General features: G+C 37.0%; 6 protein-coding genes across 7 annotated transcripts in view; 4 read left to right on the top strand and 2 right to left on the bottom strand.

The window, feature by feature from the left end:
* Positions 1–4,141, top strand: part of LOC121991306 — a gene marked incomplete at its 5' end in the record, with an annotated part of 4,677 nt that extends 536 nt beyond the window's left edge. The window contains 4 exons of the mRNA XM_042545319.1: positions 1,653–1,812; positions 3,061–3,134; positions 3,218–3,935; positions 4,026–4,141. Of these exons, the coding sequence (XP_042401253.1) occupies positions 1,653–1,812; positions 3,061–3,134; positions 3,218–3,403 (420 nt within the window). The remainder of the gene's footprint in view (positions 1–1,652; positions 1,813–3,060; positions 3,135–3,217; positions 3,936–4,025) is intronic.
* Positions 4,142–8,984: 4,843 nt separating this feature from the next.
* On the top strand, positions 8,985–10,917 carry LOC121990492 (stearoyl-[acyl-carrier-protein] 9-desaturase, chloroplastic-like). The gene is made up of 3 exons (XM_042544612.1): positions 8,985–9,102; positions 9,662–10,166; positions 10,263–10,917. Exons 1-3 carry the CDS (start codon positions 8,996–8,998, stop codon positions 10,839–10,841), a joined length of 1,191 nt encoding a protein of 396 aa, XP_042400546.1. The 5' UTR covers positions 8,985–8,995; the 3' UTR covers positions 10,842–10,917.
* Positions 10,918–22,179: 11,262 nt separating this feature from the next.
* LOC121988591 (ankyrin repeat and SAM domain-containing protein 6-like) lies at positions 22,180–26,499 on the top strand. Its single transcript, XM_042542088.1, has 6 exons — positions 22,180–22,383; positions 24,376–24,440; positions 24,538–24,860; positions 24,993–25,067; positions 25,148–25,210; positions 26,149–26,499. The coding sequence occupies exons 1-6, from the start codon at positions 22,277–22,279 to the stop codon at positions 26,191–26,193; spliced, it is 678 nt and encodes a 225-aa protein (XP_042398022.1). The 5' UTR covers positions 22,180–22,276; the 3' UTR covers positions 26,194–26,499.
* Positions 26,500–27,308: 809 nt separating this feature from the next.
* On the bottom strand, positions 27,309–29,605 carry LOC121991307 (cytochrome b561 and DOMON domain-containing protein At4g12980-like). The gene is made up of 3 exons (XM_042545320.1): positions 28,988–29,605; positions 28,491–28,745; positions 27,309–27,645 (listed from the first exon to the last, which is right to left on the bottom strand). The coding sequence occupies exons 1-3, from the start codon at positions 29,603–29,605 to the stop codon at positions 27,367–27,369; spliced, it is 1,152 nt and encodes a 383-aa protein (XP_042401254.1). The 3' UTR covers positions 27,309–27,366.
* A 2,308-nt stretch (positions 29,606–31,913) lies between these two features.
* LOC121988592 (pentatricopeptide repeat-containing protein At1g77360, mitochondrial-like) lies at positions 31,914–34,948 on the bottom strand. 2 transcript variants are annotated; one of them, XM_042542090.1, is made up of 3 exons: positions 33,362–34,948; positions 32,421–32,605; positions 31,914–32,325 (listed from the first exon to the last, which is right to left on the bottom strand). In XM_042542090.1, the coding sequence occupies exon 1, from the start codon at positions 34,917–34,919 to the stop codon at positions 33,414–33,416; it is 1,506 nt and encodes a 501-aa protein (XP_042398024.1). In that variant the 5' UTR covers positions 34,920–34,948; the 3' UTR covers positions 31,914–32,325; positions 32,421–32,605; positions 33,362–33,413. The 2 variants fall into 2 exon arrangements, with proteins under 2 accessions (XP_042398024.1, XP_042398023.1); XM_042542089.1 differs by having other exon boundaries at positions 31,914–32,605.
* Positions 34,949–57,884: 22,936 nt separating this feature from the next.
* On the top strand, positions 57,885–60,099 carry LOC121991308 (cytochrome b561 and DOMON domain-containing protein At4g12980-like). Its single transcript, XM_042545321.1, has 3 exons — positions 57,885–58,502; positions 58,748–59,002; positions 59,821–60,099. Exons 1-3 carry the CDS (start codon positions 57,885–57,887, stop codon positions 60,097–60,099), a joined length of 1,152 nt encoding a protein of 383 aa, XP_042401255.1.
* The last annotated feature ends 5,907 nt before the right edge of the window (positions 60,100–66,006 follow it).

Here is a 66,006-nt window from a genome sequence, read left to right on the forward strand (position 1 = left end):
GAAAGATTATAATTTTGAACTAAGACTGATTTTTGTTGCATTATGTTAGTCATGTGCATTCTGAGCTTTAGTGGGGGTTCAACTTGAATCATCATCATGTAGGTAGTAAAATCGATTGGCATATGCATCCCGTGCAATGGTTATTTAAAAGTAAGTACCAGTTAAGTGTTATTGGCATTCACTTCCATAGGGATTGGACTATCTTACTCTCTGCATTTATCTATGTAAATGCATTGAACTTGAAATGAAAATATTATCATGTTCCTTCCTGGTAATATTCAAAAGTTAACTTGTTTTAATATCCATACTGATTATGGAATTTAAGCCACTTTTGATGGATGTAAATTGTGGTTAGTTTAAGTTCATAATATTGTCGATGCATAGACAATGAAAATCAAGATGTGTGACAGATCAATCCGCTCTTCAACAAAAGTGAGGCATGTCCACAAGACAGAGAATATAAGCATTTACTTGGTGCACTTAATACTAAGATTGGGTATTTACTGCAAGGTCGAGTTTGAAGGTGAAGTGTGCATAAGATTATCATGGCAAGAGAGTCATATGGAAAATATAAGTTGGTTCACCTGACACATAGTTCTGGGAGATGTAAAAAATTTTATTGCAGTGATAAAAAAATATGTTGGATATGATCTCTGCATGTAGGTGATAACCTGACGATAACTTTTCGTAGTAGAAACTGATGTGCCAAATGTTGTGGTGGGAGATATTATTGACAAAATGTACAGAGCAGAGTTTCTAGGATTAGTGTGATTATTTGATTATGATTAACAATTTTGCATGCAATCCTATTGCCTACTATAGTTAAAAAAATGATTTCTTCCTTAACTACGAACTGATGTTTAATTTTTTATTGTTATTATTATCACTTTTTCTATAAGGATGGTTAGTATCACATTTTGATTCTAAGAACTTGACTAGGATTATTGGAGTATGTGCTTTAGAGTTGTCTTCTTGAACAGATGATAGGCCAAGGGGTCAAGTCTGCTTCTATGTTAAATTTTAGCTTCTTAGCATCACTAAAATGAAAAGGGGTAACGTTTGTCTAAGCTATCTTATGGTTGTTGAGGATCATCTAGCCATGGTCGTCCAAACCATTTGGGATTTGCTACATGATTCTTCTTATTCTTCCATCGAGCTCTATCTAATGCAATATCACTAGTAATATTAATTTAGATCTCTGAAAGCATTCTTTATCATATAGGCTATCTCTTGCTTTGTGACTCTCTACTCCTTGCGCCCTCCACTCTAAGTTGAATTATAATTATAAATCTATTCATAACTTTTGAACATGGTCATACCATCTAAACATATTTTCTCATTTTATTATTTGTTCGAGCTTTGCCTACTTTTTTCCTATATTAATTCCCCAACTCTTGAGGTTATTATTTAGAAAATTTTGTTATGGTTCTATCATACAGTTTCTTTGTTGTGCATCTCTGAGTTTGCCTTACGGTCATATCTATATATCTTTTTTCATGCGTTGGTGGCTGGGTCAGCTTCTTTAATCTACATTGATGAGAAGGTGAATGTTAGCATAGTAGATTGGTAGAATGTGCAATTCTATGGCTTATTGCAAAAGATAACGTAGCTTTTGTTCACCAACTTTGTTCGCTTTTGTAAAAAATTTTCAGGTTGGAGTCTTTTACTCTGTGAGACTTTTTTTTGGTCTTATCTCAACTATCACCGATACATATCTCGTGGTTGCGCTTTCAAGAAAATATGGCAAGAGGGTTGCATGGTATACACTTGCCATGCTATGCCTAACCAGTGGTTATTTCTTTGCCAGTACAAGTGAGGTTCTTCTCCTTTGCTGTTATCCGTTGTCTGTTGATAACTGTTCATTTCTTTTCTATATTTTGTTCATTCTTGAGTGCTCACCTTGACTTAACCATAATTGCTGTCCTTTATATTCTTATTTTGCGACAACTAAATCTATTTAATTTCATTGTTTCTTTCTCTATGTTAGCTTCTCTCATTATTCTAGTTACTTCTTTTCAGATTTTCTTCCTAGTAGCTTCTCCATGTATGCGGTTACTCTTTCATCAGCTCTGTTTCTTCTTTAGAAGCATGCAATGGCTGTTTCTTTTGCTGCTGCTGGAGTGATCATAGGCTGGCCATTCTCTATTTTAGTTTTTCTTCCAATTACTTTCTTCTCATTGACAAAGGGAGGCTTCAGAAGAGTATTTTTATTAGGGCTATTAACCTCTTTGTTTATTCTTGTAAGGACACTGACTATTGACTGGTCTCTCTTTTTTTCTTTCCTTCTTCCCCTTCTCTTGTTCAAATTATCAGTAGTTCAACAATCTTTAACATTGGTCATTATTTTTTTTTTGGAAAAAATTTTTGGCAAGCTGTTTCATTGTTTGTTGATTTTTCTGCTATGGAAGATGGACATCCTCAGAATTTAATCCGCTGAAATATAATGTTTTTGGAGGTGGGCAGAGTCACTTATATGGAACTGAAGGATTCTCATTTTACTTCAGGAACGGATTTAATAACTTCAATTTCTGTTTTGTTCTTGCATTACTTTTCATGGCATTTGTCCCTATTGTGAGGAGGAAACATGGCCCTGAACTGTTGATTGTGGTCTCTCCCATGTATATTTGGCTGACTTTCCTGTCACTACAGGCTCACAAAGAAGAAAGGTAGCGTTCATGAAGATTAATTGCTTTGTTGATCTCATTAGAAAATTGATTCTCTATAAGGCAAAAAATTTAAGAATTCCTTTGGTCTTAAACTAGTTTAGAATGATTTCGCCTGAGCCATTTTATTCTCCATTCCAATTTTCTCTCATAGTTAAACTAGATCATCTCATCTCAACTACTTGTTCTCCTGTTCTCACATTTGTATCTAGGTTTAAAAATAATTCCTGTCCTTAGTTGTGTATGATAGTTACTGTCTTGTCTGGCATCACATACATATCTTCATCAAGATATGTAAGCAAATAATAAATGCAGATCTTAATTTAGGTCTTATGCTAGGCTAATTTGCTGTGTCACAGATTTCTCTATCCAATATATCCACTTATCTGCATCGCAGCAACTGTTGTCATTGATAGTTTCCCGGGTCTTTTCCGCGACAAGTATGCAGTGGAAGACTCATTGATTGTTATGGTATGTTCTCACTTTCTTAATATGGTCCATTGTTTAAGCAAGTAACTAGAATATGCTTGATTTCTCCTTGTCTACGTACACAGATTGCCAAGGGACTAAGACCCATTTTTCTTGGCATTATATTGTGTGCATCCCATAGCGGTACGTTCTCTATACTTAATGGGTACTTTGCGCCTTTAGAAATATATAAACATTTAGACCATCACAATGCTATTGGAAATGGTAAGGTTTTTTTTTGTTTTAATTTTGAACTAGAATTATCCTGTTAGTAGTAATTTCAATATCAAGTTCTAAGATGCAACATTTCTACTTGGTTCATTTATTTTTAAGCGTTCTTATGTACCTTTCCTAGTGTTTAGGATAAAAGGGAACAAAAAAGCAAAATAATTCTACATAATTACTACTCAAGGTGATCAAATTATCACTTCATTCTCAAATTTTGTTTTGAAAGTCCGGTTGATTATGCATATCATTAGATTGGTTGGATTATATTTTTAAATTTGATGGAATGCACGCCTTTGTGTACAGAGACTGCTTTGCATCGAAAGTGAATGACATCGTTATCCTTCTTCGTTTTTTGTGCCTTTGTACATCAAAGAAGTTCAATGGATAGATGAAGGATTTAGGGGTCTACTCCCATTTCCTTTTAATTCAAGTTTGGGAGGCATGGCAGCTGCCCCACGCTAATCCTACTTGTGACTGGATTTGCAGCTTAGAGATATCAAACACTGCACCTTCTTTGTGGAACTAGATTTAAGAAGGCCATATCCAGCTCGAGGAAGCGACTTATCGACATGGGAGGTACTGCTACTTTCTTGAGTTATGCTTTTGTCCAAATATCCCCATAAAAATTCATTTACGTGTTCTTAACAGAAATATTTGTGGTTTCAGACAGTTGCAGCCATACCCTTCCTGGATAGAGAGCTATCCCCTGCTATGTTTCGATCATTCTTCATCCCCTACAAATGGACCCAACAGAACACTTTTGGATTGTACAAGTTGCTAAAGAAAATACCCAAGAGCGTCGAGGGGCATACTTAGCATGGGAAGATTCAGTTTGGTACACAGGTATCAAGCACATTTCAGTAATTTTATTCGCAACCAAACCTAAGTCTTAACTTCTCTACTCATTTTTCGCCATGCCCTTGAATTCTTACTGCCTGTTGCTCTGTTATTGTAGGTTTAGGATTCTTTGATGGTTTAAGTATTCTAGCTTTCGACATGTTGGTGAAAGAACCTTTAGAGATATATATGAACTGATGGATATTAGATCGGTTAATTTAAAAACATTAAGTTTTTTAATATTCGATAAAAGAAAAAAAAAACTCTTTAACATTTTTTTTTTTTGTGTTTTTTAAAGAAAACACTACTTCCAACAATGAAATCGAATAGGTCTTCCGCTCCTTATTAATTTGGGCTTTGAATCTTAATAATTACAAAATGCTAAGTAGAAATTAATGTTTCATAGTATTAGAACCGACCTGTCATTAATTGGATGTTGCAATGGGATTTATTGTTATTTGATTCTATAATCATTAAATGTTGCAGTTAGCGAGATTTAATTTTATTATGTTAGGTAAGATGCCATGCCTCCCAACTGCTCCTCCATTTTGATTCTGTTTGCCATTCAATTTCTTGGAATTTCATTGGTAACCTCAGGCTCTATATTTTATATATGATCATATCATAAAACTAGTTCAACCATGCCCCACAGCAATTGGCTCCTGCTTTCTTTGTTAAGATTAAGATGCCGACATATCCATAAATTTAGATCATATTTTGAAACTCAGATCGACGATTGAACCGATGCGTCCCGAATTATTTTTAACACGTTAGAAATGATAAATCAATATAAAATTTATTTTGCCCGGAAAACACTTTGTGCAAAGTTTGATACTAATAAGCTCGATTAATCGATTGAATCCGCACTCACGCATTTTGTAAGATTAAAGCAAATAAAGAAAAAGAGCCTAATTCTTCGATATGCTGAGATCTTTACATCTTTCATACCATGCTTTTCTTCTATCCCCAACCCTAAATTGATCTTAAATTTAGTTCAGATCTTCTAAACCAGAATCTCTAATTTTCTCTTGGCCTCTTTTACAATTTATATGTTGGATCATGATTAGAATTTGGTTAAAATTAGTTGCGATTTTTTCTGAGTTCATCTTCTCACTTATGTTATAGTTTGGATCGAATCAGGTGGTTTGAGGCTGTCGTCGGTTGTACGGATTGTATTGAGCCAGAGTGGCCCGTTGATTGCCAACGGTCTCTAGCCACCTAGTTTAACCCAAATTATAACTTAGATGAAAATGTGAACTCAAAGAAGATCGTAACTAATTTTTATCAAATTTTAATCGTGATCCAACATAACTAATTTTTATCATATTTTAATTGTGATCCAACGTGTAAATTATGAAAGCAATCAGGAGGAAAATTAGGGATTATAGATCAGAGGATATGTTCTCCCTAAATTTGTTTTAATAAATATATGTAGTTTTGTTGATCAATATGGAAAATAAAATTCTCCTTAAATTTGTTTTAATAAATCTATGTACTATATATATATATATATATATATATATATATATATAAAAGAGCTGCAATTAATTATTTAATTAATTCCTAAATCGATTATCTTTGCATGGATCATGCAGTTGGCATGGACGTGGATAAGAAGAAGCATTTCGATATATAATAAAAAGGAGATGATAATGATCTATTTAATTTGCTAGTCCCACTTTTTTTAATTTTCTCTTAAAATTTATTAAAAAAATATCTTTAACCTCTTCTATTTTCTATCTAAGTAGCATTTTACTATTTCTATATTTAAAAAATAATAATTTACTATTTCTATATTTAAAAAATAATATTTAATCCTCCTTTAATCAAAATTCAATATGAAAAAATTTATAAAATATAATTTATAAAAGAAGTGGACGTAAATTATCAATAAATTCAATATGATATTTTTTAGGATATAATTATTTTTTATAAATTTTTTTCATATTTGATTTTGGTCAAGAAGATTAAATGTTATTTTTAAAATACAAAGAGATAAAATCCTACTCAAGTAAAGAATAGAGGAGGGTTAAAAGTAGTTTTCCCAATTTAAATCACTATCAACTCACTTTGCTGATGAAAGCATATGCACTATCATAATCAAACTCAACCTACAAGTTCAGTGACCTCCATAAGTCTCAACTCCCTCAACCTAATTAATATTTCTCGAACTTAAATCCCATCGACTAAAACCCTAAAACGGTGTAACTATAATTAATACTGATTAATCAAATTAAATGCATCCACATAATTTTGTTCTTAATTTCTATTCATTAAAAAAATGATTTTTCCAAAAAAATATCATGTTTAAATTTTATGCAAAAAGTTTTAATTGTAAGAGAGTGAGTAGGTTTATGTCACGTCCTTGCTACTGTAACTCATGACAAATAGAGTAATGGAATCCTGTACATGATAAGTAGTAGACTGGATAATTTCAGAACACTAACATGCTCATTAATTATGACAAATTAATTGAATTCCATAATGTTGGGGGCCAGCAAACAAATTCCATCAATTAATAGCATGCCAGTGGTTTGTGTTGAGTGCCAAAGCTGCGGCCAGGTAGGCCCTAAATTAATTAAATATTTTAAAATAAGTTTGATGTTTGGTATATAACATTTATAAATTACAAGATCATGAAAGTTGAAAAGATGGTAGATTGGGAATGTGATTTTATGATTGATTGGATGAAGATATTGTGTTGTCCTATAAAATCAGAAATATTAGTGTTGGATTGGGAAGGGATCCTTAGAGTTGATCTTCTGATGTTCAGGTCAATTTTTGATTTAGTAGAAAAAAATAATAGAAAAACTGTAGCTAACAGTGAGCGTGTTAAATAGTAAAATATCACATACCTCTGTCTATGGATGAAGATTCCTTTTTATAGTGTAACTGTAGCATCGGTGCATGTATTCCCAAGCATATACATGTTTTCTAAAGTGTCTTAGAAAAAGACAAGTCAAAAAGTATCTTTGACATATTTATTGAAAAGAGCACGCAAATCTCTAACGTAACAAACTAAAAGCTTCTAAAGTACGATTTGTTTACTGGCCATTCTTTGTCATCGACGACACAAACTTCTAAAAGAGTATGTTAAGATACGTATATGGGTCCCGCTATAGGCCGACCAAGAGCCGCTCGGCAGGGATGTCACCAGCTCGGTCGCGCTAAATGGAGCTATTAGCTTGTTCTTCACTCGGTCTTATTATTGTCGGAGAGGTGCATTATTCTCGATTGGACCTAAGATCTTATTGGCCTGGGCGGTGGACCAATCAACTTATTATTTGGCTCTAAACCTTGGCTGCAAGTTATGGAGGACACCCGCTCAGATGGTCTGGTCCGCCTTTCACGTCTGACCGATTCTTACGGCCCTGCTCAGGCGACTTTACCGGATCTATACTCCGTAGTCTTGTAGTCCACTTAGCCCTATAATTTTAACTATTTAACTTTAACATCCATATCAATCGATCTTCACTGCTTTGATCTACTTTTGGAAAACTCATCTTCATCATTGTATTATCATGTTTATCAATAAATTTTTTATTAATATGATAAATAAATAAATTTTCAAAATGAGCAAATAAACTTAATAATTAATTAAACTAGTTTAAAAATACAAAAATTTTACTGGTTGAATTAAATCAAATCAAACTTGAACAACTATTTCAATAATTTGATTTATTTTAAATTTGACTTGATTTAACTCTATTATTTTATCAATTAAGTTTAACTTATTTACAACCTACAACCACATGCTTTTAGGTAGCCTAGGCTTAAATTGAGTTGTGTCACACCTTGCAGGTCGAGTTCAACCTAATTTGAATATAAATTTATATTAATTGGGGTAAAAATCAAATTAAGAAACACTTTTCTTTATATATAATAATCATCAAGATGGCGCCCGTCTCTTTTTAAATGAGACAACTGTTCTCAAATACACTGTTCAATATTTTGGGTAGTTGATGAGATAGGATGCCCTTTCATACACTCATGTCATGATTTAGAAATAAAAAATGTCTTTTCTAATTTTACTTTATTAATTATTATAAATATCATATATTTTTTTAAAAAATATATTTCAAATATTAGCTAACATTTAATAAAACAAAGATATTTTATAGAAAGTTTTCACATTATACACGACTTAATTAAAAAAAAAAACTAGAGAACTATTTAGTCAAAACTTACTACCAAAGCAAGATTATTAAAATGACCTTAATCATTTAATTCATTTTTCCTTCTACCAAAGCTTACAATAAAATTAACTATTTCTAGGAACAAGTTGGTTTCCTCTAAATTTTAGAATAAACATCCCTTTGAATTTTGTTTCTAAAGTTTGAACTCGAGTCTTGAGTTTCCATGGGGTTTGAGATAATGGTCAAATATGATTAAATGTAGTAGAAAAATGGTAAGAGCAAAAATAAAATTTAGTCTCTCTCCCGGTGCTCAGTGTGAGAGTAAAAAATAGGATGAACTCCTATGTAATGAGAGTTCAATTTTTTTTCATAGAGGATATCATATATTCATGGTGCTCGAATTATTATATTGGATCATCTATCTATCGAAATTCATCTATGTTTTTTAAATTTAGTAACGGAGAGGTATTGAGGTAATCTCCATGAATTAAAAAAAATAATAATAAATAAAATTTAGTCCAAAATAGAAATAAAAATGCAGCCTACCAAAGTTGTTCGCCATTGATGGCGAGGCAGGGAGGACATCGTAATTTTCAATTTTACTGGGATTCGCGTGCTTAAATTCCCCGCTTCCGAGGCGGAGAATACGAAAGCAGAGCGGCCATGGCGTGTCAAGTGGTGGTGTCCCCGTCGTCCAGGTCCTCCTTCGCCATGCTCACCGGCGTTACGGCTGGCTCTCGAAAGCTCGCTGCGGCCGCCACCGCCGGAAAGTGAGCTCTCTTGTCTTTTCGCTTTTTTTTTTTTTTCTTTTCTCCTGCTGCGCCTGCCAGTTTTTCTCTCGCCGGAGTTGGGATTGCTCTCCGGCGAGTTGGGTGCGGTTTCATGAGAATGATGTTGCCTTTTGATGCTGCTGAACTGTAGCTGGAGGAAAGGCGGAGCCTTTATGTGGTTCCGCCGCCGGCGTAAGTTCTTACTCGCCGGCGTCGGGACTGTTTTCCGAGTCCCACTGAACTGGACTTGGTCTCTCCTCTCCTGCCGTTCCTTCCGCAGGCGGAGGTTTTCCTCTCGCTGGCGTTTGGAACTGTTTTCTAGCGATGCAACACCTTCCTTCCCGTTGACTTTCTGAATCCTCTGTTTCTTAGATTCTATAAAGATATTTGTCGTTGACCAAGAGCCGAATATCTTCAATGGTTTAAGCATCTTAGAGTCCATTTATTTATTTATTTATTTATTTTTATTTCAAATTCCGATAGACAATCAATTTCCATAGTAGAATTTGGAATTTTTTTTTTTACTTTAAATAAATTGTTTGTTTGTTTGTTTGGTTAGTCGTAGGGTTGAAATCCCAGAGAAAGTCAACGTTCCTCGGCACAGACACGCGGAAGTCACGCACACCCTCCCGCCGCAGAAGCTCGAGATCTTCAAAACCCTTGAGAAATGGGCGGAATCCGACCTCCTCCCCCACCTGAAGCCCGTCGATGACTGCTGGCAGCCGCAGGACTTCCTTCCCGACCCCACCTCCGAGAGCTTCCACGACGAGGTGGCGGAGCTCCGCCGCCGCTCCCGCGACCTCCCTGACGACTACCTCGTCTGCCTCGTGGGCGACCTGGTCACCGAGGAGGCGCTCCCCACCTACCAGACCTTCCTGAACAACCTCGACGGCATCCGCGACGAGACGGGGGCCAGCCTCACGCCATGGGCCGTCTGGACCAGGGCCTGGACGGCGGAGGAGAACCGCCACGGCGATCTCCTCAACAAGTACCTGTACCTCACCGGCCGCGTCGACATGAGGAAGATCGAGAAGACGATTCAGTACCTGACGCGTGCCGGAATGGTACTCCCGAAGGAAGGAATTTTTTATTGATGCAAAATCCGCAACAATTTTTCGATTTGGTTTCTGATCGGAAATTCCGGCCAATTTTTTTTGCAGGATTTCCGGACGGAGAACAGCCCGTACAGCGGTTTCATCTACACGTCGTTCCAGGAGCGGGCCACGTCCATCTCCCACGGCAACACGGCGCGGCTGGCGAAGGCGCACGGCGACGCGGAGCTGGCTCGGATCTGCGGCACCATCGCGGCGGACGAGAAGCGGCACGAGGCGGCCTACGCCAAGATCGTCGAGAAGCTGTTCGAGGTGGACCCGGACGGAACCGTCCTGGCCTTCGCTGACCGGATGAGGAAGAAGGTCTCCATGCCGGCATGCCTCATGTTCGACGGCCGCGACGGCGACCTCTTCGCGCACTTCTCGGCGGTGGCGCAGCGGGTGGGCGTGTACACCGCCAAGGACTACGCCGACATTCTCCAGTTCCTCATCCGGCGGTGGAAGGTGGAGGAGTTGCCGGGGCTGTCGCCGGAGGGGAGGGCGGCGCAGGAATTCTTGTGCGGCCTGGCTCCAAAGATCAGGCGGGTGGAGGAGAGGGCGCAGGCGAAGGCCAAGTCCAAGGGCGCGGCGGCGGCGCCGCGCGGCATCGCATTTAGTTGGATCTTTGACAGGGAAGTGCAGCTCTAGTCCACCGTCATATCGTTAATAAGCGTGTTATATTAATTGTCAAAATTTTCACTTTGCCTCCTAAAGTTTATATCTTGTTCAAAATACCCTTTAATGTATTTAAATTATCAAAATTCTAGTGACGATTTAAAAAAAAAAAAAAAATCTAGTTAAATCCACGCCTAAAACAACCAGCCACTCAGCAGGCCTTCATTTCACTGTGTCTTTAAACTTATGACTCCATACTGATTGATCGCGAATGTGAATCGCAATTAGTGTTGTTTGGTTGGGTAGACATGACTCAATAACTCGGTAGGCCTTAGCTCTAGATTTATTCTTTTCACACAATTATGTATCGATCTAAGCTTGTCGCTCAAGTGGTATTATGCGACGAACTACCGAAGCTCAATAAATACAAATCCATGAGACGAAGGGAAAAGACTAAGTGGTACTTAGTAAAACACACACGGAGTTAAAAAAAATAAGCATGGCATATAAGTTCGATAGTATCGATATTGTTCGATCGACCGAGCCTGAACTCTATACCTAGCCTTTGTTTGAAACGTAAAATACGAATGGAACGAAAATTGGGGCATGAGGGCTTTGGCAGTTGAAAGGATTGAATTGAATGCGCAATAGGAGGGAATTTCCTGTACTTGAACTGTAGCTATCAATCAATGGATTCAACTGGCAATGTAAGTTAAATTGATGGCAACAGCTTAGATCCTCACAATAAATAGCGCATTAATTGCTCATTTATTCTCTCAATTTATAGTTACCGTCTTCTGGTTGGTTCATCATCCTTAATGATCGTCTCTATCTTCTTCGTCAGTCACAGAGTACAGCATCACATCATGGTACTATGAACATGAGTCGTGCAAAGAATTAATTTAGATATTTAACTTTTTTTTAATCGATTAATTCTTAAAATGACCGATATTTTTAGAATGGCTTCTCACGGGACATGTTGGTGATTCAATCAGATTCTCACATATAAAAAAAATTAATAAGATTTAAAAATATATAAGATGTTTTTTTTAACATGAAAATAATGAGAGATTAGACTTGAAGGGAATAATATCATATTATTATAGAGATATATGAATATTCTTTCAATTTTAATAAATGATATTACAGTCATAGTTCAGACTAGATATCATGTGGGGTATTTTTGAACGAAGTTATGAGAAGATCCAAAGCAGGTAAGGATGACCGGATGCTCACTGAGAGGCTCGAAGCCGGTTAGGGTAATTGGATGGGGATACTTGCGGGAAGGTCTAGAATTGGTCAGGACGACTGGATGTTTGCAGGGAAGGTCTGGAACAAGTCACAGAGACCGGATGCTTACGAGTAGAGCCGTCAATTTGAGTTGGGCATGTCGGGTTGGCTCGCCTGCCAAACAATTTAAGTGGGTTGGGTTAGAATTTTATTAACTCAAGCCCACTGCGGGCCGACCCGCCTAGGCCTGTAACCCACACGGGTCGGCCCACGACGGACTTGGGTTGATCCGCGGGTTGAGAAACACATGTAAGCTAAGTTTTATATCAATTTTTTATCTTTCTTTGTTATAATTTTGAAATAAAATAGTAATTTTCATCCAACATCAGTACTTGTTGTAGGACCGTTAGATTCGATAGAGGGGGGTGAATATCGATTCGAAAACTTAGAGTATAAACGCAGCGGAAAAGTAAAATAGACACAAATATTTTTTACTTCGTTCGGAGCCTGTGACGACTCCTACTCGAAGGCCCGTGGTCCTTGACCACTTTCGTTGGGCAATCACTAACAATTCGAATATAGTTACAAAATTGAACACAGGAACTGCTAGTGAAAATAAAGCAATACCGACAAGGAAATTAAAAAACCGAAGGAGCACTTTGTCGGAGCTTTGTTGGCGTCGCACTGAACGTCGAGCAGCAAGATCAGCAGTAGAAGAGTTCTCAGATTGATTGATTAAGAAGCTCCTGTCTGGGGCTTCTTTTATATGCTGTTCCGAGCGCCTGGATTCCTTCCGGGCGCCTGGAATGTGACGTCGCTGCTCAAACCGAGATGCTCCACGTGGTGACGGCTTGATTTGGATATAATTTGACTTCCGGGCGCCTGGATCCCCTCCGGGCGCCCGGACCTCCGGGCGCCCGGACCACCTTGTTCTAGAAAACTCCTTTTTCCTGCAAAACAAAGTTAGTCCGAGGCAATATATATCCTGTAACATATATTGTTAGCACATTTTATCATAGTAAGAATTAGCACAAATAGTATGACTTAGATTCCGTCTTTCCAAGACCGGAATCTAGTCACGATCTCGACTTAGATATCCGAAATGGATCTAAGCCGGATCGACGCCTAATGTTCCCTTCCCGGGAACGCGTCCTCGCAGTCACTCACCTCCAGTGACTTACCTCACTTACCTGCCAGACGTCCGGTCAGCCCGTCGACCCGTCTGGACTTCTCGCCAAGCGTCCGGTCAGCCCGTCGACCCGCTTGGACTTCTCGCCAAGCGTCCGGTCAGCCCGTCGACCCGCTTGGACTTCTCGCCAGCTATCCGGTCAGCCCGTCGACCTAGCTGGACTTCGTGCCAGACATCCGGTCAGCCCGTCGACCTGTCTGGACTTCTCCTGCACACTTGATCAAAGTGTCAGACAACAACAAAACTAACTTAACCTATTTGTCATTCATCAAAACCTAGGTTAGACCGTTAGTGCTACCCGCACCAACAATCTCCCCATTTTTTATGGAATGACAACTTGGTTAAGTTAGTGAAAGAACGCAAAAACCAGGTATATTGGTTTTAAAGTTAGTTTCAGTGTTTTCAATTTGGTTTATCTAACTTAACCGCCTAACCCTCCCCCTTTGGCATTCATCAAAAAATAAGGGTAAACAATCATAGTGTAGGATTACTGTAAAAAAGAATAATCACAGCTAATCTTGAAAAAAAATCTGAGTTTGGTTTAAGAAAACAAAATCCAAGGAAAAAATCAAGTTGACTTGGGGGAGACAAGTTGAATTTTGAAAAGTATAAATTTAAAGTTTTAACTTTTCAAGCGTGAAAAAAAATTTTAAATTAGGTTTTTCAACTTTTCAAAACAAAGCAAAAGTTAAACGAGTAAGATTAAATTTGCCAAAATAATTTTTAAGGCTAATTTGATAAAGGCTAAATTTGGAAATAGTCAACTTTTTAAATCAGGTTTGAAAATTTGGTGGGATTAAATTTCACGTTTTTCAAATACTTAGTTAAATTTAACTTTTTTTTTTTTGTAAATTAATGTTCAAACATAAGTTAGTTTTTAAAAAGCATTTGTCAAACACATTTTGATTAATTTCTCCCCCTGAACTTGACACTTAAAATTAAACAGCTGTCTAACCAATTAGGTACTAACTAACTATCATAAGATATTAGCTTTCACTTGGTTAGTCAGATTAAGTTGATTATAAGCAGTCAGTGTTTGACTTGACTGATGAACTTAATTTGATTAATGTCTGAGTTGTTTTTAACGTCCAGACTTATGCTGATGCACTGAAATAAGCATCTTAAGTCCAGACAATTGGCCTATGCATCTCCCCCCTTTCTATGTTTGTCAAACACAAGCAAGGTAAACCTAAGGTGTTGGTGAGATGCTAAAAACTAGTCCTATGGGTACATGCTTTCTAAGGGTTCAAAACTAGTCTAAGGCCAAAGCTGTTTTTGAAAATCTAAAAATGGAAAGTTTTGAAAACATACAGTTTTAACTTATAAGTTGAAAAATATTATTTTAAAAGTAGTCTTTTAAAAAAAATCCTAGTCTATTAGGCACATCCCTAATTTTCGCCGTAAGTTGCTAAATTCACTTTCAGGGAGTGGTTTTGTAAAAATGTCAGCTAAATTTGATTTGGACTCAATGTACTTGAGTTCAATATCACCTTTAGTAACATGATCCCTGATGAAGTGGTGTCTAATTTCATTATGTTTGGTTCTTGAATGATGCACATGATTCTTGGTTAAGTTAATTGAACTTATATTATCAATTAATACTTTTACATTTGTGATATTTAAGTTGAAATCTTTTAGAGTATGCATCATCCATAATAATTGTGCAACACATTCGCCTATAGCTATGTATTCTGACTCAGTTGTAGATAGAGCAACACAATGTTGCTTTCTACTAAACCAGCTAACAAGTGATGAACATAATAATTGGCATCCACCACTTGTGCTTTTGCGGTCTAATTTGCATCCAGCATAATCTGAGTCAGAATACCCTATTAGTTCAAAATTATTTGTCCTAGGATACTAGATTCCTACATTTGTTGTTCCTTTAAGATATCTAAAAATTCTTTTAACTTGTGTCAAATGGGATTCCTTAGCACAAGTTTGGTAACTGCAAATAAAATATCAGGTCGGCTTGCAGTTAAGTACAGTAGGCTACCTATTGCACTTCTATAATGTTTTAAATCAATTGGTTTTCCATTTGGGTCACTGTCTAAGATTGTGTTTACTGCCATAGGTGTCTTTATTTCTTTTGTATTTTCCATTCCGAATTTTTTAAGTAATTCTTTGGTGTATTTATGTTGATAAATATAATTTTCTTCATTTGTTTGTTTGATTTGTAATCCTAAGAAATAGGTTAATTTTCCCACTAAGCTCATTTCAAATTCTTTTTCCATTAGATTAATAAATTCTTCTAAAAATTCTGAATTTGTTGAGCCAAATATTATATCATCTACATATATTTGTGCAATAAATATGTCTGTATTTAATGATTTAACAAACAAGGTTGGGTCAATTTGACCTTGTTTGAATCCTTTAGATGTTAAGTAAGATGTTAGCCTCTCATACCATGCCCTGGTGCTTGTTTAAGTCCATATAGTATTTTTTTTAATTTAAAAACATAATCGGGTGTTCTAGACTTTCAAACCCGGAGGTCAACCTACATAAACTTCTTCTTTAATTAGTCCATTAAGAAGGCGACTTAACATCCATTTGGTATAGCTCGAATCCTTTATGGGCTGCATAACTTAGTAACATTCTAATGGATTCTAATCTGGCTACTGGGGCATATGTTTCATCATAGTCAAGTCCTTCAACTTGACTAAATCCTTTGGCAACCAGCCTAGCCTTATTTCTAGTAATTTCCCCAGTTTCACTTAGTTTGTTTCTGAATACCCATTTTGTTTCTATTATTTTCTTATTCTTAGGTGGTGGGACTAGGTCCCAAACCTCATTACGCTCAAATTGGGCTAGTTCTTCTTGCATAGCTATAATCCAATCTGGGTCTAGTAGGGATTCATCCACAGTTTTGGGTTCAATTTTTGAAATTAATGAAATTTGACTTAGGTTTCTAAAAGATGATCTGGTTTGAACTCTTAAGTCTGGGTCACCGATTATTTGATCAGTTGGATGATTTGGGTTAACCCTTATTGTTCTAGGGGGATGACTCTCTTGATGTTGTTCCTCTTCTTCATGACTTAGAGTTTGGTTGGTTTCTGGAACAAACTCAGGTGTTTGTGTAGGTTCTATGTCTTGTTTAGTTTCTTCAAATTTTACATTAGTAGTTTCTTCAATTTTTAAGGTAACCTTATTGTAAATTCTGTAGCCTCTACTATTTAGGGAATATCCTACAAAAATTCCATTTTCAATTTTAGAGGTGAATTTTCCTAAGTGTTCTCTTGTATTTAAGATAAAGACTGGGCACCCAAATACTTTAAAGTATTTTATATTTGGTTGTTTATTATAAAACATTTCGAAGAACGTTTTGTTATGAGTTTTATTTATTGTTGTTCTGTTCTGTACATAGCAGGCTGTACTAACGGCTTCTGCCCAAAAGTATTTAGGTAGGTTATACTCATTTAACATTGTTCTAGAAGCTTCAAGTAAGGTTCTATTTTTTCTTTCTACAATTCCATTTTGTTGGGGGGTTTTAGGGCATGAGAACTCATGAAGGTAACCGTTTTCTAGACAAAAACTGTTAAAGTTGTGATTTTTAAATTCTCCTCCGTTGTCACTCCTAATTCTTTTAATTTTAATATCTTTTTCGTTTTCAATCTGTTTGCAAAAATTTGTAAAAATTTCAAACGTTTCATCTTTATGTTTTAAGAATTTTACCTAAAATAATCGTCTATAATTACTAAACAATATAGGTTTCCATTTATAGATTTGACTCCATGGGAGTCAAAAAGATCTAAATGTAGAAGTTCTAAGATTGAGTTAGTTTGTGGTTGATTTGTTTGTTTGTGGGTTGATTTAGTTTGTTTGCCTTGTTGACAAGCATTACATATGGTTGAATCTAAGTTAGGTAGCTTTGGTAAGCCTTTTACAAGTCCATTTAGTTTACTTATATTTCTAAAGTTGGTGTGAGACATCCTCCTATGCCATAACCAAGTTTCTTCTTTTTGTGTTAAATAACACTTAATGGAAGAAATGGTTAGGTTGATGGCATAGATGTTGTCTTTTCTAAAACCTTTTAGGCTTATGGTGGGATTATCTAGATGTTTGATTAAACACTCTGTAGATAGAAATTTGACCTTATACCTAGTATCACACAATTGACTTATACTTAGAAGATTATATTTAAAATTTTCAACAAGTAAAACATTTGTAATTATAAAGTCTAATTTTAATTCAATATTACCTATACCAATTACCTTGAGTTTGCCGTTATTTCCAAAGGCAACTGTTCCTAGGCTTTTGTAAGTGAGTTGAGTGAACTTGGTGTGATCTCCAGTCATATGTTTAGAGCAACCACTGTCCAAAATCCACTTGGTTTCCTCATTCGAGCCTTCGGAAACGAGTACGGACTCGTGGCTTGTTTCGGGTTCAGACCCGTCTTCATCTTCCGACTCGTTTTCTATTTCGGCTTCGCGGGCCATCAGTGCGAGGTGGCTCTGATGTTTCTGCTCTTCTTCCTCCGATTCGTCCCACGTTGCTTTGAGTGCCTTCTTTTTGATTGGCTTTGGTTTGTCGAATTTCAGTTTTGGGCATTCGTTCTTGTAGTGTCCCTTTTTATTGCAGCCGTAGCAGGTCACGTTCTTTTGTTCTGAGGGAGAGCTGATCTTTTGAAGGTCCTTTTTGCTGAAGCTCCTCTTTCTCCTGGTGAACATTTTTCTTACCAAGTTGACCAGGTGTTCTTCGTCTTCGGAGTCTTGGTCAGATTCTTCTTCAAATTCAGGCTTGCTTTTCTTTTCTTTGGAGGAACCTGCAAATAAAGCTATACCTTTCTCGGCTCCAGCATTAGTTTGTTCGTGTAATTCTAATTCACAGAAAAGCTCATCTAATTTTAATTTAGAAAGATTCTTAGAAATTTTGTAGGCATCCACTATTGATGCCCACAAACTATTACGTGGAAAGGCGTTTAATGCGTACCTTATTAAGTCTCTATTCTCCATCTGGTGGCCTATCGTATGAAGCCCGTTGAGGATGTCCTTGATCCTCGCGTGGAGTTGATTCGCTGTTTCTCCTTCCTGCATTTTTATATTAAAAATTTTATTTAAAAGCAGGTTTCGTTTTGTTACCTTAGCGTCGCTCGTTCCATCGTGCAGTTCGATCAACTCGTCCCATAGCTCTTTAGCGTTTTTGTGTGGACCGACTCTGTTCAGTTCTTCTCTTGTCAATCCGCACTGTAGAGTGTTGATCGCTTTATTTTCTGTTGATGCTTTTTTCTTCAGATCTGCTGTCCAGTCTTCAGGATCCACTAGATTCCCGGAGTTGTCCACTGGAATTTTGTAGGGTCTCGTAATGCTCATCCACTGGTCGAAGTCTGTTTTGAGGTAGACCTCCATGCGCTTCTTCCAGTACGGAAAGTCATCCCCGTTGAAGAGTGGAGGTCGCACTGTGCTGAATCCTTCTTGTTGGGACATTCTGTGCACAGGTAAATAACCGAAAAAAATATCCCAAGACTTGGTCTTGGATTAGTAGTGCGGGAAGAGAAAAATAGCAGAAAAATCTAGATTGGCGTTGCACCAATTTAGCTCAAAAATAATAATAAAAAAATGATAAACCAGTTTGGAGTTTGAGTGTAAAACTGAAGATCGAAAAAAGAAAGAATTTTACCCCCAGTCTGATTGGTGGTTGCACCAAATCAGAGCGGTACCTGCTCTGATACAACTTGTATGACCGTTAGATTCGATAGAGGGGGGGTGAATATCGATTCGAAAACTTAGAGTATAAACGCAGCGGAAAAGTAAAATAGACACAAATGTTTTTTACTTCGTTCGGAGCCTGTGACGACTCCTACTCGAAGGCCCGTGGTCCTTGACCACTTTCGTTGGGCAATCACTAACAATTCGAATATAATTACAAAATTGAACACAGGAACTGCTAGTGAAAATAAAGCAATACCGACAAGGAAATTAAAAAACCGAAGGAGCACTTTGTCGGAGCTTTGTTGGCGTCGCACTGAACGTCGAGCAGCAAGACCATCAGTAGAAGAGTTCTCAGATTGATTGATTATGAAGCTCCTGCCTGGGGCTTCTTTTATATGCTGTTCCGAGCGCCTGGATTCCTTCCGGGCGCTTGGAATGTGACGTCGCTGCTCAAACCGAGATGCTCCACGTGGTGACGGCTTGGTTTGGATATAATTTGACTTCCGGGCACCCGGATCCCCTCCGGGCGCCCAGACCACCTTGTTCCAGAAAACTCCTTTTTCCTGCAAAACAAAGTTAGTCCGAGGCAATATATATCCTGCAACACAGATTGTTAGCACATTTTATCATAGTAAGAATTAGCACAAATAGTATGACTTAGATTCCGTCTTTCCAAGACCGGAATCTAGTCACGATCTCGACTTAGATATCTGAAATGGATCTAAGCCGGATCGACGCCTAATGTTCCCTTCCCGGGAACGCGTCCTCGCAGTCACTCACCTCCAGTAACTTACCTCACTTACCTGCCAGACGTCCGGTTAGCCCGTCGACCCGTCTGGACTTCTCGCCAAGCGTCCGGTCAGCCCGTCGACCCGCTTGGACTTCTCGCCAGCTATCCGGTCAGCCCGTCGACCTAGCTGGACTTCTCGCCAAGCGTCCGGTCAGCCCGTCGACCCGCTTGGACTTCTCGCCAGCTATCCGGTCAGCCCGTCGACCTAGCTGGACTTCGTGCCAGACATCCGGTCAGCCCGTCGACCTGTCTGGACTTCTCCTGCACACTTGATCAAAGTGTCAGACAACAACAAAACTAACTTAACCTATTTGTCATTCATCAAAACCTGGGTTAGACTGTTAGTGCTACCCGCACCAACACTTGTTTGTGTCTATTTATATTTAAAATACATATTTATGAATATATTTGATTGATGAAACCTTTCCGAAGTAAAATGTGGAAGATATGAAACATTTTTTTATTATTATTTTTTAAATTTTGATGGGCTCACGGGTTGGCCTGCCAAACCTGCAACCTTCCTTAGATTAGGTTGAGTTGGAAATTTCCCAATCCGCTAAGTTGACAGGTCGACCCACCCCGCGCCCGCCAAATGGTTGGCCTGCCATGGGTCGACTTGCCCAGCTATGGGTTGACCTGTCTGACAGCTCTACTTATAGAGAGACTCGAAGTAAGTCAGGGTGATCGGATACTTGCGGGAAAACCTAAAGCAGGTCAGGAGTGACTTGATGTGAATGCTCGCGGGGAGCCCCGGAGTAGGTTAGGGTGACCAAATGCTCGCAGAGAGCCCTGAACAGGTCAGGGTGACCTAATGCTCCTAGGGAAGGCCAGAAATAGGTCAGAATAATCAGATATTTGCGGGGAGGCTCGGAGTAGGTCAATGTAATCTGATGCTCGCGGAGAGACCCGGAGTAAGTCAAGGTGATCAGATGTTCGCGAGGAGGCCTGGAACAGATCAAGAGTGATCGATTGCTCACAGGGAGACTCAGAGTAGGTCAAGATAACCGGATGCTTGCGGGGAAAGCTCGGAGAAGATCAGGGTGACCGAATACTCATAGGGAGGCCCAGATTAAGTCTGGGTGATTAGATGCTTACGGGGAGGCCCAAAGCAAGTCAAGATGATCGGATACTCATGGGGAGGCCCAGAGCAGGTCAGGGTGATCGGATACTTGCGGGGAGGTCCGAAGTAAGTCAGGGTGATCAGATACTCTCAGAGTGGCTCGGAGTAGGTCAGGGGTGATCGGATTATCGTGGGAGGCCCAAAACAGGTCAAGAATAACTAGATGCTCGCGGGGAGGCTCGAATCATGAGAATAATTGTAATCATTTGTTTGAGAGGAGCATTGTTGGAGATTCTATCAAAATCTTATATTGGAAAGATTTGGAAATGATCATGGATTTAAAAAAGGTAAGATAACTCTATTTGCATAAGATATTTTGGATAGAGTTTAAAAGAACTATGAGAACTTAGATTTAAAATGAATAATATCACACTATTATAAAAATATATATAAATTCTTTTAACATAATAAAATAAAAAAATAGAATCTTAAATCTCTTAATTATTTATTAGAGGTCTTACCGTTACACAATTATCCAGCGGCAAAATCTTCCCTTTCGTACCATTAAATTTGAGCTCACATTTCTTTTTTTTTCATAAAAGAAAATTAATTTCATAGAAAAAAAAGGTTAGCCAACTTTAAGTGGGAAAGGGATGGACTTTAGGGAGCTAAATAAAATTTTTACATAGGTGATTGTACTTGTGCAATAGTATAATTAAAGAAATGCAATTGAGCATTAATCAGGCTAAACATGAGCTCAAGCATGATGAATTCGCACATGAAATTAGGGATGTAAATGAACCAAGTCACTCATAAATTATTTGAAATTCGATTTGATAAAAATTCGTTTGAACTCGTTTAATGAAGCTCATTAAGATAAATAAATCAAGCTCAAACTTTATAATATTCAGTTCGTGAACACGTTCGTTAAACTTATTAAGCAACTTTTAAATAAAATAATAATAATTTTGATATTGAATTTATAGATTTTATACTATATTTATGAAAAATATAGATAAATATATTAAATTTATTTATTAGAATAAAATTATAAATTTTAATAATAATATTATAATTTTCTTTAAATATATAATTTTATTTTTAATGAATATTTAAATTTATAATTTATATTTATTAAGCTCGTTTAGGCTCGATAAAAGATCAAATAAGTTCGTGAGTCATGAATATATTCGTTAAATAAAACTCGAGCTCGGCTCGATTATAAACGAGCCAATCTTAAATATTCAAGAGTTCGACTCGGCTAGGCTCGATTACACCCCTACGTGAAACCAAATAATTCATAGAAAAATGTAAAATAATAATAAAATTAATTATAAAAAGGACCACGCCGACATGAGCAACGTGTCTTGTTTGTCATGGACCATGTCGAATGTGGCCCATGACATGTTGGGCCAAGCTGGGCCGTCTGGATATCAGACGCCCCAAGCCTCTTGCTCTGATTCCGGCTCGATCCCTTCTCCTTCCCTCTGACTCGAATCCTCCCCCCCTCATTTAAAACCCTAGCTCGTCGGGATCTCATCGGAGCTCCAAATGTACGCCGATCTGGTGGCCGCAGGAAGGAAGAGGTCCATCAAAGATCGCCTCAATGGTGTCTCGGCAGAGGAGCCCCGCCGGATCACGTTTCCGAACGCCAAAAGGTAAATACTTTTGGTCGAGTCCTCGTTCTCTTTTGTTGTCACCAACGTTGCCTTTGATAGTATGTCCTTTCTATGTTAAACTCGTTAGTCATGTAGGATCTTTGATTGTGATTTTAAAATTTCGCTCTTTCTATTTGATAGAGGAGTACTTTTGCGTGGTGATTGAGAGAATCGCAAGTTGTTGTCCTTGATTTTTATAATTTGTTGAGCAAAAATTTGGCCTTCTATTGGTACAAATCCCAGTTCGGAAAGGTCATAACCTAGCCAATAGCGACTTATTGGATCAACACGAATTGGTAGAGAGAAGAGTTGGATGGACCAGCAAAACGAGACCCATATATGAAAAGAGTGTAAGTTCCTGCAGTTTAGGAACTCATCATTAGAAATTCTTGCAGTGTTATGTCTGGCAGAATAAAAACATCATGATTTGTGTTGAAGCATTACAATTTGAAAATGTTTAGATTTACTTTTTTGGGGTTGTGCATCCCAAATACTCTATCCACTACCTCTATTCTCTTGAGTCCAATAAAGATGTTTCAATTGAAGATGTGAAACAAACTATGCAGGAAAGAATCATAAAATTTACCCTTCTGCTCCTGGTTTTAAACCATGGATAATCAGTTCATTTCATCGTATCCCATAGTAGAAAGAATTTATGCGCCAGTTCTTCTGATAACATATACTTGGCTAATTACTATACATCAATCTCGTAGATGGAGCTTTAGAATCATTCATATGGACTCTGGGAATTACACTTTTTTTGTGAAGTTATCAAAAACAGATCATGCGAGCCAATCAGATAACAAATTTTCTTGTATGATAAAAAAAAGGAGAAAACTAAACATCCTTTGAAAAGCTGTGGTACATCAGGAATAAGAACAGGTTTTCCTCTTGTGTTTTTGTGGGACAACTGAACTTGCGAATGTTAAAAGTTCTGCCTCATCTATGCCTGCTTGTTTTCTTGGTTCATACTTCCATAAAATAGCAGAACTTTGACCATTATTAAATGGGTCTCTGTTTTTGGTTGTACCCTTGTATAACATTAGGTTTGCTTGTTATTTCCTCTTGTTTTACTTTTTCCTTTTTTCTTTTATACTTTGGCCGCCCTCTGAAGTTCTCTCTTTGAATTTTAGGATATTTCATTTTGAAAAAAAAAATGAAATTGGTTGAAACTATAGGGAATTAGCATAACTTTTTGCAGCTTATAATTTTATGAAAGTGCCAATCCAATATAATTCTATTCCTGTAGTCTTTAGGATATGAAACTTTCCCAATACTATTGGTGAGATAATACTTAGATCCCCAAATCCTTCAAACCGCATGATATACTCACTGAACTGCAAGCAAACTAATGATAGGATGAAGGATTATCTTTGTTTATGATTATACAAAACTCTCTAGGTCTAGAAGGCTACCCAATTTTCTGCTGATCCAAATTTCAGCTTCTCCTTTAAAACCTCCATTGATCTTTGAGGTTATCATGCAGAAAGGGCAGATTGAAGGATACTTAGATATGAAACTTATAAGGATCATAGACCTGTGCTTGTTTCCCTTTCTTCTCTTCCTTTTACTTTTATACTTAGATAGCAGTATATGTTTCTGTTTGTACCATACATCTTGTGTTGCAAGAGTGAGAGGAGTTGACATAATTGGATGGCGACTACTTGTCATCTTGATTCTTGGATAACCATTAATGAAATTCCTTTTAAGTATGTAAAACAAGAACTTGCAACAATCCGCCATAATGATTAGACACATGAATCTTTCAATCCTTCATAGTTAGCTTTCATTCTAGCATGACTTCATTGGGAGCTTGTCTTAAAATTGAAATATTAGATAATATTGAACTACAAATAATTGAATCATCTATGGTTATCACTTATCAATATGCATGATTCTTATTAGAAGCCTACTTATCTTTTGGCAAAATTGGAAACTCAAACTTAGCTTGTCCATTCTATTCTTGTGCTGATATTTGTGATTCTTATGCAGGCAATGCCAGAGCGAAGGAATACTGAGAAATGATACCTTTAAGGATAATAGATCTGCAGTTCCACGTATCATATAGTCAAAGACCTGACTTTGTGATTAGATAAAAATTCTTTTATTGGTTTATTATGACACTTGCATTAACTTTGTATGACTTGAATACAGCCAAAATTGATGCTAAAGACCTTCGGCATAAGCTTCAAAGAAAAGGTTTGCAGCAGCAGACAGTTTCGGGGTCATACCTTCCTGGGAAATTGCCTGGAAGTGGAACTATGCGCCAACAGTCCATCACAAGTGAGAAATTACCTGCGACTCTTCATCAGCAGCTAATCAAATCTGAAAAGTTAGCTGGACCTTTGCGGCAACATTCTGCAAGTAGCAATTCGTTAAAAAATAAGGCAGTAGCTGGACCTGCATCGAATGAAGCTCTTGCTGTAACAGAAAAGGCTCCTGTTCTAGTTTTGTCGAACAAAATCTCACTCAAAAAGGTAGCGTGTCAGTAGTGGTGCTGCTCGTAATGATTCTTTGTTAGTAGTTGTGCTGTTCTATTCTTCACTAAAACTTTTCTTTTGACTACTCATCCAATGATTATTTATACATCTTGAGTTTTCTCTCTGCAGCCTGAAGTTTCAGTTGACAGTTTCCTGCAGTCATTAGGTTTAGAGAAATATGCAATAGCATTCAAAGTTGAAGAGGTGGGCCTCCTGATTAATTTTTTTCTTCAGGAATAATGCTTTGCTAACTTATCTTTTTTTCTTAAAACATTGTATGGCAGATTGATATGACAGCTCTTAAACACATGACCGACAAGGATTTAAAGACAATAGGCCTTCCTATGGTAATTCTCTCGTTTCTATTGTTTTCATGATTTACTTGTTCCTTAAAAAAAAATACTCCATAGCAATTAGGTGATATTCCAATCGACATGGCTAAAACTTATTGTTCATTCACCAACTAGCACTCAAAATAAAGTTTGAGACCCTCAATATGAAAAGTGGAAAAGTAGGTCAGGCTTCCATGAGCCTTTGCGGCCATGATGGCTAAGTTTTTGTGAGCAATAGTGACATGGCTTCCCTGAGCATACGAGGGCTAGGCTTCATCAATTATAACGAGAAAGCTTTTATGAGCAACAGCAAGGACCAAGCTTTTGTGAGAGTGAGAGTGAGAGTGAGAGTGAGAGTGAGAGTGAGGGCTAGGGTCTACTTATTACACAATGAGGCTTTTGGGATGAAGTAAACCAGGGATCAGTTTAGATGGATATTCAAACCTTAATTGAGACAAGATCAATATGTTCTCAAATGACCAGCATATTCTTTAGTTAGAGAATTGAAAACCTTAAATTGGAAAGTGGAAAAGTACAAGGGAAAGAAAAAAAAGTCTCTGTAATGGAAAAAATGACTTGATTATTTTGAACATTAATAGTGTTATAATCTTGCTTAGAGTTTAATGGAGGAATAAAGACTCATGTACTCAATGACAATGACAGATTTCCCCCATCTCTCTCTGACATTTTTTGTATGTGAACTCAACATACCAAATCTCAAAATTCAGTTCCCATGTTTTTTCCACATAGAAGCATTCTTAGTTTCTGCGACATGAATAATTAATTACAGATTTTCCCATAACCAAAACACATGTTGAACAATAATAACTAACTGGCTTCAAGTCTTTTTTTTTTTGAAATGTTTGGATTTAAGATTTTGAGAAAGTTGCGTGCAAATTGTGTTATCACAACTTTCTTTGTGCTTCACCTCATTCTTGTACTTGCACTTGCAGGGTCCTAGGAAAAAGATACTATTGGCTCTCAAATCCAAAACCTAGGGTTGCTAGTAACAATTTGGCGATCCCAATTGGAATTAGATCTTGTAATCTTATCAAGCCTCCAAATCATCCTCCTGGTTGCTCTAGCTGAACACATTGATAATTTATTCAGGACGATTCAATTGAATTCCACCTTGACACATTGCAAATATCCCTCTGCGGCAGCTCTTTGTCGATGGATCCTTACCATTTATGAAATCAAAAACTCGTTTACAAGCAACGTGCTTAGACTTGTAACTTAACTAGGTAAGCTTTCAGTTGTAACTCACGATTCAAGCAAGTTAGCAGTTTTCCTTATCAGTGTTAGATTTCTGTTGTTTTGTTGTTTTCGAATATGTATGTATGTTTTTTTATCCCAATTTTAGTGGGGCACATATACAAAGGGTGCCTTATTGACATTGATGTGGGAGGATAAAACAAATTAGTTCTCAAGTTCATGATTTCCTTATTGAAAAAAGTTTAATTTGAATTTCCTAATAGATTAGATTGTTCTGGCTTTCTATTCTTGTTTGAACTAAAGAGAACACTAGAAAAGAGAGGAAGTAAAGTAGAAGTATTCTGGATATTTCTTTATTTGCTTAGGTGGAAAGTTAGAAGTGGTGGAATTAGGAACCAATGTGGGAGAACAAGCTGAATTAACCCCCTAGGTCATAGTTTTTTTGATTGGATTGTGTTGGCCTCTGATTCTAGAGTAGTTAGTTTTGTTAGATTTGGAAAACATTAGAAAGAAGTGAAAGGATTGTCAACTTTGTTTGCTTCGAAGAAAGGGAAAAAAAGATACCCTCATTCAAATTGAGGCCGAAGAGGGGAAGTGACAGAAACTACAAAGGAAAGAATGAAATGAGTAAGAGAAATGAAAAACTAGAACTCCATTGACAATGAAGTAGCCAGCAGTGAGATACTAAACCCTAAACTTAAATTTCAATTGGGCGCCAAAATAATTGCTTGGATTTCTAACCTTTAAATCACCACTAAAATCTTCTATAGAAACAACTGAAAGAAATTAAATGAATTATTATCAGAAATGATAACAATTAAAATGATCGCTTATTTACCTAAACCCAGTCAACAAAAGAATCTATATATAGGATAGGAACAAGGCCTCTCCATGAAATATGAATAGACATAGTCAAACTAAACCTCTAAAGTCAACATTGAAAATAGCAGCTGAAGTCAAACATGAAAAGTGGGTCTCTCCTTAGGTTTCCCAGACTTCCTTTTGAGAACTATGGTCCAGGTGATGATCTCCAAGATCAAGGCCACGCCCCCCAAAATACAGATTGCCACAATGTACCCTGTCCTCCATTTTTGCTCAACTGCTAATATGTCCATGCCTTTGAAAATATTGACGATGCTCAGGATGATTACACTATATCCAATGGAGTGATGGTAGATGTTCCAGTATAATCTATATTTGTGATCCTTGTTTGGTCTCAGAAACAGTGCAAAAACCTGAAAAACACACAAGTTAGAGTTGTAAGGTGGTTACAGGGAAAGAATCTAAAATGCATAGCTAAATTGATCTTGACATTCACCAAGGAAGGAGATCTTCTTGCAGAATTCGTTCCGATCAGCTGAGCTAATCGTTGTTGTTTGCAAACAATAGGGGATCAACTCAATGATGGATCTTGCGACTTTTAAGGGGCATTTATATGTGTTTTTTTTTTCAAATCGTGCAAAAAAAAAAAAATCAATTAACAAATGTGTATCTTGAAACTTTGTGAGCATGAAATCTCTTGATGCATTCACTTTTGTTGCAAAGTTAGTTTTGTAACCAAAGGCTGTTTAAGCTTGAACGAAAATAGATGATTGGTTTATGTACTCATTTTCTTAAAGAGGATAAACTGAGACTGAAAGGAAGAATATGTAGAAAGATGGAAAGGTGGAGAGGAGAGATGAGTTATCTTATTGGAGAGGCTTTTTCATTCAAAGAAATAGATCCTTTGAATGAAAACACAAAGTGCAATGACATGCTTTTCCTATTCCTTCAAACAACAAGTCAAAGTTCTCTAAATATTTACTTTACACAAAGGAAAATAAGAATATATTTATTTCTTCGTTCAGGGGTAAACTCCAAACAAATAGAGGCTACATAAAAAAAAAGACTATGGTGAAATGTGATCAATCCTTTTCCTATTTCTTCAAACTCAACAACTAAAAGATAACAAATCGTTTTAGAAAAATTAAAAAAAAAACAACTAAAAGATAACTTATAGATATTTCATTCACCAAAGTTAAAAATATGTGTCAAAACTCAATTGATTTGAGAAGAAAAAGGAATGGGAGTTGTGGCTTACTTGTAAAGTGCAAAAAGTGAAGAGGGTGATGCCAATGTTCCTGTGATTGGTGTGGACAATGCCCTTAGATTTGTTTCCAAGGACAAGACCAGTAGCCCAGCCAGCAACACCAATGACATAGCCAAGCGTCTGGCAGGAAATATGGAGGTAAAACCATGCAGGGTCTGCGGACTTGAATGTCTTCAGATATCTGGCAAATATTTGACCTAGTGGAAGCAAAACACCCCAACTGACAGCACAAAGAATTCCATGGGTCTGCAAAGTATGGAAATCACAATCAAATCGGTGATCAAAGGTTTATAAACAACTAAAAAGATTGTGAAAGACCTGTTTTCTATCATTGATCAGCAGATCCTCGACAGAAATTCTCGTGCAGATTGTAAAAGAATGAAGAAATCATTGGGTAAAGGTGTTCGGTCTAAAAGGAAGTTATTTTTACTAGCCGAGAGGAGTTTTTGAGTAAATAAGGAGATGGAGATCCCTAAAATCTCACTCACATTTTTGTTTCTAGATGCTGACGACCCGGCGCCGGAGATTCCTCCGCTGAGGAGATCCACCGTCCCCATCGACTCCAAATTTTCCGGCTTGAAATCGTGCTTCTGGGGCACGCCATCCACGACCTCCGCCCCCACCTGCCACACCTGCTTCACCACCGTCGTCCCCTCTGGCAGCTTCATCTTCCCGAACATCCGCATGGCGCCACCGGTGAACTCCGCCACCAGATCCGACGTCTCGTACGCGATCGGACCCTCGGAGACAGGCCCGTACCCGGTGACGTTGTAGGTCTTCACCCCCATCGCGCCGTAGGGCTGGCGGAAGGCGATAAGAGCCTGGCACCCGATCATTCCGCCGCCTGACGGGTTAATCGCCCACGACACCCACCCCGACTGACTCGGAGGCGGAGCCACGAAGGCGAAGGAGAGGCTTCCGAATCCTTTCCCTCCCTCGTATGTCCAGTGCAGCGAGGAGGAGAGGCGAGGGAGGTCGCTGCAGGCGGCGTAGACCCGGTTCGACGGGAAGGACATCGAGGAGCACGATCCCGCGGCGTTGCCTCTGACGACGCCGGAGAAAAGGAGTACAGCGAGAAGAATAAGGAGGGCAGCTCGAGCCGCCATGGATGGCACGAAAAAACAGGGCGCTTTTTTTTTCCTACGTCGTCTGTTTTTTTCCGGCGAGGGTGTTAATGCAATAAAAAGGGAATCGAAGGGGTTGCATTCTATACATGGAAGGTTTCCTGAACGAAGACCGAATATGGAAATAATAATTTATTTAGGGGTTGGATCGCTAAAAAAGGAAGTGACAACTCCCGGTTAACGAGAAAAGAGCGGGAGAAGGAAACAACGAAGAGCGGTAGGTTGTTCTCCGGAGTGAGTTTCATACAAAATAATGTGACACGTGTAATACGTCTATTGGTGACGATGCAACGGATGGAAGAGTTCTGCAACAGTGTCCCGTGGAGCGAGTTTAATCCAAAATAATGTGACACGTGTTAGCTGTCTATTGGAGAGGAATATGCGAGGGAAGGAAGAGTGTTGTAACCGCGTGGCGAGTTTAATTCAAAAATAGTAACTCACGTTTCCCTGGGTCGCCACGTGTTCAAAACGGTGTCCTTAAGTCGTAACCTAAATTGGCTCTAAACTATATTTAAATAAATTTTAAAATTATTAATTTATATCATATACCTTTTTTACAAAATATTTTTGACATAAATGGCTCAAGCCATATTTTGTAAGTAAATTAAATTAACGTAAATACTTTTCTAATTAACATGTAGCTAGAATATTACTTTTAAAATTATTAAAAAATATATAATTTTAGCCTGGCATATATTCAAATATGATATGTAGAACTTGTGTCATACCAAAAAAAAAAAAACTATGGAACTCGACTTCAATGCACTTTCCAAATTGCCAATTTTTTTTAGTACTATTGTAAATGTTTTAATTAATTGATAATTATTGGCTAATATATTGAAACAATTATCTCTAATTATGATTCAAATCATGTTATTCATTCTTAGTAAATAAGTTAAGAAATTAGTTAAAGAAGAAATTTATAATAGCCAAAACCCAAAAGCATCTCTAACAATCAACTGGAGGAGTTTAGGGATAGAAAATTTGAGCTAGGTGCGATGATGCAACTTCTACTACTAACCTCCCTTTGTGATACTAGATCATTCACTACATCTGTAAGGTTACAATTTATATTTATTATAGTAAAAGATGATAATACTCATCCTAGATAGTCCAATATTATTGTCGCTCCTGTTAGGTATATACAAATAGATAAATTATAAAAGGTATTTTATACTAACACAGCGTACTTTATATGGAGAAGATAATTAATCATATAAAAAGAAGTATATTGATAACTAAGGGCCTATGTTAAAGAAATATGGTGAGAAGAGGGACACAAAAAAGGAAAAAAATAGGCACAGTTTGTTCCTCTTTCCCTCTAGTTAATCTTCCATTTTTTTACATGAATGGGCATTAATATTATCATAATTATAAATTTACAAGAGAAAAATTTTGAGGGTCGACTTGCAATTCAACATCTTGACGGATGACATGAGCCATAGAATGAAAAAATTAGTCTAGAACGCAAAGTAGCCGGCAATAGAAAGGGATGCCGCTATTGCCATGGTAGTCATTGCTTTGTTTGACGAGGCATCAGCTCCGTTCTTTGTGGATTCACTCTCTGGTTGAGTTGCAGTTGTCCCAAGTGGAGCCCCAACACCTCCGGCATCACTATCAGTGACATCATCGCTCTCGGGAGCATTTGCATCGGCCGGGAGAGGTGATTTCGCAATCGGAGTTAGGACATTGGGCACAGAGTTAGTGTCGTTCGATGAAGAATGGGTTGAATCTGCTGAGGCAACGACGACAACTACAACCAAGGCGAGGCCAAGAACAAAGAGTGCCCGAGGACGTGCCATGGCCGAGTTATTTAACCAAATTTGAGATGCTGTTATAGGTGGAATAGAGACTTATTGAAGATGGATAAAAGTTAAGAGTGTATATATATAAGGAAACAACGAAGAATAGTTAAAAGAATATTGATCTTAAGATCAATTGTTATCGTAGTGGATCATATTCTTTTACGGCATTACTATGAGCGAAAAGAAGTGGGCATCACTCATCGTTTTCGAATTTGAAGGAGAGCCACATGTATCTTTTGTTTAACATTAATTTAGCAAAACACAAAAACAAAAAAACAAATAAATTTTTTTCCTCTGTATTTGTTTTGGTTGTGATTAGATGATATAATCTTGTTATTGTTAACTTGGAATGTTTTATATTCATCTAAACAATCACGTCCTTAAAACTTACAAAGTATGATTGATTGAATCATGAACAATGAAGGATGCTCTGAATATATAAAAGAAAAAAATATATATAAGAGAAAATGGATCACAAAAGGCACTTTTAACATTTTCCATGAGATTTTTTTTTTAAAAAAAATGCAATAATTTTCCTACATTTAGAACTTGTTCTCTCCAACAATATGAATAATACTTGGAAATAAATGATATTTTGGAAGGAACATGATCCTACAAATTCTTACATTTGGAACTTGTTCTCTCCTACAATGCTTGAAATTCATGGGGATTGCTCCACCAAAGTGGGAACTTGCTTTGCTCGTGTGGCCGGTTGAATTTGTCTCTGGTTCAGTTGAGGTTGTTCCAAGAGGAGCTCCAGCACTTCCGACATTGCTATCAGTGATATCGATACCTGTGGGCGCTTCAGCATCCGTGGGAAGAGATGGTACAAATCTAGTGCCAATAGATGGGGAAGCAACCTAGGCAAATTTGCAACTGACACAACAGCCACAGTTACTGCAAAAAAGCCATGTTGGTGTAATTCCCATTGAGGCAAGGTAGAAATCTAAAAGTAGAGACAAATGTATAGGGAAAGAAAGCAGTCATCAAACATCTTTTCTCGTAGAATCATGTCGTCCAACCATTGAAGCATCGACTTCTATTTTCTTGGACTACAACTTTAAGAGTATTGTGTTGCGTAAAAAGTGAGCATCAGACTGGCTCTTATTTCTTGCATTTGAAGGAGAGCACTAGATATCTCCTTTAAGGTTGGCTGCGAAAGAAAGTAGATATATGTCTACAACAACAGAATTGTGAAAACAAAAGTTAGGTTAAGTGCAACTCCAAAAATCAAGAAGAGATATGTTATGAAGAAATGGAAGATATATGTAATAGTTATCTAAATTTAGCATGGGGTCACAATTTTACAATATATTGCCTATCGGTTTGAGAGCCATAAGACTAGCAACAGACTGAGAACTATTGGATTGCTAGAAGAATAAAATACAACAAGGAGAAAAAAATACAACAAACTTTGAGTTTCCCCATCAACTTGTTCCAAAGATAATGTATTAGCTAAGAATTAGAAACAAGAATCCCAAGCCTCCCGATTTTGGCACAAACCAACTTTTTCTTGAGTTGCCTACCTTAAAAAGCCACAGAACATAAAGAACCACCCTAGTCTCCAATTTCATTGCTTCCCTCAAGTAACCATTTCAGCAAGACACCAATGCTAATAGTAGGAATTAGAAAGAAATTGTGTGAAGGTGATACGAGTAATCTACTAAGAGCATGGCATAACAAATTCTAAATTGTGAGAAAAATAGTTGTTCACAATGCTCACAAACAGTCAAACATGGTAATGTTAATTAATAAATCAAGCATTATTTGTTAAGTGTTTGGTTGATGAAAAGTGTGTGATATAAGCTTAGACTTAGCTCTACTGATCAGTTTATTGTAGAACTAAAACTCAAGTGTTATGGTTTTCAGAATTTGCTCACTTAATAACTGTAAAAAATCATATTTAGGTTTAGAACAACTTAATGTTTCATACCTTTGTGGAAATATCCACATGAATGAGCGACATCATTAAGGCCTACAAGCTCTCAATCATATAGAGGTTCTTCGATAAGAACATTCATCTTTGCCACAAGAAATTCAAGGACATCTTTCCTGCCTTCCTTCAGCAACAAGTGCCTCAATTTTCCAAATGTTGTACCCGGCGGTCTGATTCCCTTTTCCATCATATCTTCTAACATAACACAAGCACGGCTGATTTCACCCCTCTCACAAAGGCCATTGATTAGCACTGCAAAGGTGTGCATGGTAGGGAGAAATTGCTTCTTCTCCATGTATTTCCACACCTTCAGAGCAGTCTCCAACATATTGTTGTCACAGAACATCTTTATTATCATAGTATATGTGTCCGAGTCCGGATCACAGCATTTAATCATACGGCGGAAGACCTTATATGCTTCGTCGTTTCTACCATTTGAAATCAAGCCATTTAGTATGATATTGAATGTTCTAGAGACAGGAGCAATGGATTTGTCCTCCATGTCCCCAACCACCCTGAAAGCATTTCCAAATTTGTTGGCCTTGCAAAATGCACTGATCAGCGCATTGTACACGACCACATCAGGCTTAATGCCATTTATCTCCATCTCCAAGAATGTATCGACTGCGTCTTCGATCCTTCTCTCTACGCCATACGTGTGCACCAAAACGCTGTAAATGAAAGGTGTGGGAACGCAGCCTCTACGGCCCATGTCTCGAACAACGTCAACTGCCTCCTCTATGCGCCCTGCCTTGCACAGGGCATCGACAATGATGCCATATGTGACAATGTCCGGCTCGCATCCTTGATCGACCATTTCTCGGAAAACCTCCCGCATCTTGGACAGATTGGGCGCCCTTCCCCACCCTTCGAGCAGGATGCTGTAGGTCTTGGCGTCGGGCTGGAACCGGTTACACATTCTGTCGAACACCTTCTGGGCCTCACGGACGTTCTTGGACTTGCAGAGCGCGGAGAGGAGTCCGGTGAGGGCGGCTAGGTTGGGCGCGACGCCGTACTTCTCCATGACGTCGAAGGTGTAGAGGGCCTTGTCGACCTTGTGTGCGCGGGCGTACTTGCGCATGATAATGCAGAAGGTCTCGACGTTGAGGGAGGCGTCGGCGCGCATGGCGGCGACCAGCTCCCACATGAGCTTGTACTGGCGGATCTTGGCAAGGGCGGAGACGGTGGAGTGATAGGCGCGAACGGTGTGGGCGAAGCCGCGGTCCTGGCGGCGGGCCCAGTCGAAGAAGCGGTAGGCGAGCATGCCGGCGTTCTGGAGTCGCAGGAGTACCTGTTCGGAGACTTCGGGGGATGCGCGGATGCCGCTGGCATCGAGGGCTTGCTCGATACCGGCGTTGGGGCAGGAGAGCATGATCTTGCACAGCTTTTGGCAGGGATTGACGGTCTCCGGCGCCAGCATTAAGGCTCTCTCTGAGCTGTAGGCTCTTATTTTTCCTACAGAACTCGTCGTCCCTGTAGCCGGCGGCGGCGGCGGCGCGTTGATGGTCTTCCAGAAAGCAGAGCCTTTGGCGGAAGAAGGGATTCGAGGTTTCATTTCTGCGACGATCGCATATGCCTAACCAGACCACTTTTATATATCTAAATTTTCTGCTGCGGCATCCGCATTTTTCAATTTTCTTTTATTTTTTAAAACAGTTATGCCAAATAAGATTTTAATTTAGGGTGGGATTAGACTATTAGGTAAAAACAAAATTAATCGAATTATTATTTTTTTCAAATGTTCATGAAATGTGCAACCTACGGCTTATTTCTCTCTGTATATTTTGTTACATTGAACATAATTTGAGATGCCTGCACACCAAACATAATATTAGTGTTTTTATTTTATTTTATTAATTTTAAACTCCCGACTATTATGTCAATCAGAGTTCAAATTTCAAATTTAGAGATTAAATTATAATATTAAATATAAAAAAATTCAAAATAAAAAAATTTAAAGCGCTCACAAGATGTGCCTTGTAAGGAGTGCGATATATCAAAACTCATAGGAAAATATTGTCAATGATTAGTATATCAGGGAGGTGAAGATAAAATTTACGTATTAACACATATGACAAAAGGTGATTTGTTCGCCCTCAGTGCTCCCGTCAATCCGTGCTTAGGCCAACACGGAGGAGGTAAATCACGGGTGACTACTAGCCATTAGTGCAAATGACTAAAACATGGAGAAGGTTATGCTCGATCATGTCGAGTTTGGACCCCAATATCTCATATGACAGCATCTCATATTTTAACCATCGCACTATCCCGAGAGCACAATTTACGTATTAACACATGCACACATATATGGTGGATTTTGATATCATGAACTACATTCCGTGTGTCGCTCATGGGCGATTGAATTTATGGGATACTAAGCTTACTTCTGAACACCCTATACATTTAATTGTCCATGAGTGATATGCATAAGATGCCGCGAAGGATAACTCCTCTCTATATATGATTATAATAGATATTGGAGAAAATATGAAAGGGTGTTCCTTAATCCTCCTCTTCTTCAGCGATGGTATTATTATTATTATTATTAAACTAAAAAAACAACAGACTACATAATTGATCCATGACTACTGTAATATTTTAAAATAAATTTAATGTAATCTATAATATTACTTCACTTTTATAAAATGATATTATCAATTTTATTAAAATTATTTAATTATCAAACTTACAACTACTAGGACAATATAACAACTTAATAGTCTATATTTAATTGAATTTAAACCATTAAGAATATACACTATATTTGAGCATAACCAAAAGGTTGAGAAAATTTACTCAAAAGTAGATAAACTAAATAGTGACAAGGCATTCAGGTTGTCACTCAAATATCTATAATTTAATTTTTAGCTATGGTAAATTTGTAAGAATTTTTTCTCTAAATAAGGTGTACAACCAAAAGATGCTAGATTTCTTCATCGCCCGCTGCGAGTGCTTCCCGATTTATACTGGTGGTAAGTAAGAAAATTCTGTGTGACCAGATATCACTCTAGGACTAGTCAATGAGGCTAACTGAGTTTATCATTATTTTTTATTTAATTAAATTTAAATAATTTTGATCACATTAATAAAAAAAATTAATATAAAAGTATTTCACGTATAATTTATGATTATGTCCGGAAGTCGATGGGATGAAATGCTAAGAATGTGGCGCTCCTGCTGATTGCCTGTAGACTTTGCTCCGACCTGCAACACAGATTACGTTAATGCCGAGCCATGAAAGGAGCCCCTGGCGTTGACCCTTCGACGCTTAAGTCAATCATCGGCGATGTAGAAAGCGGAGTAACAAGAACATGCACTGTAGAGCAACTAGTGGCTTGCATTGTGTATCTTCGTCGATGTTTGAACTCCCCTTTATATAAAGCTCTTGTAGTGCGCGCGCATGCTTCCTAAAGTTTTCCCTGAAAAGATTTATCAGTAAAGTATCCCTGACACAGTACCTTAACAAGCCGAGGATATCTCTGAAGTGACAGTGGAAGTTTCCGTCGTATGATTTTCTGTCTGACCATGCCACTTGTCAGTGACACTAACTTCCAAAAGGATGTCGAGGGATGACACTGTGGATCCGTCATTAGGCCGAGCGAGCATGTCGCTCGGCCTGTACTTAGCAGACCGAGTACACCCGTCTGCTCGGCAAGTACTCCACTGCACCTGTGTCTCATTCGCTCGACCGATACTTCACCGCGTCTGTCCCGAATCCTGTCGCTCGGCACGCCTTTCGCGTATCTTTGGCATCTACCCCTTTATTGAGCGTCGACTGATCGACGCGTTGCCGAGCAAGATGTGATGTCGGATCGGGCACCCTTTCTCCCGATCGGGTGGCCCACTCACCCAACCGACCAATGATATCTGAGCATTAACCGCCTTGATTTTGACCTCCACCGTAGCAACGATCCTCCACAGGGTGGACCCCTCCTTATCACCACATCAATTTATTTTGACAAAAATAAAAAAAAACGTCTTGGTTGTTCAAATGCCAACTTTCCTTTTTATTAAAAAGACATCCTTTTCCACTACTCAACCCTTCTACCTTTTATCTCCCGTTTATATCTTCCATCTAAATTCTAAATCAATCGGACGTGTTATAGCAGTTACAAAACTATAACTACTATACATATTGTAGCTACTACGATTCCGCATCTGCTACAATGTGAATATTATGTAAACAAATCAAATCCGTGTTATAGCAAGGAGAAGTCCTAACTAAAAATTAGGCAAGTGGAAGTCCAGTGAGTGAAGCTGGGCCCTAATGAGTGAAGCTAGGTGGTGGAAGTTCTGATGAGTGAAACTGGACCATAGTGAGTGAAGTTAGGTGGTGAAAGTCCCGGTGAGTGAAGTTGGGTCCTAGTGAGTGAAGCTAGACGGTGGAAGTTTGAATGAGTGAAGTTGGGCCCTAGTAAGTGAAGCTAGGTGGTGGAAGTCCCGGTGAGTGAAGTTGGGCCATAATGAGTGAAGCTATGTGAAGGAAGTCCTGTTGAGTGAAGCCAAGCAATGGAAACCCTAGTGAGTGAAATTAGGCAACCCTAGGGAGGTAACCCTAGGTAATATGTGACCGACTAGTTTTCGGTCGACCGCGTGTGGTCGACCGGACCAGTGAATCTTAAATTCTGTTAACACTATTTTACCTTGTCATTTTATCTATTATGCTAACTCAGTGTTGCAGGGAAATTCAGCTAGGTTGACGGGCCGATCGGATAATTGGCACGAAGTCTAGACTGGTCGACGGGCTAACCGGATATCTGACAAATGGTAAGTGAAGGTAAATCACTGGAGGAGAGTGACTCGGTGAGGACAGGTCCTGTTTGAGGGGACAGTAGGCGTCAGTCCAATTTAGGTCCATTTCGGAAACCTAAATTGAGACCCTGACTAAATTCTGATCTCGGTAAGACAGAATCTAACTAATAAATCTTTATAAAATATTCATGAATATATCTTTCTAACTCTATGTTGTAGAGAAAATGTAGACCTTCAAATTCTGCACGCGTAGCAACTGACAAATCTTGATTTTGAGTTTAGAGTCAAAAGTTATGGCATTCAGAAGATTGTTGTGTCGGACCAGCAGTTGGAGGCGCCTTCAAGCAATGGAAGATGCCTTGATCTTGCTTTGATGGCGCCTTGAAGTGTTTTGAAGGTGCCTTCCAGTAGATAAAACTTGCAGTTTGTAGATTTTATCATCATCGAAGATAGGGGGATAATATTTGCTTGTGGAGGCACCTTGGAGGAGGTTGAAGGAGGCTTCCACAACCTATATAAGCCCTGTTTGTGCATGATTCAAGACACACCTCACATACAAGATTCTACGTATCCGTTTGAGATTCCGACTGCTCTAGCCTACTGTTGTGACTCTGCTATGACGTTGTTGCGCCCGTCTACTACCGAGGAACTGACCGACACCGAGCCTAAGCTGATAATCTTCAAAGGTGTTGGGTAATGAGCTGTAATTTGTGTATTTAAGTATTTGCAATAGGATAAGTACAGGGTGTTGCACTTGGTCTGTCTTTTTATACTCGATTCCCTTTTCATAGGTCTACAGGACCTGGGTCTTGGAGTAGAAGTCGCCAAAGGCTTCGAACCAAGTAAAATCGAACGCGTGTTATTTTACTTGCTTTTCTATTTCCGTTTTTTCTTTGTAGTTTTCCACTGCGTATTGAGTTCTTAAAAATGAAAAAGACCAATTTTTTAAAAACCACGCGATCATCCCCCCTCTCACGTGTGTATCGATCCAACAAATGGTATCAGAGCAGGTACCACTCTGAATTGGTGTAACCATCAATCAAGCAAAGAGGGTCCTTTTTAAAAGAAAAATTATATACGTCTTTCATTTTTTTCCTCCATTTTTTTTAAAAAAAATTTACTTTAATTTTTTCACTACTTGTTAGAATTGACGAAATAACCTTTCTGATAAAATTTGTCACAATATTTTTTTTATTATTTTATCATTATTTTATATTATTTTATTATTTTTTTCGAAATTGGTAAAATACCCTTATTTTCTTTCTCCTCCCACATTACTTATCCCAAGACAAAAAAGTCTTGGAAATTGCTTCTTGCCTATATATGTCTTGCAAGATCTTCTCACATCGATGGCTCAATGCGAAGGACGAAGCGTTCACGAACCACCTCTATATGAGATATACATGAGACATGAATTCAATCTGTGGAGGATGTAGATGGAAAGCTTCATATTTATGAACGACTTTGATGGCGGCATGCCACTGAGACGATCAACCCAGAACTTGAAAGCAAACCAAAAGGTAATAAAGTTAGTTTCAAATTTATTACCTAATAGAGTTACATGCATGATAGGAAAGGTCAAGGATGCTCATGAGCTTTGGACCTAGTTGATCAAGCTTCACGAGGAGCCGTTAGAGCTAGAGGATCAAGTTAAACTAGAGCTTGGATCTGAGTCTGAATCCCTAGAGTCATCCTCAGAATCAGATCAAACCAATTTTAAGGCTTTAATGACACAAGAGGAGGTAGAAGGATCTGAATCAGAGTTAGAACAAAAGTCAAAATTTGAATATGAGACGACAATGGACAAGGAGGAAAATTCTAACAAGGATTCCAAAGGTAATATTGGGGTTCAATCAAAGTCCCACATTGGGAAGATTTGATAAAGATCATGCGGTTAAAAGGATGTATGATATCTCCATTGGTATAAGGCCTTTTGGGTAGATCCCAAGAGCAAAGTCATGAGGGCATAGGCCAAAAGTCGACAATATCATGTCATTGTGGAGATATGTGGATATCCTTTGGGCACAACAAATGGTATCAGAGCCATGGTCCGAACCAGATGCCATGTGGGGTGGCCTTGAATGAAGTTGAGGGTGGGCCCGGAGCAGGTCAGGATGACTGGATGCTTGCGGGGAGGTCTGGAGCAGGTTAAGGTGATCGGATACTTGCAAAGAGGCGAGTAGGTCAGGGTGACCAGATGCTCGCAGGGAGGCCCGAGTAGGTCAAGGTGACCGAATGTTCACGGATAGGCCCGAAGCAGATCAAGATTTACTGGATCCAGCTACTTACGGGAAGACCCGGAACATGTCAAGATGATCGGATGCTTGTGGGAAAGGCCCTGAAGGAGGTCAGGGTGACCGGATACTCGCAGGGAGACCTGGAGCAGGTCAGGGTGACCGGATGCTCACAGGGAGACCCAAAGCAGGTCAAGGTGACCGAATGCTCATGGAAGGCCCGGAGTAGGTCAAGGTGAGCGGGTGCGAATGCTTGCGGGGAGGCCCAGAGTAAGTTAGGGTGACCAAATACTCGTGGGGAGGCTCGGACCATAAGAGTAATTGTGGTCCTTTATTTGAGGGGAGGAATGTCGAGGTTCAATCAAAGTCCCACATTGGAAAGATTGTATAAAGATCATGCAGTTAAAAAGATGCATGATATCTCCATTGGCATGAGGCCTTTTGGGGAGAGCCCAAGAGCAAAGCCATGAGGGTCTAGGCCCAAAGTGGACAATATCATGTCATTGTGGAGATATGTGGACATCCTTTTGTACAACAGGTTAATTTGTAAATTCAAAATTCAAATATCATTTAATATGTTTTAAATGCAATGGAAGAGGACATTACAAAAGTAAGTGCCCCACCTATAAGACTCGAACCACGCAACCGGAGGTAAAGGAGAAGTTGACACCTAAAGTTCAAAAAGGAAGGAGCATATCCAATACTTCAATTGCAAAAAGATGGGTCACTACAAACCTCAATGTCCAGTAAGAAGACTCAAGGATCCAGGGGGAGCAAATGTTAGTAAGTTTATACATGACAATCCAATTTTTTTCTATACATGTTAGTAAATTAGATAATCATCATTACATGTTAGTAAATTAGATAATCATCATTGCTCTAGTTTGGATGTACCTCAACAATTAGATATGCATGCTCAACCAAATAAATTAACTAATAAAAACTAAACAATAATTAAGAAAATAATTCTTTAATTTGTAAAATTTCGTATTCAAGGTTTAGGTAATTAGAAAAACAAATCAATCTTTTCAAAAATAAAATTCATAAATAAGAAAAGATAATTAAATCATTAAATCTAGACTTGAATTACAAGTCTAAACCAAATCTAAATAATAAAAAAAACTAAGATATAATCAAGTATATTTTGATTATGAAAATAATCAACAAATGTAATAACAAACCGAATCTAAATCAGATTTAAGTCAGTTAAAATATTTAACCTAAACATTTTAAAGAATATCTTAGAAGGAAAATCAATAATTCAGGGGGAGACTCCAAATTAGTTGACACCTCTAAAATAATAACTTACCCGGCAGGGTAATTAGGATTAGATTAAAAATAGACAAAAATTTAACTTAACCTACGATAATGGTGAAGTTTTAAATGATAGTAGGTTAGAGAAGCTTTGTCTATGCATGTATAGGAAGATATGACTTCGATTTGGTGCATTTGACTTAGTGGAACTAACTGAAGCTACCCCTTACGGATCCTAACTAGTTAAACCAAGATTTTGTACTAAATTCAGTGGATGAGACTATTTGAAAAACCTCGAAGGTATTATTACTCTAATGATGTCCAAGTGATTCACCATAGCCCAGAAGTTTATTTAAAGAATTTTTGTTTGTTGAACTCAAAGCAAAACCTGAATCTAGCACAAGGTTAAATCAAATCCTGAATTTGAACTTAACTTATCTCACAAAATTATAGAGTTCCTTAATTGAAAACGTATATCGGGTGAGATAACTATGAACTTAAATTCAAATCAAAATTAAATCTGAATTAATTTTATTAAAAAATAAAACAAAACAAAAATCTAAATTAACATTAATATTAAATTAAATGTAATAATTATTTTTTTTTAAAAAATATTTTAACATAAAAAATTATTTTGAAAAATTATTTTAACTTAAAAAATTATTTTAACTTAAAAAATTATTTTAAAAAACTATTTTAAATTAAAAAAATTATTTTGAAAAATTATGTTAACTTAAAAAAATTATCTTAAAAACTATTTTAACTTAAAAATTATTTTAAAATTTATCTTAACTTAAAAATTATTTTAAAAATTATTTTAACTAAAAATTATTTTAAATTAATAATTATTTTAAAATTTCTATTAAATTTAAAATTGTTTTAACTAAAAAATTATTTTAAAAAATAATTTAAATTTAAAATTTATTTTAACTAAAAAAATTATATTAAAAATTATTTTACCTTAAAAAATATTTCAACTTAAAAATTATTTTAAAAATCATTTAAAAAAATTTAAAAATTATTTTAAAAATCATTTAGAAACTATTTAATTTTTTTTTAAAAAAATCATTTAAAAAAATCATTTTAAAAAATCATTTTAAAATTATTAAAAAAAATTCATTTAAAAAATCCTTTCAAAAATTATTTAAAATCATTTAAAAACTATTTAAAAATTGTTTAAAAAATTATTTTAAAATCATTTGAAACAATATTTTAAAAATAATTTAAAAAATCATTCGAAATTATTTTAAAAAAATCCATTCAAAAATTATTTAAAAAATTTAAAAATCATTTTTAAAAATTATTTAAATATCATTTTAAAGATTGTTTAAAAATTATTTTAAAATCCTTTAATTTTTTTAAAAAAGTATTTAAAAATGAACATTATTTAAAAAAAGAATTATTTTTTTTTTAAAAAAAAATCGGTTTAAAATCCTTTTAAAAATCTAGTCACTTGACTTAAAACTTATTTTTATATTTAAAAAAAAAAATTTAATTTTTTTAAAATTCAAAAATAAATTGTATTTGAAATTCAATAATTATTCATCTTAGTTAATTTTTTTTAGTTAGCCCTAATTTAATAATTCATTCAATAATATGAACTTTAATCATTCTAGTCAATTAATCAAACTTAATTTATATTATAAATTATTCAACTTAATTATATTCAATAATGAATTCAATATTTACTATTAATCCAAAAATAATTATAACTTATTTATTGATTAAATTATATTAACTTATAGTTAATCTGAATTAATTGAAAATTCAGTTATTAAATCAATCTTAACATAATAACTAATCAATTAATTTGCTCTAAAAATAATTTAACTAAATCATTTAATAAAAAAAAACTATTCGTAAATTTAACTTAAATATAACACAAGATTAATCTGAAATTCTATTTCAACATTCAAACTATTTAAGTAATTTTGAAAATATGTGTTAAAGCATCTCTCTAAACACTCAAGACTACCATGTTTGAAACTTTAGAATGGTTGAGATGCTAGGAAAAGGAAATTAAGTCAACTACTATTGATTAATTATATAGGTCTCAAAGGCATGCAGTTAGTGTCTAAATCTTTCAAAGTCAATCGTAAACTTCTGGACCCCTAGACACCTAGGTAGAATTTCTTATGGTCAACAAGGATAACCAGGATATGTCAGATTGAGGGGAGGAGTTTTTGAGAAATATGTTTGAAAAATCTTTTGAAAAATTACTTTTGTAAAAATATTTGAAAAATCTATAAATACACTTGAATATTTTGAAAAACCTTCTCAAACTTTGAAAAATATTCTTAAAATATTTTCAAAACTATTTTTTTTAATCATTTTAAAAACTGTTTTATAAATTACTTTCCAAACTCATTTTATACAAAAAAAAACAAAAAAAAAAACACTCTATGCTTTTCAAAAATTATTTTGAATTATTGTTTTTTTCCTAACATATTTTGAAAAATTATTTTGTTACTTAGTGAACATTTTAAAATTTAAGTTGACAAGCTCTTCTCTAAAAGTTTTGTTGCACAATCACTTTCAAATTTGTTTTTTTTTTGGTGTATTAGAAAATGTTTTGAAAACTCACCTTCAAAATTTGTATTCTTTTAATTTGGATCAACTCCCTAGACATATAGGAAGTTTTACTTATGGTTAACAAGAATTTCTAAGAATGTGTCAAGTTAAGGGGGAGCCCTGATTGAAAGATTAAAAGTAATTTTAAAAATTCATTTAAAAATTAGTTTTGTAAATCTTTAAAACTGAGTTTGAAAAATTATTTATATAATCTTTTACAAAATACTCTTTGCCTTACAAATTTTTGTGAAAATTGTTAGGTCCGAAAAGTAGCTAAAGGGGGGGGGGGGGGGGGAATAGCTCGTCGCGTGCTCGGTGCTTGCCGTTGCTTGTTTCTTCAAGGATGCGCAGCGGAAACACAAAGAAACAAATACAAACACGCTAACACTTGGATTTTACTTGGTATCCACCTCCAAGGGAGGTGACTAATCCAAGGATCCACACAACGCACGCACCCTCCACTAATAAAACTCTCCTTTATGGTAACTACCAAGGGCGGAGAAGCCCTACAAGACTCAATACAAGAAGAAGAAAGGGTAGTAAAGAAATACAAGCTTACAATAAGTGCACAAACCCTAACCCTAGTTTCTTCTTCTTGCTTTGATCCGCCTCTTGACTTGGAAGAGCCTCCAAGAACCTTCAAGAACTGGCGATCTGGAGCTTGAGAAGAGCTGTGGAGGAGCTGGTGAAGATCTGTAATGAATCTGTAAAAGATAACGAAGACAACGCTCGCCTGCGGCTCAAATACGACGCAACGGTCGGATCCCAATCGATTCGATTATTCCCAATCGATTGGGGAGGCTTTGGATCGATCCACGAATCGATCCAGAGCGCCTCTGTGCTCTGGAAAAACGCCTGGACCGATCCACGGATCGATCCAGCGCTTATTGCGCGAAGCAGTAGCGTCCCAATCGATCCACTGATCGATTGAGACCTCTGGATCGATCCACTGATCGATCCAGAGGCTTTCTGTTTACTGGGAAAGGTCTGGATCGATCCACTGATCGATCCAGCACTTGGTTTTTGCCCAAAACCAAATCTCAAACCTCCCAAACCAACATCCGGTCAACCTTAACCTGTTGGTACGTCATGCCTAGCATCTAGTCACTCCCTTGACCTGCTAGGACTCCCTCACCAAGTGTTCGGTCAATCCCTTTGACCCACTTGGACTTTTCTTTCATGCCAAGTATCCGGTCACTCTCTTGACCTACTTGGGCTTTCACCTAGCTTCACTCACTAGGGTTTTCAATCTGCCTAGCTTCACTCACTAGGTCTTTCACCTGGCTTCACTCACCAGGACTTTCATACTGTCTAGCTTCACTCACTAGGTCTTTCACCTGGCTTCACTCACCAGGATTTTCCTTCTGCCTGGCTTCACTCACCAGTGTTGATACAGTCTGACCTGGCTGTTGTTTTGATGTTGACACAGATTTAAGTTTGTATCATATGTTAATTAAACTCGGTTTGATTAATGATCAAGGTTGATCAAGTGGAAGGGAAAAGTCCAAGTTGGAAACTTGGCATGCGAAGTCGGAGAGGACTCGGTAGCTCGTTCTCCGGACTAGGTCGGAGAGGGCTTGGTAGCTCGTTCTCTGGACCGGACGAAGTCGGAGAGGGCTCCGTAGCTCGTTCTCCGGACTAGGTCAGAGAGGGCTCGGTAGCTCGTTCTCTGGACCTGACGAAGTCGGAGAGGACTCGGTAGCTCGTTCTCTGGACCTGACGAAGTCGGAGAGGACTCGATAGCTCGTTCTCCGGACTAGGTCAGAGAGGGCTCGGTAGCTCGTTCTTTGGACCGGACGAAGTCGGAGAGGGCTCGGTAGCTTGTTCTCCGGACTCGGTCAGAGAGGGCTCGGTAGCTCTCCGGACTGAAGTCGGAGAGGGCTCGGTAGCTTGTTCTCGGATTAGGTCCGAGAGGGACCTAAGTGGACATTCCATGGTACATTGGATCGGTCGCCAGACCGATACAGTATCTGTCTGGATCGGTCGGCGGACCGATCCACAAGGCATTGGATCGGTCGGTGACCGATCGACACACAAGCTAGATCGGTCACAGATCGATCAGAGACCGATCAGAAATCGGTAACCCCTCAGTGAAGAGTTGGGATCTCAGTGCGTACTGATCGGTCCATGGACCGATCCACATCAATCTGACGGTCCGCCACGACCGATCGGACCGCACCGATCAGCCGTTGTCCGATCGGTCCAGGTCTGATCGGTCCGCGACCGATCCACGCTAAGTTCATTGCATGCGCTTTCTCGATATTTTCGATTCGCACTTCTTTTGCCCATCTCGCTTAACCTTCTGTGAGTCTTTTGGAGATACAGGTTGCAGGTACCATACCAGTGCTTAGTTTCAAATTAAGCCTCATCAAAGGAATGAGACAAAGGATCTTTCCACTGCTTTCTCTGCGTCAAATGCATTTGAAGCAGCAACGGCTACATGTTGCGATTGGCTGTGTTTCTGGCAGTGATCAGGCGGCGATTGGCTTAACTCCTGGTGATTGGTTCGAGCTCAGAGGCACCAGTGAAGACCGTGGTTCTATTGGTGTGAGCTCAGAGAATCAGAAGAGGAAGAGAAGCGATTGGCGACGCCGTAGCTTGCAGCAGGGATTCGGTGCAGGTTGGCAGCGATCCGGTGCAGGCTGATCGAATGCAGAGACATAAGAAGCAGTGTATGCTGGAAAGAAGTAGTCAACGAGAAGCAAGTAAAAAGCTATGTGTTTCGGTTGAGAGCTTGTTGTGTTCTTGGACTCTGTCTTCATCATCTTCGTGGCTGTGAGCTTACTTCGATTTTCTTTGAGCCACTGTGATCTGTAAGTCTTGTGTGCTTCATTTTAAATCTGTTCGAAGACTTTGTGGAGAGGTTTCTCCACCGAGAAGGAGAGCTTCATTAGCCGGAGTCATCCGGGGTGTGATCTACCGAAGATCAAGGGCTCGTCCACCTTACGGACACGCCGAGGAGTAGGGGTAAGTTATCCCCGAACCTCGTATATCCGTGTGTTAGTGTGCTTGTTTCCTCTTTGTTTTAGTTTCCTAATTCCGCTGTGCTAATAAGTTTCTTTGTAGAAATTTGTGTTTAAGTTTTTAAGAGGCTATTCACCCCTCCTCTAGCCATCTAAGATCCCAACAACCAGGACTTCCACAGTCAAGTATCCGGTCAACCTTGACCTACTTGACTCTTCTGCAATCAACCTTTCATTGTCAAACATCGAAATCCAAACCAAGACTCAAGCTTGGTCAACCAGGTCAACCTTGACCTAAGGGATATTGCACCAACAAAAATACCTTGAAAAATATTTTGAAAATGCACTATAAAAAGTTTACTTAAACTTTCAAAAGTTATTAATTGTGAAAACTTATTTTTGTCACTTAGAAAATTTGTTTAAAATTATTTTGACAAAATTACTTAGAAGTTTTTTCAAGAGCTTTAATTCAAACAATTCTCTTCAACAGTTTTATAAATTTTTTCTTGTAAAACTCAAAAAAAAAAAGATTTACTTAAGTTTTCTTTGATGTTTAATTAGAAAATTTTCTTTTCTCAACCATTTTAAAATATACGTTGAAAGATGTTTCTGCAAACACTTTGGAAAATTTTTAGCATATTGTTGGTGCAAAACCTAATCGAAACTAACCTTAAGTTTATATCCTTTTGATGTGTGCTAAAGGGAGAGAGTGATATCTTAAGTTAGAAAAATTAAAGGAAGAAAGTTATATTAAGTTAGAAAAGTTAAAACATTTCTAACCTCTCAAACTTTTTCGAATCTCTCAAATCTTGAGAATTAACCCTTGAAAACTCAAGCCTAACTTAAGAAAATTATCAAATATCAAAAGGAGGGAGATTGTTAGTGCAATCGACCTCTAGGGTTTCGATATTTGACAATATACCTAAGTCTGGTCAGTTTGGCCAAGGATTGATCCAAATAGGACTTGATGTTTGGAAGAGAGTAGTCTAGTTAGGACTACATTACTAACAAGGAGAAGTCCTAACTAGAAATTTGGCAAGTGGAAGTCCCGGTGAGTGAAGTCGGGCCCTAGTGAGTGAAGTTAGGTGGTGAAAATCCTGGTGAGTGAAGTCGGGCCCTAGTGAGTGAAGTTAGGTGGTGAAAATCCTGGTGAGTGAAGTCGGGCCCTAGTGAGTGAAGTTAGGTGATGGAAGTCCCGGTGAGTGAAGCCGGGCCCTAGTGAGTGAAGCTAGGTGATGGAAGTCCCGGTGAGTGAAGCGGGGCCCTAGTGAGTGAAGCTAGGTGATGGAAATCCCGGTGAGTGAAGTCGGGTCCTAGTGAGTGAAGCTAGGTGGAGGAAGTCCTGATGAGTGAAGCAAGACAATGAAAGTCCTAGTGAGTGAAGTTAGACAACCTTAGAGAGGTAACCCTATGTAATATGTGACCGACTAGTTTCCGGTCGACCGGACCAACGAATCTTGAATTCTGTTAACACTATTTTACTTTGCCATTTTATTTATTGTGCTAACTCAGTGTTACAGGGAAGTTCAGCTAGGTCAACGGGCCGATCGGATAGCTAGTATGAAGTCTAGACTGGTCGACGAACTGACCGGATATCTGACAAACAGTAAGTGAAGGTAAGTCACTAGAGGAGAGTGACTCAGTGAGAGGACAGTAGGCGTCAGTCCAATTTGTCCAGTTTTTCAAAAACCACGTGATTCACCCACCCCCCTCCTCTCATGTGCGTATTGATCCAATAATAGCAGTATGAAATCGTAGCTACTACAATAGTTGAATGGTAGATGAATAGAATTGAATTCGTATTGTAGCAACTATAAAATTGTAATTGCAGCAAAAGATTAAATATGTGTTGTAGCTACTATAAAATCGTAATTGGTATAATACGCATGACTGGTTCAACATGTATAGTAACAATGTGTTGTTGATCTTCTAAAGATCAACAACATGTTGTTGTTGATCCTCTAAGATCAACAATATGTTGTAGTAGCTACGAAATCGTAACTGCTACAGCTATAAGTTATAACTTTGAGAAACCATAACTTTTGATTTGGGTTAAATTATGGGAAGAATAATATATCAAATTGAAGATTTTTGAACAAGATTCGATTTGATATATTGTGTATCTCTTTGTTAAACTTGAATAAAAAATTATAGCCTCTTAAATTGAACTTATAGTTGTAGCAACTACGGTTTCGTAGCTGCTACAATATGTATGTTGGGTAAATTTTGAGAAATCATAACTTTTGACTAGAATGAAGTCACGTGGCACACAATATATTAAATCAAAGATATCTGAACGAGCTTCGATTTGATGTATTGTCCGTTTCATGTTTCAACCTAAATTAAAAGTTATGCAGACCAACAACGAACAAAATTAAAATTTTCATTTTTAAAATTCCCCAAGTTTATTAGTCGATTTTGTCCCAAAAGTGGTTGATGGACCTAGAGATGTTCAAATCACTTCAAACAAACTCCTATGTGCTCGGCTTAGTCTCCTTATTATACTCATACCATTAAACACCATCACGATACACTATATTGAAAGCAGTGATTTTTTTCCACTCGATACAAGTATAATAAATGGTGTCAAAAGCACATTATAAGAGTCATGACGATCATACTCACCGACCGACATCACAAATGAGCTCTTTAGACTTCCATTTTTCTGAACATATAAAAATTTTAATTTTTTAAATAGCGAAGTTCCATCAGCCAGTTTCATCTAAAAGTAGTTGATGGATCTAAAGAACTCGAAATAATTTCAAACGAAGGCCTATGTACTCGTCTAATACTCCTGAATATATTCATGCCTCAAACAAATAATGTGATACATTATATTGAAAATGGTAATTTTGTAAACTCATCACGACAATCATACTCACTTGTTAAGATAATAATATTAACAAGTTGTTTGATAAAATCTCATCAATAATTCATTAGAGCATCTGTAATGAGAGGTTTATAACATGCAATTTATGTTATGAACCTTTCAATATAAACCCCTCCCCCACTACATAGGTGGGGTTTATAGTTTTTTTATAAACCTGTATCAAAATCTTGGGACCAGGTTTATAAAAAAAATAGTGGAAAGAGGATGGAGAGAGTATTTTGAAAGAAATGAGGTTTTTAAAGAAAGAGATTTTATCATAATAGAGAGAGGTTTTAAAAGGAGTAAGGTTTTTAACTTTTGATGTGAACGTAGTATAAACCTCTTCAAGAGGTTTACGACTGTAAATGCCTTACTAGTATATATTAAGATAATAATATTTCCAAATACAAGTACAATATCATTTTATAACCTACCAAATATCAATTTACAATACAAACTATAATATTTCAATAATAATAATAATAATCTAATGAAAAACAACTGTCATACTATAAAGGATCAAATTACAATTGTCTGCCATAAAATTACAATAACAGAACCAATAGTTTTATTTAGTTTTACAATAATAATACACTAGAAGATCATAATAATTTAGATAAAACAATGGTTAGTAGTATATAACAAAACAATTATGTAGACAACAACAATAAAATATTATGAATGTTTCTCTTCAAGATTCATAGCAAACCAAGCAAGCTTGCAATCATATTGGCTAGGAAGAGTAAAGTTCTTCATATCATCCAACAAAAAATCAAGTTCTCCAATCCTTTTAAGTATCCCAGATGATTCCCTATAGTAAAAAAGCTAGCTCAAGTGGTCCTCCTTGGTATGTCTCTTGATTCAAATCTTTTGATTATCCTTAGTCTTTTGTAAGAAAAGACAAATATTCTTCAAATAACAATTAAAGAGATTTCTATTAATTCAGACGAAAAAGGAATAGAGCAGCCTTAATACTATTATAATTATAAGAATAAATAATCTGTTAGTATTATTGTTTAAATGTAGTACAAGATTATAACATTTCATAACATAATTTATTCCACGACTATATCATTCTCCACATTGTTTTCAAAAGATAGAAGATTTGAATAGCAGTAATAAAATATAAGAGAAAAAAAACTAAAGTTGAACAATTGACATATTGTTAACCAAACTTTTGCATAAGTTAAGAAAATCAGTATAGGCCAAGTAACAAGTTACCAAAATATCTAATCAAAGTAACAATAAAAAGTCCAGCAAACCAATCGTTATATGAAAAATGTTAGGCCAACTTAAAACTATACTCTTAGAGCAAATAAGTTAGGAGGATATTTATAATTTGCCAACCTTAAGAGAATCATAAAATAAATAATGAAAGTTATCTTCCCTATGAAATCTTTGTAAATTCTAAATTGATTTTATTAAAGTTATAGGTCATAATACATTATTGTAGTTCAAATAAGCAAATATTACTGTAAGTACCCCGGGTGTGTTTTGATGTCGTCAACTGAGTTAAGTTAGGTCCTACAATTTTGATTCCTTGTGTCTGAGTGTGCAAGAACTTAGGAACACAAAAAGTCAAACCGAAGATATAGCTAACGAAAAAGATGGCATAGGAAGCAAGTCGACGGACTCGGTACATTCGAGGGGTGAGGTACTGCAGAAGAGTACATCAGCGGACGAGAAGCAAGCACGTGTTGCATCCGAGGGATGAGAAGTTGGGGAGGAAGCCTGCTTGAGGAGAAGGTCGAAGTTGAGTTCGAGAGAGCTCAACTCTGGATGATTAGAGCATAACCCAAGCGATTGGAGATGTTCATTCTCGGATGAACAGTGATGGAAGCGCCTCTAAGTGGATTGGAGGCACCCTTGTGCCTCAAGAAAGAGGTGCCTAGCTGTCAGAGTGAAGGCGCCTCCAAGGAGCATGGAGGCGCCCTCATGCCTATAGAAGGAGGTGCCCTGTTGGAAGGAGGCACCCTCACGCATCTATTGGAGGCACTCCTGGAGCTTCGATAGAGGTTCCTCCAATGAATAGTAGCTATTGTGTGACTGTTGTTTCGTGGATAAAATATTATCCACACTGGAGGCGCCTTGGATGTCTTTGGAGGCGCCTCAGTTTAATGATAACTTTTTCCAAGAGATTATAAAGTCCCCTGGAGGTAGAAATTTAATAACAATAATGATACTAATCTTCCTAGTTATTTTTGAGCTTTTAAAGTGTGTAAGAGGATTCTTTGCCTTCAATGAAGGAGATCTTTAGTGAGTTTTCAACTGCCTTAGATTAATAACCACCTAGATTATAACTAAGCAAATTCTTTAGTCTTCTTACTTTTAGTTATTATTTTATATTAATTATTTGTGTGCTTAATTAATATTGTATCCTTGTTTAGTTAAAATAGTAAGAGATTTTTCTAACTTATTTTTAGGGCTATTTATCCCCCCTTTAGCCAGCCTAATACGAGTCTACAATTACAAATCTAGATAATTTCATATATAATAATACAAAACAAGAGAAAAATAAGCTAGTTGAAGATGTGAGTTGCAATAGCTAAAAATAGTCTTCAATCAATCTCAAGTAATCAGAATTATGATACCAAATAATACCCTTCTTGTATTTGTTTTTCAATGAACAACAATTGGAAGGACATGATTGTTGGTGTAGTTGGCACCAATGGTTAAACTCAAGTTTTGATTAATGACAAATTATTAAAGTTAGATGTTATGTTTTCTAACATATTTACGAAGTGTGCAGGACTGAAAGATTTAATAGGACCTGACACCAGGCTGAAGTTCGGTTAGGTTGATAACTGGCATAGGAAGACCAGATAGGTTGATATATGGCAGGAAGTCTATTTAGGTCTGCGAGACCTGACAACTAGCTAAAGTCCAGATGGGGCATCTGGCAAGAAGACCTAATGTGCCAAGAGTGAAGTAAGTCAGCAAATGGTAAGTGAGGTAAGCACTGGAGGAGAGTGATCCAGTGAGGACGAGCCTAGTGGGGTTATAGGTGTTGGTCCAACTTAGATTCATTTTAGAAGTCTAAATTGAGACCATTAGTAGATCCTAGTCTTGGTAAGACATGATCTAAGTCATAAATTGATCTTTTTTTTAATGTGTTAACTCTATTTTGCAGGATATTTTTATTGTTGTTTAGATAACATATCTTGCAGTCAAAACTGTAAGTTGGCTAGAAAAAGGATTTTCAGGTGCCCTGGAAAAGTCTGGGTGCCTGGATTTGACTGAACCCAACCATATGTGCAGTTGAGTTCACGTGCTCTGATTGGTCAGCACATGTCATAGTCCAAGCGCCCGGGGCTGATCTAGGCGCCCGATTGTTGATAGATGCTACTGGATAGAGCTTCGTTGAGGTGCAGTCATGTCTGCGATTCAGGTGCCTAGAGTTAAATAACTCAGCGTCGAAGCAGGATCGGATAGGCCTCAGTGGAGATGCTCGGGGGTGGTATAGGAGCCCAAAAAGGCTATAAAAGAAATTTCGACCAACAACATCAATACAAGATTTGCTCTAACTTTCATACTCACGCGCTTCTCCTAGAAGCTCTCTATACGACATCGAAAAGTTGTTCCGACAACCAACGTTCAAGATATTACTCTACTTGTTGTCGGTATAATTTGCTTATTGTTTTGTACTTAAAATCTTTGTAACTATTCGAGCTAATAGTGAATTGCCCAACGAAAGTATTCCCCGAGTGCAAGTCTTGGAGTAGGAGTCATCGAAGACTTCTAATCAAGTAAAACCAACTTATATTAGTGATTGATTTTCTGTCTTTATTTTTTGTTGCATTCTCTCATTTTACAAAAAAGTAAAAATGTGATTAGTGCTATTTGCCCCCCTCTAGCGCTTTACGATCCTACAATGATGACTTGATTATGTATAGTATATATATATGAAAATTTAAGCACCTATCTCTCATCACCAAAAGATATAAAATGAAAAAGAAGCCCAATACATCCAACAACTAAGTAGTATCAATTTATAATACAACATACATAGCAATATTAAAACTTGTTAAGAGATCACCAACCATGACCGATCATTTATAGATTTTCATCCGTCTTGATTCTTAAACCCTTTTTATAACCTCATTAGAAGAAATGACCAAAAATAACTAAAATAGAATAATCCTTCACAATTGTCATAAAATTTAAGATTCAATTAGATAAGAATACCGAAATATTTTTAACTTATCAAATTTAATGTGATTACCTTAAACATGAATTATTACTACTACCACCAACCTAAGCATGAGATTAGACTACAATTATCTCATTCCTTTTTAAGGTAAACTATGAGGGCAGTGAGGGTGGTGGGGGAGTCAAGAAGGGTCGACTGCTACATCTCCAACTTGTTCAGCTGTAGCTCATGGTCCCTCTCGATAATAAGGGAAACTATGAGGATGAGAAAGATGGTGTTAGTGATTCATGTGACCTTTCCAGTGCTACAAAACATCTTCTTGGTCACGGTAGCATCCTCAACGGTGGCGACTCTATCTCGCATGATAATTGTAGATTCCGAGATAGAGCTTGATATGTGGGAGAGTAAGTCATCGGTCCACCCTGTAAATGAACTTTTCAACGGAGACAAATAAGGAGATTTAGTTTTTTTTTAAAGATAAGGTGGTTAAAGTTTTTTTTCTTCAGAATGAACAGAGATAGGGGGTATTATGGCAAAAGAGAATGGAAAAAAAATACATAAATGGTCAATATAAAAATATAAAAAATGAGTATGTTTTTTTTTTTTTTGGTAATACAGTACTAAACCAAGTACATGATTTGAGAAATCACCGTTTTTATTAAGTCTCACTCGTTTTAAATAAATTAAAGCAGTTTAATAAATATTTGAATGAGTTTGACTAATTTGAAAGACTAGATTATTTCAATTTTTTTTATCATATTGTAATAGTTTCAACTAAAATTAGTACAACAATGTTAGAATAATAATATTCTTGAGATATTAAAGAATATTTTTGATAAAACAGTATATATATATTAAAAATAAAGATATTTTTAGAATGAAAATTAAAATAGGATATCCTTTTAATAGATTTTCCCTTAGGTAATTGATAATTAAATTTTTTATGTAAATTATTAATCATATCATACTGTTTAATTTAATACACAATATGATATATTAAATTGGATTATAGTATGACAATCTAAAACCAGCGTCTTATTATATAGCACCGGTGGTGCAATAGAAAGATATTTAGTAGATTAATTAAATATTTATGATTTGAATCTTAATTATGGTATATTATAAGATATTTTTTCATGTAAAATAAAAAATTTGGAACATTGTGGTTGGGAAAGGAGTCGCTTGTGCTTTCATATTTATTAGATGAGCGAAATTGGAGGTGTAAATATATATCTAAATTATAAAAATAAAAAATAAAACCATCCTCCTATAACTATTTTAAAATATTTTTTTATAATTACTTAGAAATACAACATAGATAATTTTTTATCTAAAAAGAAAAATATTTATAGAAAAAAATAAAGAAAATTATTTAGGGGCAAGTGGTTGATGCACATTGAATTTAGCCCACAATTAATTACTTCAAATAAAAAAATATAGCGAAAGTTGGCAACTCGACCCCAAATAAAAATTATCTCACGTTTGGAAAGGCAAGTGATGGGTCACTTTTTGATCAATCTTTGAGCCATTGCTTTATAAAAAGATCTATCCCCTCCAAGATTCGTGTGAATACTTTGATTTTGATTCAATTGATTTGATCTTCTAATTTGTTTGATCCTTTAAAAAGATATAAAAAGAATAGTATTATGGTTCCACTATTTATAACCCTGATTATTGAAAATTTTATGCATTGAGTTATCTTTTAGATGAATTCTAATTTAATTTGGATAAATTATAAATCAAATTTATTTAGCTAAAAAATTTAGCTAATCAATATATAACAATATAAAAATGATAATAAAGGAAAGAAAGAGGAAGAAGAAAATAATATTTAGAGAGGAATAATAGTAGAATATTAAATATGATTTTAACTTTTAAAAGTATTTTTATAAAAAAAAATATAAGCATAACGCATAAATATTTTAAATTTATTAATCTACTTAATTTTTGTCAGTAAATTAATTTTTTATTAATAAAAGATTAAAAATTTTAGATAAAATTTTAATAAAAATAATAAAAATTAACAACCAAATGTAAAAAAATTAAATTTTAAATCAAATGTAAATTTAATGAGTAAAAAATAAAAAAAAACCAAATTTAACTTTAATTTATAAAAAAATAATCAAATAAAAAAATAAATATTATTGAATAAATCTAATTTGATTAATAAAAAATTAAAATTACATATGAAAATAAATCTCAATGAAAACTGATTTTAATCATAATTTTAAATATTAACTCATATATTTCTAATATATATATATATATATATATATAGATAGGTCCCAATATAATAGGGGTGCTAGGTATAAACCTTAGTGGTCTATGTCTTGAGCCGACCGTTGATTTATATCGCCAGTGCTGGAGAGGATGCTGGATCAGATGGTGAAGCACATCGACGGCAGGGCGGCAGAGTGATTAGTATCTCCATTCTTGGCGTCCCTTCAGGACAGTCGAATCCTTCCTCCTCCTCCTCCTCCTCTCCCTTCAGGACAGTCGAATCCTTCCTCCTCTTCCTCTCCTCTCCCTTCAGGTTACTCCTTTTCTTTATCTTTTTAAAAAGTTATTTTTTTATTTGATCTTATACGAATTTTCCTCTTCGCCATTTCTGAAAAATGAATAAAAAAATAGAAAACATTCTTAAAAAATTGATAAAAAAAAAAAATTGTAGACGCGCAGTTGTTTAGATTCCTTTCCATTAATTTAATTTGGTTTTCGTAAATTTATTTCGAATTCCAACTTTTTGGTCGATCTACTCGATGTTTCTAGAAGATTATAACAAAAAAGGAATGCTCATTAATGACTGCTAAATTTGTCGTGTTTAAAATCAAATTTTGTTATTTAAATAAGTTAAGAAATTAGTTTAAAGAACAAATTTATAATGGCCAAAACTCAAAAGCATCTATAATAATGAGAATGTTCCTATAATGAATAACATGATTTGAATCATAATTATATATAATTGTTTCAATATATTAACCAAAAATTATCAATTAATTAAAACATTTACAATAGTGCTGAAAAAAAGACTATTTGAAAAGTGCATTAAAGTCGAGTAATATTCTAGCTACACGTTAACTATAAAAGTATTTACGTTAATTTAATTTACTTACAAAATATGGCTTGAGCCATTTATGTCAAAAATATTTTGTAAAAAAGGTATATGATATAAATTAATAATTTTAAAATTTATTTAAATATAGTTTAGAGCCAATTTAGGTTACGACTTAAGGACACCGTTTTGAACACGTGGCGACCCAGGGAAACGTGAGTTACTATTTTTGAATTAAACTCGCGACGCGGTTACAGCACTCTTCCTTCCCTCGCATATTCCTCTCCAATAGACAGATAACACGTGTCACATTATTTTGGCTTAAACTCGCTCCACGGGACACTGTTGCAGAACTCTTCCATCCGTTGCATCGTCACCAATAGACGTATTACACGTGTCGCATTATTTTGGATGAAACTCACTCCGGGGAACAACCTACCGCTCTTCGTGGTTTCCTTCTCCCGCTCTTTTCTCGTTAACGGGGAGTTGTCACTTCCTTTTTTAGCGATCCAACCTCTAAACAAATTATTATTTCCATATTCGGTCTTCGTTCAGGAAACCTTCCATGTATAGATTGCAACCCCTTCGATTCCCTTTTTATTGCATTAACACCCTCGCCGGAAAAAAAAGACGACGTAGGAAAAAAAAAAAGCGCTCTGTTTTTTCGTGCCATCCATGGCGGCTCGAGCTGCCCTCCTTATTCTTCTCGCTGTACTCCTTTTCTCCGGCGTCGTCAGAGGCAACGCCGCGGGATCGTGCTCCTCGATGTCCTTCCCGTCGAACCGGGTCTACGCCGCCTGCAGCGACCTCCCTCGCCTCTCCTCCTCGCTGCACTGGACATACGAGGGAGGGAAAGGATTCGGAAGCCTCTCCTTCGCCTTCGTGGCTCCGCCTCCGAGTCAGTCGGGGTGGGTGTCGTGGGCGATTAACCCGTCAGGCGGCGGAATGATCGGGTGCCAGGCTCTTATCGCCTTCCGCCAGCCAGACGGCGCGATGGGGGTGAAGACCTACAACGTCACCGGGTACGGACCCGTCTCCGAGGGTCCGATAGCGTACGAGACGTCGGATCTGGCGGCGGAGTTCACCGGTGGCGCGATGCGGATGTTCGGGAAGATGAAGCTGCCAGAGGGGACGACGGTGGTGAAGCAGGTGTGGCAGGTGGGGGCGGAGGTCGTGGATGGCGTGCCCCAGAAGCACGATTTCAAGCCGGAGAATTTGGAGTCGATGGGGACGGTGGATCTCCTCAGCGGAGGAATTTCCGGCGCCGGGTCTTCAGCATCTAGAAGCAAAAATGTGAGTGAGATTTTAGGGATCTCCATCTCCTTATTTACTCAAAAACTCCTCTCTGCTAGTAAAAATAACTTCTTTTTTTGACTGAACACCTTTACCCAATGATTGCTTTATTCTTTTACAATCTGCACGAGAATTTCTGTCAAGGATCTGCTTATCAATAATAGAAAGCAGGTCTTTCAGGCAATTTTTTTAGTTGTTCATAAACCTTTGATCACCGATTTGATTGTGATTTCCATACTTTGCAGACCCATGGAATTCTTTGTGTTGTCAGTTGGGGTGTTTTGCTTCCGCTGGGTCAAATATTTGCCAGATATCTGAAGACATTCAAGTCCGCAGACCCTGCATGGTTTTACCTCCATATTTCCTGCCAGATGCTTGGCTATGTCATTGGTGTTGCTGGCTGGGCTACTGGTCTTGTCCTTGGGAACAAATCCAAGGGCATTGTGCACACCAATCACAGGAACATTGGCATCACCCTCTTCACTTTTTGCACTTTACAAGTAAGCCACAACTCTCATTCCTTTTCCTTCTCAAATCAATTGAGTTTTGGCACATATTTTTAACTTTGGTGAATGAAATATGTATAAGTTATCTTTTAGATGTTTTTTTTTTAAATTTTCTAAAAAGATTTGTTATCTTTTAGTTGTTGAGTTTGAAGAAATAGGAAAAGGATTTATCACATTTCACCGTAGTCTTTTTTCTATGTAGCCTCTACTTTGTTTGGAGTTTACCCCCTGAAAGAAGAAATAAATATATTCTTGTTTTCATTTGTGTAAAGTAAATATTTAGAGAACTTTGATTTGTTATTTGAAGGAATAATAAAAGCATTTCATTGCACTTTGTGTTTTCATTCAAGGATCTATTTCTTTGAATGAAAAAGTCTCTTCAATAAGATAACTCATCTCTCCTCTCCACCTTTCCATCTTTCTACATATTCTTCCTTTATCCTCTTTAAGAAAATGAGTCCATTAACCAACCATCTATTTTCGTTCAAGCTTAAACAGACTTTGGTTACAAAACTAACTTTGCAACAAAAGTGAATGCATCAAGAGATTCCATTCTCACAAAGTTTCAAGATACACATTTGTAAACTGATTTTTTTTTTGCACGATTTGAAAAAAAAATGCATATGAATGCCCCAAGATCCATCAGTGAGTTAATCCCTATTGTTTTCAAACAACAAGGATTAGCTCAGCTGGATCGGAACGAATTCTGCAAGAAGACCTCCTTCATGGGTGAATGTCAAGATCAATTTAGCTATGCATTTTAGATTCTTTTCCTGTAATCACCTTACAACTCTAACTTGTGTCTTTTTCAGGTTTTTGCACTGTTTCTGAGACCAAATAAGGATCACAAATACAGATTATACTGGAACATCTATCATCACTCCATTGGATACAGTGTAATCATCCTGAGCATCGTCAATATTTTCAAAGGCATGGACATATTAGCAGTTGAGCAAAAATGGAGGACAGGGTACATTGTGGCAATCTGTATTTTGGGGGGCGTGGCCTTGATCTTGGAGATCATCACTTGGACCATAGTTCTCAAAAGGAAGTCTGGGAAACCTAAGGAGAGACCCACTTTTCATGTTTGACTTCAGCTGCTATTTCAATGTTGACTTTAGAGGTTTAGTTTGACTATGTCTATTCCTGTTTCATGGAGAGGCCTTGTTCTATCCTATATATAGATTCTTTTGTTGACTGGGTTTAGGTAAATAAGCGATCATTTTAATTGTTATCATTTCTGATAATAATTCATTTAATTTCTTTCAGTTGTTTCTATAGAAGATTTTAGTGGTGATTTGAAGGTTAGAAATCCAAGCAATTATTTTGGCGCCCAATTGAAATTTAAGTTTAGGGTTTAGTATCTCACTGCTGGCTACTTCATTGTCAATGGAGTTCTAGTTTTTCATTTCTCTTACTCATTTCATTCTTTCCTTTGTAGTTTCTGTCACTTCCCCTCTTCGGCCTCAATTTGAATGAGGATATCTTTTTTTCCCCTTTCTTCGAAGCAAACAAAGTTGACAATCCTTTCACTTCTTACTATCTAATGTTTTCCAAATCTAACAAAACTAACTACTCAAGAATCAGAGGCCAACACAATCCAATCAAAAAAACTATGACCTAGGGGGTTAATTCAGCTTGTTCTCCCACATTGGTTCCTAATTCCACCACTTCTAACTTTCCACCTAAGCAAATAAAGAAATATCGAGAATACTTCTACTTTACTTCCTCTCTTTTCTAGTGTTCTCTTTAGATCAAACAAAATGAGTTACAAACAAGAATAGAAAGCCAGGACAATCTAATCTATTAGGAAATTCAAATTAAACTTTTTCAATAAGAAAATCATGAACTTGAGAACTAATTTGTTTTATCCTCCCACATCAATGTCAATACGGCACCCTTTATATATGTGCCCTACTAAAATTGGGATAAAAAAAACATTCATACATATTTGAAAACAACAAAACAACAGAAATCTAACACTGACAAGGAAAACTGCTAACTTGCTTGAATCGTGAGTTACAACTGAAAGCTTACCTAGTTACGTTACAAGTCTAAGCACGTTGCTTGTAAACAAGTTTTTGATTTCATAAATGGTAAGGATCCATCAACAAAGAGCCGCCGCAGAGGGATATTTGCAATGTGTCGAGGTGGAATTCAATTGAATCGTCCTGAATAAATTATCTGTGTGTTCAGCTAGAGCAACCAGGAGGATGATTTGGAGGCTTGATAAGATTACAAGTGTTGGCCGCTTTGGAGGCCGGTAAGAGAGGAGGGGTGAATTGTCCTGAAAAAAAAATTAACCCTTTCTCGACTTATAACTAAATTAAGAATACTTGTAAAGAAAAAATAAAGAGACTAATTAAATAGGAAATAGACACAAAGGAGTTACTTGATTTGCAATCAGAAGATTGCTAATTCAAGGAGAATGAAGCGCACTATATGAAGATCTCCTTCGGGCGGAGTAGTCTCTTACAGCGTTAATAGCACACAAAGAAAAGTAGAACAAACAAAAATGGATTACAAGTTGTTGTACAGTTTTTTGGACCAAGACTATATTTATAGCCTTGGTCGGGGCGTCCAGAATGGTTCCAGGCGCCTGGGAGGGGATAAAACTTTATCTCTTTACTCATAGATCATGTTTGACCACGATCTGGATAAAACCCAGGTCCGGGCGCCCGTAAGGGTTTCGGGCGCCCCGGACTGGTTCCGGGCACCCGGACCAAGAAAGTCAACAGTGTTGACTTTTTCAGTCCGGGCCCTCTGCTTCGGTTCAACTCGCCTCGATCCGGGTCTTTCGCTCAGACTCCGCTTGCTTGGGTGATCTCGGTCATCCGGAAAAAGGGCTCACCCATACCCAAGTTCCGGTCTTCTCCTCGAGCAGCCTTCCTCCTCGGTTTCTCGTCCCTCGAACGTCGCGTGTATTCTTCTCGTCCATCAGTGTACTCTTCCACGGCACCTCGTCCTTCGGATGTACCGAGCCCGTCAGCTCTCTCCCCGTGTTCCTAAACTTCTGCATACTTAGACACAAGTGTTAAACCAAACATGATCTAACTTAAATTGTTTGATCACATCAAAACACTTTGGGGTTCCAACAATCTCCTCCTTTTTGATGTGAGCAATCCAAGTTAAGATAGAGTAAACTAATGCAATGTAAAGACAATTTGCAAATAAGTGCAAAAAGATTTTTCAATTGAAAAATTAGATTATACCATACCTCCCCCTAGACTTAATATATATCATTCTCCCCTTTTGATCACATAAAAAATGGGATTTCTTAACAAGTATAAGGTTAACTTTAACACTTGAAAAAATTTACAATAAATTAGAAAATTTTAAGTGTTAAAAAAATTTAAGTGAGAAAATTTTCAGAAAAAAAAATTCTAATTAAGAAAATTTCTAAGTAAGAACAATTTAATTTTCTGAACTATAAATAAAATTTTTGTGCAACGGAATAAATAACTTAAAATTTATTAGATCTAAAGAATTTTTTGAAATTCCTTACCATATAATCTTCTTGATCTTCTTCTGAGTCTGACTCGGGTTCATCCTTCTTGGTTGTAGTTAGCGTCATTATCTGATTTGATTCTTTTGTTGTCCCTGCACATCTGATTTCATGTAATTCTAAAGTTGAAAAAAATTCCTCTAGGGTACTTACCTCCAGATCCTTTGAGATGTAGTAGGCATCGATTATTGAGGTCCAATATGGAATCTTGGGAAAGACATTGAGTGCGTAGCGTATCGTGTCCCGGTTGGTTACCGTTTCTCCTAGGTTACACTACAAAAATTACCATTATTACCGACTGAATATTCCGTCGGTATTCCGTCGGTATATGAGATTACCGACGGAATGCCGACGGAATTTCTGATGTCGGAAATATTTTGGTCGGCAATAAATTTACCGACGGAAAAATACAGCCGTCGGTAATTACCGACTGAATATATATTTCCGTCGGTATATTACCGACTGAGATTCTTACCCGTCGGTAAAAAAGCAAATGGCGGTCAACGGAGACTACCGACGGAAACCCTAATTCCGTCGGCAAACACCGACGGAAAAGCCTTTTCCGTCGGAGAACACCGACGGAAGTAGAGTTTCCGTCGGTGTTTGCCGACGGAAGTAGAGTTTCCGTCGGTGTTCGCCGACGGAAGTAGAGTTTCCGTCGGTGTTTGCCGACGGAATTAGGGTTTCCGTCGGTGTTTACCGACGGAATTAGTTATTCCGTCGGTATTATATCGAAGAAATCCTGTGCTTTTTCGATAGGTTACCGACGGAAGTTATAATTCCGTCGGTAAAAATCTGGAAAATTTTTGAAATCCAGCCCCTGTTTTGCTAGTTTCCCATATACAAATTTAATACAAATACAAACCATCACAATCGATGGTATCACAAACACAATCCACACAATATATTAACAATATCACAATATAAATCAATCCACAATCTCCAAAATACAACATACAACAAATATATAAACATAATTGAACGACAAATAGAAAATCTCCAAACTATAATAAAATCTAAGTATCAAGTTCTCACAATCAAAAATATCTAAAATTATACAAGTGAACGACAAATACAAAATATCCAAAATACATACCATGATACATCACTTATACATATATCCGAATATAATCCTGTAAAAGTCAAATACAATAGATTATGATTAGAATAACTCGATGCAAATGTAATATAACTCAAACATTGTTATATATGACTAATTTTACTTGTAAAAAAAAATACCTGGATTATATTTTGGATAACCAATAATAGTGGTGATGGTGAATGTATCAGTATGAACTCCTGAAAAATGTAAAACACTTTAAGATAAGTATCTAATAATATACAATAAATATATTTGACTTAATGAATATCTAAAAAAATATAAAAAAAAATCAAGTTATAGATAAACATACCTCAACAAAATCTAATCATCTGCGGGGTCTGGGTCTGATGGGTCTGGGGTCTCCTCTGACTGGGGCTGCTGTGATGGGTCCCATCGTGCAATGATTGCTTGCATCTGGGCCAATGTCTGCTCCTGTGCAGCCCACTTCTTCTCCCACTTCTGATCCATGGTAGTCATCTGAGTCTTCAAGTCTTGGTTTTCTTTTCTTAATGACTCCACCTCAGAAGAAGAAGAAGAGGAACTCGCACGACCCCTAGGAGTCCTCAAGCGATCAAATACCACCTTCGCCTGGGAACCAAGGCCGTAGAGGGAGGAGTTTTTTGTCCTTCCACCCACAACATCATAATAAATTTCATTTATATCCTGGGTGGATAGATCCTGTGACTCCCCTCCTTCTACTGGTGGCTGAGATGCCTGAGCAACCCTGCTTGTCATTTCCTCCTGTGTAGAAAAAATATACAATTTATATATTATACACAATTAGTAAAGCTAATTAATCATTATTAAAGATTAAATATAAATTAATTCAAACCCCAATGTTCTTTGATCGATCATCAATATATGTGCCATCCTTTCTCTTGTGAGTTTTGAGAAAGACCTCCAAGCAAGTGGGTTGTCTTTCTAAAGAACGCTCCTGCATGCACAAACAAATTTGACTAAAATTATACAAGTTCATTAATAAATAAAAATTTAATTTATATAACTTTAAATTAAAATCACCAGATCCATAGCGTGCTCAACAATGGAACGAGATCCTGATGTATGTCGAGCAGATCCAGTACTCGGACCACCTGGCTCTGTATTCCTATTCGCTCGAGCTTTTAGAGCATTTGTTTGCCATCTTTCTGCAGACCAAGTGGTCGTCCATGCACTCCAAATCTCCTCGGATACATAAGCAGGCCGTGTGCCATCCTTTCTCACATAGTATAATAGGTCTTTGTACAACTTGGCACAATAAATATTCCAAGTTTTTGCAAATTCTACCTCGTATCCCTCCTCCCATGTATATTTTTTCTGCAATTTAAAAATAAAATTTTAGAATATTAAAGGATAAATATAATGTACATATTCAATTTACTTACCACAAATTCTTGATAATAGAAATCCTTAGTTCCAGCATCTACATGTCTCCATGTAGTCCCAGATATGCAGACTCTTTCCTTAAATTTCCGTGTGATATAGGTGGATACTCGATGGCCGTCGGGAGTAAACCTACATATAAGCAATATTAAGACATAAGATATATGTTATAAATAAAGAACTTGAATTACTAATAATAAAAAAAATACTTACGACTCTCCAACAACCCTAAGTACGGTGGATCCACGGAGTGGTGCTGGAAGATCTGCCATGATACCTTATATCTACAAAAACCATATTAGCACACATCATAATAAATCTTTAATAACATGATAAATAAGCAACAAAACATGATTAAAGCATAACTTACTAGATGAATAATAATGCTAAAATTTAATCAATGCTAGACTCTGGAAGCATTTCTACTCAACATTAACAGTTTGTAGGTCGTCGTCGCTAGACTCTGTTAGTTCAACAAAATCCTCACTGCTGGATTTCTCTCCATCATCTATCTCCTCGTCAGTGGCATTACCATCTACAAGTAATTGTGATGTAGATTGGATTTGTGAATCAACCGAATGTCTCTCTACTTCGTCATTCTGAAATGCATCATGGTTTTGAGTAGTAATAGTGTTCGGCATTTCTATGGTTGAACGAGACTTCAATCGACAAACAGACAACCATTCACTAGCTCTTCTTCTCTTCGTAGGATATTCAAGATAAACCACCTGACCCGCTTGTATTGCAAAAATGAAAGGTTCAAACTTATTGAACCTTCTGTTTGCATTAACCTCTACTAAATTATAATTTGGATGTATTCTGGTACCTGTTCTTGGGGTTGGATCATACCATGAACATTTGAACAACACACACCTTTTTATCGGTAATGCAGGATACTCAACCTCTATAATTTCCTCAAGTCTACCATAGTAATCAAACTCAGTGTTATTGGTGTCGATAGATCCTTTAACGCAGACACCAGAATTAAAAGTTAATCTCTGCGAATCTCGT

Source organism: Zingiber officinale, chromosome 6B (assembly GCF_018446385.1).
Source record: "Zingiber officinale cultivar Zhangliang chromosome 6B, Zo_v1.1, whole genome shotgun sequence".
Taxonomy (NCBI): domain Eukaryota; kingdom Viridiplantae; phylum Streptophyta; class Magnoliopsida; order Zingiberales; family Zingiberaceae; genus Zingiber; species Zingiber officinale.

Bases quoted from the DNA above. Each gene is read 5' to 3' on its own strand.
- LOC121990492 (XM_042544612.1), top strand. From the start codon at position 8,996: ATGGCGTGTCAAGTGGTGGTGTCCCCGTCGTCCAGGTCCTCCTTCGCC. The intron at 9,103-9,661 runs GTGAGCTCTCTT...TTGTTTGGTTAG, and splicing joins GCGGCCGCCACCGCCGGAAA to TCGTAGGGTTGAAATCCCAG. The intron at 10,167-10,262 runs GTACTCCCGAAG...TTTTTTTTGCAG, and splicing joins ACCTGACGCGTGCCGGAATG to GATTTCCGGACGGAGAACAG.
- LOC121988591 (XM_042542088.1), top strand. From the start codon at position 22,277: ATGTACGCCGATCTGGTGGCCGCAGGAAGGAAGAGGTCCATCAAAGAT. The intron at 24,861-24,992 runs GTAGCGTGTCAG...TTCTCTCTGCAG, and splicing joins ACAAAATCTCACTCAAAAAG to CCTGAAGTTTCAGTTGACAG. The intron at 25,068-25,147 runs GTGGGCCTCCTG...ATTGTATGGCAG, and splicing joins TAGCATTCAAAGTTGAAGAG to ATTGATATGACAGCTCTTAA.
- LOC121991307 (XM_042545320.1), bottom strand. From the start codon at position 29,605: ATGGCGGCTCGAGCTGCCCTCCTTATTCTTCTCGCTGTACTCCTTTTC. The intron at 28,746-28,987 runs GTGAGTGAGATT...CATACTTTGCAG, and splicing joins CAGCATCTAGAAACAAAAAT to ACCCATGGAATTCTTTGTGC. The intron at 27,646-28,490 runs GTAAGCCACAAC...TGTGTTTTTCAG, and splicing joins TCACTTTTTGCACTTTACAA to GTTTTTGCACTGTTTCTGAG.
- LOC121988592 (XM_042542090.1), bottom strand. From the start codon at position 34,919: ATGAAACCTCGAATCCCTTCTTCCGCCAAAGGCTCTGCTTTCTGGAAG.
- LOC121991308 (XM_042545321.1), top strand. From the start codon at position 57,885: ATGGCGGCTCGAGCTGCCCTCCTTATTCTTCTCGCTGTACTCCTTTTC. The intron at 58,503-58,747 runs GTGAGTGAGATT...CATACTTTGCAG, and splicing joins CAGCATCTAGAAGCAAAAAT to ACCCATGGAATTCTTTGTGT. The intron at 59,003-59,820 runs GTAAGCCACAAC...TGTCTTTTTCAG, and splicing joins TCACTTTTTGCACTTTACAA to GTTTTTGCACTGTTTCTGAG.